Here is a 72,089-nt window from a genome sequence, read left to right on the forward strand (position 1 = left end):
TATGGCATGACAGTAAATAATGTGCGGTTTAGAACCCAAATAACAGTACATTTGGGTGAGATACATTCTTCAAGACACTACAAAACATTTAAATTGATATAGAAGGCTTGGGAATGCTCATAAGAAGCTGATTCGCTGGCTTGGAATTCTGCTCGGGAAACTTGCTAGTCACCTCCTACTAGATCACATCGCGGTCAGCATCGCCTCTGTATTGCTATTGGATTTGGCTGGTGCGTATTCATTATCCAGTATTTTCTCAAAAATTCATCACCACACTATGGAAACCATGGTTATCCATTAGCTTACACAGGCAAGCTAACTTAGTTAATGGAGTCTAGCAACCTTGCTGCCAGACAAGTTCCAACCCTCACTGCAGATGAAGGGTTGTGTGTTTATACAGCAGCTAGCTGCCACATTAGACATGCTGAACAATCATTGACGGCAATGCCAAGATCATTGATGTTGGACCACTACCAGTGCATCCTAAAGAAATGTCTACATGTACAATTAGCTAGCTATATTACCACACCAGGCTTTGCCACGTAGCAGGGTTGTAGTGGTGGAATTATCCCCCAAGCCCTGATCCAGGGTCAGGTTACAGAGCATTTAAGAAAGTGTTCACTTCTCCGGCATCTTTTTATTGTAATAGTCAATTGTTATTACTTCCAAACTCACTCATAGACATCATGTAATGCAGTTTGAGTGTAGGACACTGTTGTGGTAGTAGTTTATGCCTGCTTGACCACAACCTTTTGGCTGGAAGAGTACAATACATTTTTATGTATCCAATAAATGCAACATTTCATATGTCTACAGCATTTCTCATTCACAAAAATGTGACATGTCTCTTCTCTTTTCTCTAGGCTGTGCTGTGTGACCAGATCTCACCATGAGTTCCAGAGTGTGTAAGAACTGTGGGGGCACGGACATCGATGTGGACCAGGCCAGAGGTGATGCCATGTGCATGGGCTGTCAACGTCATTGTGTCTGAGGTCCAGTTCATGGAGACAGGAGGGGGAGGCTCCTCGGCTGTGGGACAGTTCGTAGCTGGAGACGGTGGGTGCAACTGGACTGTCAAGACATTAAATAATGACATGCCATAATAAAATGAATCATAATATTCTGAGGTTGGTTATAAGTTGTATAAGAAACTCATATATCCAATTTTTCATGAAGTTTTTCATGACATAATGAAGTTAGTCAATTGCATTGCAAAATGACATTTTAGCAGGGTGCATGACATTCCCCACCTTCTCCAAGACCCTTGCCCAGACCTTGTAATCTGCAGTCTCAAACGTAACCCAGTGATGTGGCCTGGCCCATAGCCCCTGGATAGCCTCTCAGCTGATTGTTCAGAGGGGACAGTCACTTGTTAACTGGCTTTCTGGTGGGGTTGGATTTTTCTGGCACATCTGTTTGAAGTTCTCCTGAATCCCCACTAGAGTGCAGTGTTGTATTAACTTTAGTTTGAGATGAGCTCACTGTCTTTGACCAATTTGTTGTCATGCGGTGTTGTCACACTGAAACATTTTTTTTCACCACACTCAAATCTACTTTTGTCTCCAATAATATAATACAATGCTGTATTAACATTTATATTATCATTTTTGTGATTGAACTATAGCAGATGTTGATGAATGCCTGTTTTGTAAATGTTATTATTACACTCTTGGGGTGTCATGTCTCTTATTCTCCTGTATCTATAGCCTCTGGAAGGAACCCAACTTTTGGAGAAGGGTTCTATAAAGGTGTTGGAAGGGAGTCCCGGGCCGAGTCAACATTAAGGGTCAGCACTTACATTCCTAAAGCATGGGTGTGCATGCATCATGAGGACTAATTGCACTTACAACAGGCCTAATAACAAGTAAATATAGGTGTGCTAGGAGATTAACCTTTGTTTTAATGTCTTTCAATGTCTTGGGGAAAAAAGCATTTTGCCTCATGCTAGACAGACTAAACTGATACCATCTGCTTTACATGGGCCTCTGCCCCTCTGTAAGTGGCTTCCTTATCAGCACTTTATTTCAAAAGCACTTATAAAGTGGTTTTGCCTTCACCAACAAACTTGGTAGGGACAACCCATTTCCTTTATGTCCAATAGGAGGTAAACAGGGTGTGTCTACAGCAAATCTTGGTTGGCAAAGGCAAACATCCATTGCGTGCTGGAATGCCTCAGGAAAGGGCTGATGATGTAATTTCCTTTGTCTGGTAAGACACATTCAATCAGTCTGTGCTCCCTGGTTTGATGATTTCCTATCATGTTTGTTTAGTCATGTCTATTTGGAACTTTATTTTTTTTGGCTGAGTAAAAGTATTGTACTCAGTTATCTCCCAGTCACCTGTAGTCATCTGATGTGTCTCCTGCTGATGATCAATGCTATTAAGTGCTGATGATGAGAGAGAGAGAACGAGCGAGACGTGGATACAGCTGTGTGTGAGTGTGAAAGGTCTGTCATGCTGTGTGGATTGTCTGTGAGAACAAGAGTGGTGCTGTGATGGAACGCTCTCCTCCATAAACATCCACAGTGTCTCTGCTCTTTCTCACCCACCAACACTCTGATTAATGACTGGAATCATCCCTCCCCACCGGCACGGCTCCCCGTCACCCGTCCCCAGCCCCAACTCATCACGTCTCCTCACAATGACTAACAGGTTGCTTTTCCTATTGCTGGAGAACATCCCATATGTCCTGCGGTTGACCCATATGGCCTCAATATATCTCCAGTGTGGGAGCTTTCCAACTTCTCCCTGGCAGGGTGGTTAGATTTTATCCAGCTGTCACAGTAAATGTACCAGATGGTAATGCTGGTTGGGGTTCGGAAGAAGTTTAAACAAGGCCTGTATAGAAATCAGGGTCTTTAGTTTTTCAGACAACTTGATGAGATGAGGGGAATGTGGAGGGAGTGGTATGAGTAATGTTGGTGGTGTGCGGATGCCCTGTAATCTCAAGACATTTGTTCAGCAAAGCAGGGGGAATATTTTAGCGCAGTAAGATTTTGCATTACTTCAGCAGCAGCAGTAGTTTCCCACACACATCTCTCAAGTACTTGTGTGTATTGACTGGGATATCTGCTTGTGTATAATGTCTAAGTGTTTGCATGCAAAATTCATCAGGCGAACAGAGGACACATGGATCTGGAAACACCTGAACCTCTGTTACAGTAATTACATGCCCTGTCAGTTGTGTGTATATTTGTCAGTCTACTCTGTTTATTGTGCACCTGAGGGTGCGTCTGAGTGTAGGTGTGTACGAATACGACATGCATGTGTGGGCTATGTAATGACATGCCTGTGTTTGTGTGTCTCCAGGGAGACGTCAGATCAACACGCTGGGCCATCAGCTGCAGCTGAACCAGCACTGCCTGGACACGGCCTTTAACTTCTACAAGATGGCCGTGTGTAAACACCTGACAAGGGGCCGACGGGTGGCCCACGCGGTGGCTGCATGCCTCTACCTTGTCTGCAGGACAGAGGGGACACCTCGTGTCCTTTCACACTGCAGAGGGGGGAGTAACAGAGGAAGGAGATGAGTGAGGTGAAAGGGGAATGCAAAATGTTTATACTACAATAAAAACTTTTTCTATTTGTAACGTTAGCTGTAGCATCAATCTCCAGGAGTTGTAGTAGTTTTGGGCATGAATTGTGTTAATGCCCTGGTTGTGTTTTGCTCAATGCTAGGGCTACACAATATATCAGTGAGCATATCGGACTCGGCCAATATTAGCTAAAAATGCCAACATTGGCCCGATGTCTAGTTTAACGCTGATGTGCAAAACCGATGTCTAGGCTGACGTTCATGCCTACATAACGTAAGTAGATGACGTAATGACGCCACAAATACAGCGCAACACAGAACAAAAGCAGAAAAATACTAAGGGCACACTTCCAACAACTAAACGAGTTCAAGTCGAGCAGTCATATATATATGAGTAAGAATTTCAGCGAGACAACTGAAAGGTGAAATCCATTAAAGCAAAGATAATGGAATTCATTGCCCTTGACAATCAACCGTTCTCTGTCGTGGATGATGTTGGCTTTCGCCGACTGGTCAAGCCCCGGTACTCACTATTTTTCAGATATTGCCCTACCGGAATTGCACAGTATTGTTGAAACTCACATCCATGAGCATCACGACTGACATTTGGACCAGCGATATCAGCCCCATGAGCATGCTGAGTCTGACAGCAGTGGGTCGACGAGGATTCCGTACAGAGGAAAGCCGTATTGCATGTTTAAGAATGTGATGGTTCTCATACCGCTGCTGCCATTTCAATGGCATTTGAGAACATGTTGGAAACATGAACACCCTCCTAGTTCCATTTGAACAACTGACTCGAGAAATAAGCCAGTCGACTGCAGCAGACGTGATACCCTCTGTCATGGCATTGAAAGGCCTGCTCAACAAAACTGCTGACACAGACCGTGGGGTTAAAACTTACAAAAGTACTCAAGGCTGTGAACAAGCGATTCGGTGGCATTCTCTCTGAGCCTCTTTACGGTGTCGCCACCATGCTCGATGCTAGGCACAAGGACCGCTACTTCGATGCAGACAAACAGGGTTTAGGTGAAATGTTAGACACAGCTGGACAAGATGGAAACGGACACAGTGACAGTGCGCACAGAAGAAGAGAGGCCACAGACAGACAGAGCTGAACCTTCACTGCTTGACATGTATGATGAAATCCTGGTTGAGAATGAAACGACTGAACAAATGAACAACGGAACAGCACAGCAAGTAAGTGAAATAAATAGGTTTTGATTATGTTTCTCTGGTAATGGGGACATACGTAAATGCCAACAAAATAAATGTTTCTGTGTGTGTAACCTTTATTTAACTAGGCAAGTCAGTAAAGAACAAATTCTTATTTACAATGACGGCCTATTTTGGCCAAACCCGGACGAAGTTTTGGCAATATTGCGCCGCTCTATGTGACTCCCAATCCCGGCCGGATGTGATACAGCCTGTATTCGAACCAGGGACTGCAGTGACACCTCTTGTACTGAGATGCAGTGCCTTAGACCGCTGTGAACAATTTAACTGTACTAGAATGCTAGAGCAAATCCTTCCCTATTTACATTGTTGACGTGTGTGTGTGTGTGTGTGTGTGTGTGTTTCAGTGTTTGTTGTTTACATTGTTAACGTGTGTGTGTGTGTGTGTGTTTCAGTGTTTGTTGTTTACATTGTTAACGTGTGTGTGTGTGTGTTTCAGTGTTTGTTGGAGATGGAGTATTTGATAAAGTAAAAATAGCTCTACTTCCTTTTCCACAGCTGGGGAACAGTCTAGTACTGTCACAGGGGACTGACATGATACATTGAGAATGAGGACACGAGGCAAATCTTGTTCAGTGTGTCTAACAGCTGAAATAGCATGTAGCTCAGCGGAGGGACGTCTTGATATTTGTGATGGAGGCTCAGGGGACCATCAATTAATACATTTAGTGGGATCGTTCCCACAGGTGCTGTTGTTGGTAAAGGTTTAGGCTATGGTCACATCCATGATCTTGATGAATGACAGCCAAGTTTTCACATCATAATGAAACCGTCACGTTTCACAGGCAGGGCTTGGAAGTAAGCTCCCTCCCTCCTTCCCCATACTACTGAAATGGCATTGCTTTAAGTGACTGTTATTATCTCTGAGGAACTTGTTATTATTATGATGACCGATTTTGAGGGAGTCGTCCGTAATCTCATCTCCAGACTGTGGGATTATTTTTTCCCATTTCAGTGTTGACCATAACCCCATTGTGAGGCTTTTTAAAAAGGGTTGTCTCAAAATCTACTTTGGCTGCCGTTGGATGGGTGCACCTGTCGCCACAGAAACTGATGCAGGGGGTGTGTTGGTCGCAGGAGACGGGTGTCTCTAGAAGCTAATGGGGGTGAGTGCTGGGGGGAGTTCAGAGGTCACGGGGTGGTTGATTCCCCCAGAAGCTGTCGCTAAATATATTTACAAATGCTGCTGGCCTGAGGTGACACTTCTTACTATCTTGTGGTTTTATTGACTTATAAGCCACCCCATTCACAGACATGCTGCTTGACCTCAGCGACCTCCTGCAGGTTAGTATCCAATGAGTAGGCCTACACTAATTTTCTATATACAGTGGGGCAAAAAAGTATTTAGTCAGCCACCAATAGTGCAAGTTCTCCAACTTAAAAAGATGAGAGAGGCCTGTAATTTTCATCATAGGTACACTTCAACTATGACAGACAAAATGAGAATAAAACAAATCCAGAAAATCACATTGTAGGATTTTTTATGAATTTATTTGCAAATGATGGTGGAAAATAAGTATTTGGTCACCTACAAACAAACAAGCAAGATTTCTGGCTCTCACAGACCTGTAACTTCTTCTTTAAGAGGCTCCTCTGTCCTCCACTCTTTACCTGTATTAATGGCACCTGTTTGAACTTGTTATCAGTATAAAAGACACCTGTCCACAACCTCAAACAGTCGCACTCCAAACTCCACTATGGCCAAGACCAAAGAGCTGTCAAAGGACACCAGAAACAAAATTGTAGACCTGTACCAGGCTGGGAAGACTGAATCTGCAATAGGTAAGCAGCTTGGTTTGAAGAAATCAACTGTGGGAGCAATTATTAGGAAATGGAAGACATACAAGACCACTGATAATCTCCCTCGATCTGGGGCGCCATGCAAGATCTCACCCCGTGGGGTCAAAATGATCACAAGAACGGTGCGCAAAAATCCCAGAACCACACGGGGGGACCTAGTGAATGACCTGCAGAGAGCTGGGACCAAAGTAACAAAGCCTACCATCAGTAACACACTACGCCGCCAGGGACTCAAATCCTGCAGTGCCAGATGTGTCCCCCTGCTTAAGCCAGTACATGTCCAGGCCCGTCTGAAGTTTGCTAGAGAGCATTTGGATGATCCAGAAGAAGATTGGGAGAATGTCATATGGTCAGATGAAACCAAAATATAACTTTTTGGTAAAAACTCAACTCGTCGTGTTTGGAGGACAAAGAATGCTGAGTTGCATCCAAAGAACACCATACCTACTGTGAAGCATGGGGGTGGAAACATCAAGCTTCGGGGCTGTTTTTCTGCAAAGGGACCAGGACGACTGATCCGTGTAAAGGAAAGAATGAATGGGGCCATGTATCGTGAGATTTTGAGTGAAAACCTCCTTTCATCAGCAAGGGCATTGAAAATGAAATGTGGCTGGGTCTTTCAGCCAGACAATGATCTCAAACACACCGCCCGGGCAACGAAGGAGTAGCTTCGTAAGAAGCATTTCAAGGTCCTGGAGTGGCCTAGCCAGTCTCCAGATCTCAACCCCATAGAAAATCTTTGGAGGGAGTTGAAAGTCCGTGTTGCCCAGCAACAGCCCCAAAACATCACTGCTCTAGAGGAGATCTGCATGGAGGAAATGGGCCACAATACCAGCAACAGTGTGTGAAAACCTTGTGAAGACTTACAGAAAACGTTTGACCTCTGTCATTGCCAACAAAGGGTATATAACAAAGTATTGAGAAACTTTTATTATTGACCAAATACTTATTTTCCACCATAATTTGCAAATAAATTCATTAAAATCCTACAATGTGATTTTCTGGATTTTTTTCCCCTCATTTTGTCTGTCATAATTGAAGTGTACCTACGATGAAAATTACAGGCCTCTCATCTTTTTAAGTGGGAGAACTTGCACAATTGGTGGCTGATTAAATACTTTTTTGCCCCACTGTACTTTTTTCAACCCTGTGATCGAGATTTTGCACTTTGACATTTATCCCTAATTTCTAGAAATGAAACCGTTTCTGAATATGATTGAACAGTCTCATGAATATGATTGAACATCAAAGTTGTTTCCTTCTTTTTGTTGTAAAATTATACATGATCCCATGCCCACATTGACCATGAGTAGTACATCCAACAAGATGGATGTTGGCCCGTGCAGTATGTTGTGCTTTGTAATTAAAGCCAGGGACTGTATAAATATAGGTCCATTTTTATGCATATAAAGTCAGTGTTAGGGTGGAGGGACATTTCTCAGAGACACTGCTGGTCAGTTTTATTTTTATGCTTCCAGCTGTCCTTGAAGAGCTGACCCACCCCTCTGGTATTTGAAGGGTAGGAGTGGAACGGGGGTGCCTGTCCAGTCTAGGGTCAGTGTGCTATGTGTAGATATTCCACAAATCCCCCATTTGTGGAGCCTCATCCAGGCCAGTGCAGTAGTCACCCCCCTCCCATGGGAATGCATGGTGATCTACATCCCCATCATCCGAGGCGTGTGCTCTCTAATCCCTGGGGACACTATGAAATGGACAGGTGGAGGCTGCTCCAGGCTCTGTCTGGATTGACATGTGACACCTCCACTGTTGTTTGCTATGGTGCTTGGCTAACAATGTATTTGTTGTGTGTACAAATGTTTAATCGGGACCCGTCTCCTAAAATAGATCAGACTGTGGCTGCCATAGACCCAAGAGTGAAAGCTTGTCTGTGTCTGGTAGAGACCCAAACCCCCTAAGGTCTGGAGCGTTAGCCTGGGGGAATGAGACGGAGCTGGGCTAGAAACTAGAGCTTTAGTCATCCCCTGGTCTGGAAAATCACTGGGCTTTCTAGATAGTATGCCAGCTAAGCATTAAGTTACACTTACTATACCAGATTTGATCACACGCTACTCATGTTATGTAACTCTGGATCATGTGGACTTGACAGGGTGGGTTTCAGTGACAGTTGCACTACCTTCATGTATTTCTGGTCTTAATCTCTTCCCTGTCTTTCCCCCACAGGTAAATGTTTACATCCTGGGTAGAACCTTTCTGGTGCTGGCCAGAGAGCTCTGCATCAACGCCCCCGCCATAGGTACCCATCATCTGCCTCCCATACTCCCTTTGTTCTTATTGTAAACAAAGAACTATACAGTTGAATGAGTGTTTTTGGACAAATGCTGTTGGTTGAAGTGTTGTCTTTTTTTGCTGAGGACACCTACAGTATTTACCATTCATTAAAAGTCTGAGCTAAAATTGGTCACTTCGCGTCATGATGACGTCTTGACCATATCACTTTTACCAGTTTGGTTGTAGCACTCCTCAGTGTACCTAGACACTGAATAATCCCTTGAGTAATAATCCCACCAAAACAACAGATTTCACACATGCAGGTGAGTTGTATAATAATGAACAGCAACATCTGTGGCTTCTCACAAAATGTTTATGATTTTCTGCAGGTTCGTAAGCTCTCAAACAGGAACATCATGGTTGATCAGCATCAAGCTGCAAACCATTTAACTGTGTTTTATGTACAAAACAACATTGCAGAGACTGTCCACAAGTGCAATATGACTTTTTACAAGGGACTGCTTTTTGCAGCGTTAATTAAAATAATACAAATAACATTTTTATTTGAAATAAATAAGATAAAACGTTCCTTGACTTAAAAATAGTATTTTGTTTAGTCTGACACTCTAGTGTCTTAATGCTACATTATTTATAAGGCTGCAACATATGGATGTACAGTATGGTCTATATGTTCTCTACCTCTCCTTTTATGACCAATCCAGCTTATGCATAGAACACCAGCTCCGGGATCTGTCCCCCCTGCACCCCAGTCCCGTTGGTACTGTCCGAGGAGCACTGGAACTGAAAAGTCACTTTTCCACACTGCACCTCCGTCATGCCCTCCTGGCCAAAATAGCTCAGCTCATTCCCGTCCAGCACGACACTCACCGTATAAAAGGCATCCTGCTCCACTTGAACTGGGTGTTCAAACCACACAGAAAATGTATTGCTTGATCCGTCCGACACAAACTTGGTCAGGTTCTGTGCTAGGGTCACCCCTTGCCGCTTCAGTTCAATCTTGACACTGTACTCAGCCTTTCCGCCACTTGACCCGTACAGACCCAGTCCAGCGATAAAGATCCGCTTGTCCACTGCAAACTGGATGCTGTCACAGCGGCCCCTGTAGCGCCACTGGTTGCTCCGGTAGGCTGACGACTGGAAGCGGTGGCACCTCTGGGGCGCCAGGCCCTGCCTCTGTGCCAGTGGGAAGTCCAGTTTGGGCTTGGTGGCCGCTGTGTACCACAGGAAAATGTCATGCGTCTCCTCCAGTGTCAAGATGTCTGACTGGGCAGCCCCATCAGCAAACTCCTCCAGGGTCATAGTGGGGATGCGCACCAGGTAGAGTGCCTTGCCCAGGACAGATCTCTTGTTGTGGGTGGTTGCCCTCAGTCCCTGCCTCTTACACTCAGCTGTGGCCCAGCTCATCATGGCATCAAAGACCACCACCTCCTTGGTGTTGAGAGTCTCTCTCTGCAGGATGATCTTCAGGGTCTGCAGGTCGATCTCACAGAAGCCCTCGGAGCCCAGGGCCAGCTCGGCCTGGGCGTCAATCACCTCCCAGCAGCGCTGTGTCAGCTCAGGCTCCTCAAACAGACGGCTCTGGGACAGCAGCACACAGGCGTTCTTGGCCTCCAGGCTGGTCTCCAGGAAGGTGACGCAGGCCTTGGCCAGGGCTGGTACAATGTACTTCTTGGCAGCGTACAGGGTAGCCAGCACGGTGTCCGCCTCCAGGTCTATCGCATCACTGTACATGTAACTGAAGGGAACAAAATGGAGGAGGAGAATGAGATTCTGGTTTAGTAAAGAAGGCAGACCAGCATGTGGAGAATAGGGATAGATATTCTTTTGAAGAAAAGAGGTAGAGGACTTGGCACAGCTTGCCCTATTTTCTCAAGGGGATAAAAAAGAAGCAATGTCTCATTGCATTGGTTTCGGATTACATTGTTATAGAATCTACAACAAAAAGAGCCATTTTATGTTCTCTTCTGCCTATTACCTTCGGGTAAATCATTGGCTTTGAATATTTTCTTCAAGATGAACAAAGAGCAAAGAAACCTGAAATTACAGTGCTCTACACTACTGCCCATGCCCTTTGGTGCTCTAGCATTTTGGCACTTAACCCGTCTTGCTTTGGCTGAGTAATCATTTATTTTGAAGTGACATTGTGCTTGTCATGTATAGTTTTGGTTTAGTATGAGGAGCGAGTGGCTTACTTCAGCAGAATTAGAAAAGCAGCAGGTTCCACGTCTGGGATATGGATTTCGGACTCCTCCTCTGCAAGATCCCCGTAAAACATGGCACAGAAGACGGAGCTACCCACTGCCAACACATACTGGAGGGAAAGACAAACGGACACATTAGTCACTCATCATATTTGTGATGTTTCTGAAAAGTAAACTTATTTTTTCAACTGGAGATGGAGCTTACCTTGTGCACTGGTACTTTCTGAGATTCACCAGGGGGACCAACAATGAAATGTATATCGGCCATGAGTTCATTGTTGAACATCAAGGCATTCCTAGAAGGGAGAAGATCAATTAGGTATAATGACAACTTGGGCTATTCCATATAGGGCTTGTTTTTTGCCAGTCATACATATATTATAGCCTGCACGATGTGATTCTAATTATGGACATAAACGACATAATATGCTATTGTAAACCAAGTCAAACTTTTACTAAATATAAATAATTAATACGTAAATAGTTGAGACTACCTCTCCCGTAGCGTGGGGTGAGAGGACTGCCAGCTGGGAGGATCGACGTTGTTGTTGTTTATGTTTTGCTGGGTGGTCGGTGTTGTTGCAGTGGTTGTAGACTGGGTGACCTGCACATCGCTTTTCTTGTCACTGGCGGTCACCGTAGTACCGTTGTTGGTTAGATTGGTGGTCGCAGGGTACAGTTCTGCAGCCATCTTCTTCTTCAGGGACAGGGTTAGAATCTCATAGCATACTGGTAACCTGCCTGTGTGTTTCCCAGTCTTTTTAGACTTTTTCAGTGTTTCTGGAAGTAAGAGTAAAAAAGTCAAACACTTCATGATCCGACCATGATGGAGCAACCTGCAATCTGCTGTTGGCATCGGCACACAAAGCGTTGATCCCTTTCCTATAAATAAACCACGAACTCTGATCTACTGTAGTAGCTATTATTCTGCGTTGACAATTGATACACAAATCGTGTCATTTATAGAACTATGCTGCATAAATTCAGCGATTATGAAGTCTACTAACCCCGAATCAATTGTAAGAGCAACATAAACAATATCCGTCCAATTGGGTTGTAATTCCAACTTCAGGCCGAATACTTTTTCTCTTTCTCATTTCATCCTCTTGTTGCCGCTGAGTTGTCTCCCCAAAACGTATTATGTTCTCGCTTTTCGAGCAGATGGTAAATCCATATAATCGTTGCTCGTTTAGAGTCCGCTGTTTTCCTGAGCAAATACTGGCAGATGTTTTTCTCCAAAAGCTACTTATCAACTAGGACATGGCGTGGGTTACTCATTAGCTGCAGTCTGGATACGATGTGAATGGTCATTTTTCGGGGCGAGAGTTTTAGTTGCTGTCTATATTTTATTTATTTTTGGTGTAATCCTCTCGGACGCCCAGCTCGCTGCCAACAAATCAGATTTACACATACCGTCAACGTCAGAAGCCCAGAAGAGCCTCCCCCAAGCCACTCACCAGCTAAAAAAATTAAGGAACTCACCAGCTCCCACTCAAATTCACTGCAGCGTCCGACTGATATAAACTGTTACAGTGAAAATAACCCGGTCATTGTTTCTGATGTAATAATAGCCTACATTTCTTTTAAATAACTGATTATAGTTTGCGTAATCACCGTGTAATTTTGCATTAAACTGTTCATGTCATATCCGATTGATTTAGTTGGTGTAATAGCTCCACTCGTCAGAAATTAGACAAAGTTTGGGATATCGCAAAATTTGTTGAGCTTTAACCTTTATTTCCTTTTTTGTATTGCTGAGTTAACATCAGCCGCACCACTTTTTTTATTTTTTATTGGATGCATGGCACGTGCAAAATCTGAGCGCACGAGACCACACTGGTGTTTACCTTGGGTGAATGTGGGCGCGTTAGATCATAGAGGGGATAGTTCCTGAAGTTTACTTCATTAACTTGAACAGAGCCAGCCCAGCAGCCATGTTAGATTCGAAGAGGTTGGTTAGGGACAGGGGTTGGGGTCTGGCCATATCCTATTACCAGTCAGAGGGCTCTGCTGCTGCCAAAGGGATAATTTGTCTTCTTGATGTAAATTTTTGTCAGACTAGACGCAGGTTGGGGTGCGGACTGCACATTTTGGTCACAAACAAAAGGGGAATAGGGAAAATTGCACAGTCATCTAACCCTATACCTAAACACTATCCACAAACACCCACCACACCATCCCAGTACTTCGGCCCTAAATGATCCCATCCATCTGCCTGGGAGAATGGAACCCCTTCTCTCAACTTCCTGTAGATCTTCTGTACTAAAATTACTTGCACCAAATATTTATCTGCTATTTAAATCCCTGTCAAATCATTCACCTTTGGGCTATCCTCTACTCTCTTCACTGCCTGAGCATAGGAAACTTTCTGCCCCACTCGAACTCTGGCGGTCTTTCTCTCACAGGGCACTCCGGATCCCCAGCTGCATGGGCGCACCTACAATTTTGACACCATGCTTTCTCTATCCCAACTGTACACTAAGAGATAATTTGATCCAACACAACTAAGTGTAACTATTTGTTCTTATTGGTCACAATGTGATCAACTGGGAATGGTATGACGATATCCAGTACTTATTATATTTTTATTAAAGAAGACATACCACTTTCTGATCAATGTAGTCTACACAGAGTTGTAAACCCTGTATATCATTGAGACATCTGCAATGTATATATTAGCATATTAATATTGCTTGTCTTGGTTGGATCTTGAAGAGTATATCATTCTCATTCTAGACCCCTGCCTGTACATCCCTTGCTTTGCTCACATGCTGGAGTTTGAGGAGAAAAACCATGAGGTGTCCATGACAGCACTGCAACAGCTGCAGAGGATGAAGAGGGACTTGATTCACACTGGACGGAGGCCATCAGGACTGTGTGGCGCAGGTAACCATGAGCAACAGTTAAATCACACCACACGTTAGCACCACAATCACAGGTAGGCTAACCGTCATCATAAATAACAGAAACCACAGGGGAACCATGTCCACTGGTATCCCACACTACAGGAAACTGTAATCCTATGTCAGAATTTGCTACAATCACAGGTGACCTTTGTTAATAGGTGACCACTAATCACAAGTAATGCTCATAAGTAACCACAGGCTCCAATCAGCGTCAGTGTATACTGCAGTCTGTTCCCTACTTACTGGACCTGAACAGAACCCTGCTCGGATGTATTGCTGGCAAGACATCTTGAAACTGAAGAGCCAACTTCCCCGGGCATGTGGACATTTACGCTCCTATTTTCACTTTTCTCCCTTTCTCTCCTCTGCAGCTGCAATATCTGAATAATTAATTGCTTATCATTAATCATTGAGAGGATTCGCTTACATGAAGGATGGAAAAGTTTAGATGAGCTTCTTACTCAATAGGAAGTGAATGTGTGAGCGAGACTGTGGGATTGCTAAAAGCCAGCTACTAGAACGTCAGATGATTCAAACTGCTTGTGTAAAAACGGAATCGTACATCCGTCTTTAAACAGACATTGCGTTTTGTAACTGACTCCATGCACAGTAGCATGGGTTACTATAAAACTGAATTGATGATTTATCTAATGACTTAGATTATCATTAATAGGATATTATGACGTTATTACATGAATATTACACAACATTTGGTGAGTACATTTGTAAATATAAGTGTTGGCAAGGTGTGTGGGATGGATAGTGTGTTTCACCTGTGCGTTTGTTTGTGTTCTCAGCCCTGTTGGTCGCTGCTCGCATGCACAAGTTCCGCCGTACCATCAAATAAATCATCAGTGTAGTGAAGGTGTGTGAGGCCACACGAAGAAAGAGGTGAGAGCTGCTTGAGAAGCACTTTACAGCATCCTCCAAAGGAAATCTGATTAGCCTTGCGTGTTCTCACTAATCTCTATGAGGAGTACACTAACACTATTCTTTCTCATGGTTCAGGTTGAATGAGTTTGAGGACACGCCCAACAGTCAGCTGACCATTGAGGAGTTCATAAAAGTGGATTTCGACCAGGAATGTGACCCGCCCTCTTTCATCGCTGGCCAGAGGAATAAAAGAATGAAGCTGGTGAGGAGGAACTGCCGAGAGGATACAACTGTACCGCCCTTGTTTATTTATCTTGTCCCGTGTTTTAACCTTTGTTTTGTCCCAATGTGGTACGGTTGTCTTTTTTTCATTCACATGCTGCTCTTTTTTGTGTCTTTTTCTTCTTCTAGCTTGAGGAAGAATTGGAGAAGAAGATTGGTGATGTTCAAGGTACCATTATGATCCGTGTCTAGTCAAGTTTGAACTAAACTCTTCAGAAAGTTCCACAGAGTATAAAGTTAGAGTGGAGTCAGCAGAGTTGTTTGGGTTTTATCTCAACAGGCGAGATCCATGAATACCAGGATGAGATTGAGATGGAGCAGAGCCGGCCCAAGTTGAGAGTTATGTATGGGTCCTATGCAAAAACCGGTATGGCACAGATGGGTCCTGCTGCACTCGCCAGCCATGCCAGTCCTCCAGCTAGAACCCCCTGTTGAGGAGGGAATATCTCCGTATTCTGCCAGTCTATTGTCGCTAGAGCCTGAAACTTCTCTAAATACACAGAAATTGTTTTTTTAGGTGACCAAATTAGATGTTCACTCAAAGTGCAAATGAGAATGTTATGACGCACCTTTGCTGTCTAACTGTAATGGGCTAAACTCTCTAACCATCTGCACCCCTCTAGCTGGTTGTGTTGCATTTTTGTCCACTGCATGGCCTTCAGCAGGGGAGGCCTCTGGCTGTCTGACTGGCAGGCCTGTTGCTCCTCTGCCTGGGCTGGGAGTCCAAATTTTAACACACACACTGGGCTTTTATCAACACTAAGAGGGCTGTCATCATGATGATACTTTGACAGCTTAATAGTACCATAGGATTATTGAGGAAATAATTTTCTGCATCATGTCAGATAATTTAGCTGTCAGTTTCATGACGAAACGGAAGTACATGTCTTGTTATTTTTCTCCCCCTCCTAGATCCCCTGGAAAAAGAGGATGATGATGATGATGAAATATCTCTTCCTGGCTGGCAGGAGAGGGAGGACGAGGAGCTGAAAGCTGTGGCCCAGCACCTCAACAAGGACCTGTGTGACCAGGTTCTCCCTGGAGAGGAAGAGGAAGGGTATGGAGAGAGGCACGAGGAAAAACCTCCACGCAGAGGCCCATCGCTGGTCTCCCTCCTAGGGCCCATGCCCACCGCAGCCAGCCTGGGCCTCCCAGAGTCCATCAGCAAGTCCCCCGAAGAGGAGAACGGTGAGCAAACCTGTCCACCGCAGCCAGCCTGGGCCTCCCAGAGTCCATCAGCAAGTCCCCCGAAAAGGAGAACGGTGAGCAAACCTGTCGCTTAAGGCGTCCGCATGCTTCAGTTCGGCTGGCGGCTAGCCGAAGTCGGCTAGGTGAACCGAACAAGTGTGCTCGCATCATAATATATGCACAAACTCATCCGAACTGCCTTTTCTGTAGATGCTTTTTTTATATATATATACTGTTTGTTGCATAGGAAATATTCCTTACTGCTACTTTCTCATTTTGATATTCCTCTGTCACTCACTTCACCCTATCTTCCATTTCTAGAAATGTCAAGATGTGGGGGTTTTCATAGGTGTGAGAGATGAGGAGTATGTTGACTCTCTCTGATGTGGTGAAGGGGATTGATTTTCATGGGAGTGGGCATCTCGGGAGTGTAGAGAGAAGGTGAAAGGTGAAGTGTTAGTCGAAGGAGGGGATGGGTTAGTGTGCGGCCACTAAGACAGAAACGTCATCTTGACCTTCTATTGTCAGAAGAATGGATTATAAGATGGGGTTTGTTTTAAAAGACGCACCATTCCATTATCAAAATCGTCTTGAAACATATTCTTTCAAATTAACGGATCAAAAGGTTTTATTGACTGACGTTAGTTTGTTGTTGTACATTTGTCATGTGGATCTCATCTTCCATGTCCGGAATGGGAAAAATCAGTATTAGCCTACATTTTGACTCGTTTTTATGTTAGGCTTTTAATATGCTGCTCTTTTAACATGTGGCTGATCTCGTAGTGAGAGGATGATTAAAGGAAACCAGTGTTGGTGTGTGTGTGTGCCTCTTGTTTTCATTTGGAGCTGTATCGCTTGAAGATGGCAGGCTGCCAGAGGTCTCTCAGGCCTGGCTAATTGTGGTGGGATTGGGAGGGGCAGAGGTTCAAGGGCTCCCCAGCTCAATCTTTAAAGCATTAAGTGGACAGAGTAGTACCTTGTCATTAGTGTGGTGTCTTTCATCCCCTGTGTGTGTGTGTGTTCTGTTCTGTTTTCGTGCACTGTTGGTTTGGGCACTACTTAAGGGGGGAGGGGGTCCTTTGAGAGCCTGTTCGTGCGTTTAAGACACTAAAGATTGTTTTAGTCCACTCAATCTGTCATCCATCCGTCAAGCTTGTATTGAAAGGTGGAAACCAGAGGCATGGCTAGAAAGATTGTTACAATTTGAAGTGTTCCTCTAGTCTAGATTCCTTAGTCTCTACACTTACACTTTACACTTGAGTCAGGAGAGAGCAGCCAGTCTTGGCGAAGATTTGTGACTCGGCAGCCTGATGTCTATATCAGAGGTAGCAACACAGGTCTCAGAGTGGTGGGGAGATTTTTTTTATCCTGTTGGTAACCAGTTAAAATTCTGGAACCTAAGTTGTAGAAGAGACATTGAGGGTTGCCCTATTGCCTGGTGCAAACTGAACTGAGCAGTCGGGCAACTTGAGGCCGCTCTAAAGTTTCCCCTGGTGATATTGTTTTCTGGTTACCGTTATTCCCATTTTTAAAGTGAAAGGTGGACAATTTATGACAACTGGGCAAGTTGACCCTGCTCTGTGGTTACCCCATTAAGGCAGGTGATTAAAATAAATGTTATACCTGAAAACAATAAAACTGCTATACCTGAAAACAATAAAACTGCAATACCTGAAAACAATAAAACTGCAATGAATTCCAGTGACCTAAGTGCTCACCAATTGCGTTTGCTGACCAAGATTACTTAGCACCTCTGAACGTAATTTGTGGACCGAGTGCGTACCGATTTTAGAATCATGTGAAAAATGTTGGTGGTCAGATGTCACATTTGGTGCTATGTGTGCGAGTCTTAATAAAGTCCTACCCTGGGGTGTCGCTAAAGCTGTATGTCTTTTACCTACTACACCGAAAGCCTAAGTTTGCTCAGGACGAGCAGCTTGCAAGCCACTATCCTATTGCGCTTGAGCTGTGATTCAATATTTAAAATAGAACCAAAGCGTAATTCCTCCCTGTTGTGTAATTAAGTGACCGATAAGTTGTGGCATTTCTGCGTGTAAACAACTTATCACATTTTTGGGCAAGTAATACTGCTGACTTGCCTGATGGTCAAGTGCTTTTCAGACCTTAATGTCAATCCCTGTGTAGGGTATGACAGTGATTAATCACAGGGTTCGCTCAAGGTGCTAGAAGTGCTTGAAGTACTTGAATTTGGAGCCCCTGAAAATAATTTCCTCAATTTGGTGGTTGAAAACTCATTGCAATTATTGTATCTTCTACTCCAATTATAATTATCTGTGATTTTAATTTGTGATCAGTTTTTGTGAGAGATGTTGCCGCTTTAAATTGTTTCCTGCTGTTTCAGTTGACAGGTGTTTTTTTTGCGTGAAAACCAAGTGCAGCTATTATGAGGATGACAACATTGAATGTTGGTTTCAACTTGGCTTTCCGTACAAAACCTTCCTTTACAAAATGAACCTCTTTTTTTGGTCATTTTGTTGTTCTAAAAACATGATACAATAACCCTTCATGTGAAATGGTGAGATGAATGCTACTGCTACATGGACATACAGCGCATTCGGAAAGTATTCAAAAATAAAGTATTCCCCTTCACTTTTCCACATTGTTACATTACAGCCTAATTCTAAAATTGATTAAATATTCCTCCTCCCCATCAATCTACACACAATACCCCATAATGACAAAGCAAAAACTGTTATTTTGAAATGTTAGAAAATGTATACAAAAAAATATCACATACATAAGTATTCATACAGTCCTTTTTGAAGCACATTTTGCAGAGATTACAGCCTTGAGACTTCTTGGGTATGATGCTACGAGCTTGGTACAGCTGTATTTGAGGAGTTTCTCCCATTCTTTGCAGATTCTCTCAAGCTCTGTCAGGTTGGATGAGGAGCCTCGCTGCACAGCTATTTTCAGGTCTCTCCAGAGATGTTCGATCGAGTTCAAGTCCGGGCTCTGGCTGGGCCACTCAAGGACATTCAGAGACTTGCCCAGAAGCCACTCATGCGTTGTCTTGGCTGTGTGGTTAGGGTTGTTGTCCTGTTGGAAGGTGAACCTTGGCCCCAGTCTGAGGTCCTGAGCGCTCCGGATCAGGTTTTCATCAAGGATCTCTCTGTACTTTTCTCCGTTCAACTTTCCCTCGATCCCAGTCCCTGCTGCTGAAAAACATCCCCACAACATGATGCTGCCACTACCATGCTTCACCGTAGGGATGGTGCCAGGTTTCAAGCAGATCTGACGCATAGTATTCAGGCCAAATAGTTCAATATTGGTTTCATCAGACCAGAGAATTTTGTTTCTCATGGTTTGAGAGGCCTTTAGTTGCCTTTTGGCAAACTCCAAGCAGGCTATTGTGCCTTTTACAGAGGAGTGGCTTCCGTCTGGCCGCTCTACAATAACGTCGTTATTGGTGGAATGCTGCAGAGAGGGTTGTCCTTCTGGAAGGTTCTTCCATCTCCACGAGAAACTCTGGAACTCTGTCAGTGACCATCGGGTTCTTGGTCACCTCCCTGACCAAGGCCCTTCTCCCCCGATTGCTCAGTTTGGCCGGGCGGCCAGCTCTAGGAAGGCTTTGACATGCACTGTCAACTGTGGGACCTTATACAGACAAGTGTGTGCCTTTCCAAATCATGTCCAATCAATTGAATTTACCACAGGTGGACTCCAAGTTGTATAAACATCTCAAGGATGATCAATGGAAACAGGATGCACCTGAGCTCAATTTCAAGTCTCATAGCAAAGGGTCTCAATACGTATGTACATAAGGTATTTCTGTTATTTTAAAACCTGTTTTCGCTTTGTCATTATGGGGTTGTGTGTGTGTGTGTGTGTGTGTGTGTGTGTGTGTGTGTGTGTGTGTGTGTGTGTGTGTGTGTGTGTGTGTGTGTGTGTGTGTGTGTGTGTGTGTGTGTGTGTGTGTGTGTGTGGTGTGTGGTTTGAGGGGGGAAAATAAATGAATCAATTTTAGAATAAGGCTGTAATGTAACAAAATGTGGAAAAAGTGAAGCGGTCTGAATACTTTCCGAATGCACTGTATATGCTGCGTGTGCTTGCATCGGCCACATCTACAGGTAGGAAAATCACCAATCATGAATCCAATCTATTTACTCATGAAATGTCCACATTATTCTGACATTTTAGAATGTAATGATAATTTAAATTCCAACTTGCCAATGTCTGTACGAACCCTGAATTAGTGTAAAATGGTTTTTAAATGGGCTATGATGATGGGATCAGAGTGTTTCTAACCAGGTCACATAGTTAAAAAAAAATCCTGGACCAAAGGAGGATGAAACCCCTGTCAAACTGCAGCAGCCTTGTACTTATGAATTCTATTTAAAACTAGACTAACTGAGGGGATTCCGTTACAGAGACAACTAGGTTGTTCCACAAATGAGTGCCTTTTGCGTCCCTTTGATATTTTAAGTAGAGATTGTGCACAACTATTGAAAAGCCGATATATTAAATTAAGTGCACTTTTAATATAGACCACATGGAAAGTGCAGTAAATCACTTTTTAAATTTTTTTTTTATGAATAAAGACTGCGTTTAACCTGCCTAAACCCCAACATTTCTCCATGTTTACACCATCACAGTCATTTCTGGCGATTTTATTTATTTGATGGAGAACAAATATTCTAATTTTAAGGTCAATACTGTTACATGAACTGAACTCTCGTTTTAATATGGTGAAACTATTCCTTAAAAAAAAAAATCAAAAGAAACATTAAACATCTTATAGTCAAGTCCTAGTGTAAAAGGCAGGTGAGCTTGTTTTACTCTTTTTTTTGTTGCCATTTTCTGGTGTTTTATTTTGGAAAACTGAGTGGGTTGAGCATAACACGTCAACCCCATCTTGAGATGGGAAAACAACATGTTTTATTAAGATGAACATGTTTGCTTTTTATGACCATGTTAAAATTGGGTGAAACAAAATGTTAATCAAAAAGCACCCAATTTGATGGAATGACCCAACTGCGACTTGAAAATATAATTATCATGGCTGAGCTTGCTTTATGTAGGGTTGCATCATGTAGACCTATGCATCTGTAATTAAAAAGTTAACAGTCTAGCCTATTATATTGAAAATACCTAGGTAGCCTAGCAAACCTAAGTTTGAATATTAACCAAATTTGATCACCTTCACATTTTCTCAACACAAATGAATTGGCTTAGGTTAGAAATGCCTAACGTTACCGCTTAATTTCCACTGGCCAGATGGGACAGTGCACATACTGTAGGGAGGATACAGTTCAGCAGACTGAAAAAAACCCTCTACTTCTATTCGAAGTGAAAATGATGAATCGGACACCTTATCGATCGCAACAGCTCATGGTCCTCCTGGAATCAGAAGTTTTTTTTGGATTCAACGGAGGAACATAGTTAGAGAAAGGCTGATGAATGTCTTGCACGAGCTGTGTATGCAACTGGTTCACCTCTGATGCTCACAGGCAATGTGTATTGGAAGAGATTTCTGAATGTTCTTTGCCCAGCTTACACCCCTCCAACCAGACATGCTTTATCTACTCATTTGCTGGATGCAGAGTTCAAGTGAAGGTCAAGCAAATCATAGCGAAAGCAGACTGTATTGCAATCATCTTTGATGGGTGGTGAAATGTTCGTGGGCAAGGAATAATTAACTACATCATCTCCACTCCTCAACCAGTATTCTACAAGAGCACAGGCAAGGGACAACAGACACACCGGTTTCTACATTGCAGATGAGCTGAAGACAGTCATCAATGACCTTGGACCACCTCAGTCTGATGTTCAAGAGGTGGACATTGAGGAGGTCCAGGGAGAAGACATGGAAGCCTGAGAGGAAGACAACCAAAGCATTAGTTTCTAGACTATCATTTTGCAGATGTATGTTGAAAATGTTTTTGGGCAATGCGATGGCTCATTGGGGATCATTCAATATTCCCTTTTGTTGTTCAGTGAAATCACCCCATGTGAAGAGTCAACTCATTCATTTAAATTTCAATTCATAACTAAATTGTTTTATTTCTATTGGAAGGATTTAATCATTTGCAATTATGTATACTTATGATAAAGTAAAACTTTTATCTTTCTGTCCTCATATGATGTGGTAAAAACAGTTGAAGTCGGAAGTTTACATACACCTTAGCCAAGTACATTTAAACTTAGTTTTTCACAATTTCTGACATTTAATCCTAGTAAAAATTTCTTGTTTTAGGTCAGTTAGGATCACCACTTTATTTTAAGAATGTGAAATGTCAGAATAAAAGTGATTTATTTCAGCTTTTATTTATTTCATCACATTCCCATTGGGTCAAAAGTTTACATACACTCAATTAGTATTTGGTAGCATTGCCTTTAAATTGTTTAACTTGGGTCAAACATTTCGGGTAGCCTTCCAGAAGCTTCCCACAATAAGTTGGATTAATTTTGGCCCATTTCTCCTGACAGAGCTGGTGTAACTGAGTCAGGTTTGTAGGCCTCCTTGCTTGCACAGGCTTTTTCTGTTCTGCCCACAAATGTTCTATAAGGTTAAAGTTAGGGCTTTGTGATGGCCACTCCAATACCTTGACTTTGTTGTCCTTAAGCCATTTTGCAACAACTTTGGAAGCATGCTTGGGGTCATTGTCCATTTGGAAGACCGATTTGCGACCAAGCTTTAACATCTTGACTGATGTCTTGAGCTGTTGCTTCAATATAGCCACATAATTTTCTTGCCTCATGATGCCATCTATTTTGTGAAGTGCACCAGTCCCTCCTGCAGCAAAGCACCCCCACAACATGATGCTGCCACCCCCGTGCTTCATGGTTGGGATGGTGTTCTACGGCTTGCAAGCCTTCCCCTTTTTCCTCCAAACATAACGATGGTCATTATGGCCAAACTGTTCTATTTTTATTTCATCAGACCAGAGGACATTTCTCCAAAAAGTACCATCTTTGTCCCCATGTGCAGTTGCAAACCGTAGTCTGGCTTTTTTATGGCTGTTTTGGAGCAGTGGCTTCTTCCTTGCTGTCGATTTATAGAACTCATTTTACTGTAGATATAGATACTTCTGTACCTGTTTCCTCCAGCATCTTCACAAGGTCCTTTGCTGTTGTTCTGGGATTGATTTGCACTTTTCGCACCAAAGTACATTCATCTCTAGGAGAAAAAAACGTGTCTCCTTCCTGAGCGGTATGACGGCTGTGTGGTCCCATGGTGTTTATACTTGCATACTATTGTTTGTACAGATGAACGTGGTACCTTCAGGCGTTTGGAAATTGCTCCCAAGGATGAACCAGACTTCTGGAGGTCTACAAAAATAAATATATATATTGGCTGATTTCTTTTGATTTTTCCCATGATGTCAAGCAAAGAGGCACTTTTTGAAGGTAGGCCTTGAAACACATCCACAGGTACACCTCCAATTTGACTCAAATTATGTCAATTATCCTATCAGAAGCTTCTAAAGCCATGACATAATTTTCTGGAATTTTTCAAGCTGTTTAAAGGCACAGTCAACTTAGTGTATGTAAACTTCTGACCCACTGGAATTGTGATGCAGTGAAATAAGCTGTCTGTAAACAATTGTTGGAAAGATTACTTGTGTCATGCACAAAGTAGATGTCCTAACCGACTTGCCAAAACTATAGTTTGTTAACAAGAAATTTGTGTATTGGTTGAAAAAACAGTTTTAATGACTCCAACCTAAGTGTATGTGAAATTCCGACTTCAACTGTATATCCTATGCAAAAAACATCTACATTTTAAATGGTATAAATATGAATTTTCCACCTCTGAATATTCCTCAAAATGTGCAACCCTACACACACACAACCTGCAGCACTCTGATGGGAAGGACAAATAGGCTACTAATTGTGCGTGAGTTGATGAATCATTAGGTAATGCAAGTCTTTTTTTCGAAGCTTCTGCGTCTATTTTTATTAAACCAAAACTGCCCCAACTGACTTAGGCGGCAGGTAGCCAAGTGGTTATTTAATTTTTTATTTTACTAGGCAAGTCGGTTAAGAACACATTTTTATTTTCAATGACAGCCTAGGAACAGTGGATCTACTGCCTTGTTCAGGGGCAGAACGACAGATTTTTACCTTGTCAGCTCGGGGATTCAATCTTGCAACCTTTCTGTTACAAGTCTAACACTCTAACCATTAGGCTACCTGCAGCCCGTTAGAATGTTGAGCTAGTAACTAAACTCAGCAAAAAAATAAACGTCCCTTTTTCAGGACCCTGTCTTTCAAAGATAATTTTAAAAAATCCATAACTTCACAGGTCTTCATTGTAAAGGCTTTAAACACTGTTTCCCATGCATGTTCATTTAACCATAAACAATTAATGAACATGCACCTGTGGAATGGTCGTTAAGACACTAACAGCTTACAGACGGTATGCAATTAAGGTCACAGTTATGGAAACTTAGGACACTAAGAGGCCTTTCTACTGACTCTGAAAAACACCAAAAGATATATGCCCAGGGTCCCTGCTCATGTGCGTGAACGTGCCTTAGGCATGCTGCAAGGAGGCATGAGGTCTGCGGATGTGGCCAGGGCAATAAATTGCTATGTCCATACTGTGAGACGCCTAAGATAGCGCTACAGGGAGACAGGACGGACAGCTGATCGTCCTCGCAGTGGCAGACCATGTGTAACAACACCTGCACAGGATCGGTACATCTGAACATCACACCTGCGGGGCAGGTACAGGATGGCAACAACTGCCCGAGTTACACCAGGAATGCACAATCCCTCCATCAGTGCTCAGACTGTCCGCAATAGGCTGAGAGAGGCTGGACTGAGGGCTTGTAGGCCTGTTGTAAGGCAGGTCCTCACCAGACATCACCGGCAACAACGTCACCGATGTGCACAAACCCACTGTCGCTGGACCAGACAGGACTGGCAAAAAGTGCTCTTCACTGACGAGTCGCGGTTTTGTCTCACCAGGCGTGATGGTCGGATTCACGTTTATCGTCGAAGGAATGAGCGTTACACCAAGGCCTGTACTCTGAAGCGGGATCGATTTGGAGGTGGAGGGTCCGTCATGGTCTGGGGCGGTGTGTCACAGCATCATCGGACTGAGCTTGTTGTCATTGCAGGCAATCTCAACACTGTGCGTTACAGGGAAGACATCCTCCTCCCTCATGTGGTACCCTTCCTGCAGGCTCATCCTGACATGACCCTCCAGAATGACAATGCCACCCAAGACCGGAATGTCAGTGTTCTGCCATGGCCAGCGAAGAGCCCGGATCTCAATCCAATTGAGCACGCCTGGGAACTGTTGGATTAAAGGGTGAGGGCTGAGGAACTTGCAGGTGCCCTGTTGGAAGAGTGGGTAACATCTCACAGCAAGAACTGGCAAATCTGGTACAGTCCATGAGGAGGAGATGCACTGCAGTACTTAATGCAGCTGGTGGCCACACCAGATACTGACTGACTTTTGATTTTGACCCCACCCCCCTTTGTTCAGGGACACATTATTCCATTTATGTTAGTCACATGTCTGTGGAACTTGTTCAGTTTGTCTCAGTTACTTAATCTTATGTTCATACAAATATTTAACAGTTAAGTTTGCTGAAAATAAACACAGTTGACAGTGAGAGGATGTTTCATTTTTGCTGAGTTTAAAAGGTTGCTAGATCTAGTCCCCGAGCTGACATGGTAAAAATCTGTTGTTCTGCCCCTGAATAAGGCAGTTAACCCACTTGTTCCTAGGCCGTCATTGTAAATAAGAATTTGTTTTTCACTGACTAGTTTAAAAAAAGGTTGAATAATTATTATTATTATTTTATTTTTTTAACTGAAAAGTGCTGTGGCAAATGCCTGCCCGCCACACGTTTGCCGGCGGCCCTGGTCTACATAGTTTTGTCTTAAGGGAGCACTGTCCTGTACCATTTAGAGCAGGCATTGATTGAAGTGCTTTCATCCAGGCACTTAATCCAATCGATGACTTTTGGCTGACCTTAACTGCCTCACTGAGCAAAGTCAACCTCTGGCACTTTTTAAACGGCTCTGCTTTTATGGTCTGGGAATGTCAGCGCTCCGCAAGGGCTGTTTTAAAAGTGTTGGCTTCTGAATGTAGGTGAATCTAGCTAGGGTTGCAAAGGGAGGGTATACAGTATTACTGGTGACTTTCTATATTTTACCAGTTAACTATCAGAACTTTTGTAACTTGAATGTTTTTTTATTTTATCACAATACATTTTGGGTACTTCAGATTAACACAGGTGATCTATGGCCCTCTGTGTGGCCTTTATATATTTAGTATCATCAACTTAGTGAATACCATTGGTGTTTTAATATGAGGGTTTCAGCATGATTTTGTATTTAAAAAAAATACTTTTATAAAAAGTGTTCTATGTCAATATGTCTGTTTTGGCACAACTAGTGGCAGTTGTGAAAAAAGTAAGTAGTTGGAAAAGTATGTTTCTGACAAATGCTATTGTTGATTTAGATGCTTTTTTTCATTAATTAGGCTATTTCCTCTTGAACCATATGACCTATCCACTGCAAACTCATGGACAATATGGACACAGATATAAAACGTTAGCCTGCCTTCCTTTCCGTTTTCTCTCTGTTTCACCTCTATTCTCTGAACATTCTGGTAACTTTGGTAAATTACCGGTAGTTTTGCAATTCTAATCTCAGCACTTTAATTTCAGTTGTTGATTGCCCAGAAACCAAACTCACGCCTCGTTTTCCCCACATCTGTCAGGTGTTGATAACCATTAGTCACCCAAAGACTGAAGTTGTGCATTGCTGCCAGTGCTTAAAGCCATTTGTAAATAGACTCACCCAAGCAGAAATCCTGCCTCTTCAATTCTAAGACTACAACTACTACTCTGGACACTTATAGCTAAACCTACCAATTTATAACGACCTGTGTGTGAGAATGTCTTACAGCAGATCTAACTGAGCAATGATGGGAACACCGCTTATTCATTTTGGCTGTTAAAATATATATTTAGAAGCTATTAAAGGTGGAATAGAATCAAATGTTTACTGCATCCGTAGCACCACACTCTATCCATGTGACCAACCTACCCGAGCTAGCCTTAAAAAAAATGTAGTCCATTGTAAACACCCCAGCTTTTCTATCCTCCTTCCATTTAACAAAAAGGCAATCATAGAGAGGTCAGACAGAACTAACCTCCACCCACACATACACACACCCATCCTCCGTTTAGTCATTACACTCTGTCTCTGACAGCTATGGATGCCTCAATTCCACAGTGAGGAGGCGGGATGTGGGGTGTTTACAATGCTTGGGGGCGGTACAGTAGAACTGGGGCCAGCTTGACAGATGGCTGGATGGCCAGCCACTCTGAGAATGGTGTGGTGGGATGATGACTGATGACAACACAGAGATATACTAAAATGTGGAAGAAATAAAAACATTCTAGTATTTATTTTAAGCCTCTGTCTCTACTATACTTTTTCAGCAAGTCTCACAAAGCCCTTTTTTGAATGTGAAACCAGGCTGAAATATGTGTGTTTTCTGAAGAGCTGTAGTAGTATTTCCTAGGCTTGGTGAGATGCTGCATCATAGTCTGTGACATGTCATCTGACCAGAGAGAGGCCAGGGAGACATGATCCGTCTCCCTGGCCTGGGGAGGGAAGGGAAACGGTGTGTCTGCAGCTCCCAACCTGAGTGGAGATGACGGCAGCCGTTTACCATGCGGCCTCAGGCTGTTATATCACGCATGCCACACACAAGGCACCAGATTGATGGTTTTCAGGACATTCACCACAGAATGTCCTTGATGCAGTATAGGGTCAGAAGTAGGACAGTCCCCAACAACAACAAAAATATTAGTTGACCGAGAGTCGACTGTTCTTTCAACAAGTCAATTGGTCAACATTTTTAAACGTGTATTTTTCTATATATAAAGACTACTATACTGAATAAAACTACTATGCTGAGCTTGTCTGATGCTTTAAGCACTGCAATTAAAAATGAAGACTCACATGTTACTAAAGAGGTAGCCAGATATCAGTATAGCCTAACCAGAAGGGGAATTATACCTGTTCCCGTCCCCCTGACCCTTCTCCTCCAGCTGTTTGCCGTTAAGCTCCTGAATTTGCCGGCTACACCAGTCGTCGGCAACCTTTTCCATGTGGAGTGCCAAGTTATTGTATAATTTCTATTGATCTGCGTGCTAGTTATGATTTTCATAAGCACATTTTTGTGGAACAGTTTAATTTGGAAGTCTTCATCTCAAAGTCAATGTCATGTGGTTAATCAAAATGATATCTAAATGAAAATGGTACAGATCTAAAATTTTACTTCTATTGCCATTATGTGAAAATAGCTGACATAAAGCCAACAAATAAATACATTGCAGCCTGCAGGTAGAAAATATCCGGATAAAAAAAATAAGTATCCTTTAAATCACATTGGCTACGCATGGCCTGTCTGCAAGGAAGCCTTTGAAACAGTATTTTCATCAAATTGATTCTTATCAGAAAAAGATAACCACACAGAATTCAGATTTGTTAAAGGCTTGGGAAGGATAATGAAGTGGGCTGTAATGCCTGGTGGATCCCTGTCTCCCAAGGTTGAGTACTAGAGATGCGCTCAATATGATGAACCAGCACAATGCCCTGCCCCCAGCAGCACTATCTCTCACTAGCTCCCTTTCGATCTCCCTCTGTCTCGATCTCTCTTGCACTCCTTCCCTCTCTGGCTCAGTGCAGGGGCCCAGGCATGAGGAGCAGGTGGCTGAGTGGGAGTAGGGTCTGTCTGGGCTCTGTCAAGGTTAGGGAGGTCACATTTTAATGGGTGCACTTCTCCTCGCCTCAGCCTGGCCTTCCCCTGTCAGTCATGGAGAGTATTACACTTCTTCTTTTTTTTCTCTCTGCTCTTCTTGTTTGGCTGTCTTCAGGGCAAAGCTGCCATGTAGTCTATTTGATACGATTGCTGGTTCTGAATGGAAACTTTTGAGAATGATGAGGCTTGTCATGTTCTCAGGTTAAGGGAAAGGCTGTGTTTGATATGCTTGGAGCAGTGTTGTTGGGAACATCAAGGTAGTCTTGAAGTCTAGGTAATAGTGATCCACCGTGAGCAGCACCATGTCACTAGCTGATTCATCCCGAGGATCACACAAACTCTGGAGAGTCTTTTGTTTGTGGAGAGTGGAGAGGGGAGGAGGATGCAGGTGAGAAGGAACGGCAGACACCAGCACCGATGGTCCCTGTCATTTGCTGAACCACACTTTTTTTCCCCCGCTCCTCTGAAGACTGAAATGAAATATGGGCTCAAGGAGATCAATGAACTTCAGCGATGCTCTTCTTCTTTCTCTTTCTCTCCATCTTCAAAAGGCTCTCTCCACCTGCTAGGGTTTGTTCCTGAGGGCATGTTTCTTTTCTTTATTTATATCAGTGAAGCTTTGCGGTGTAGCGTCTAATCTGACCACATCACAGGCAGGCCGTCTGAGACCAAGCCGTGCGGGGAATGGGGGTGAGCCATCAGTTAGGCTGCCTGAGACCGAGCCGTGCGGGGGAGTGGGGATTGGGGTAGGGGTGAGCACGAGTCAGGTTACCCATATCTGAGGATCTGGACAGAATGGGGTGTTTTTAACTTGCCCACACAATTGATGATCTGACAGTGGTCTATTCCTCCGCTTCCTCCTCCTTGCCTCCCTCTCCTCTGTGGTGGATTGAGAGTGCATTCCAGAGTGCTCCAGGGGGAGGGGAATCTGCTGGAAAATAAATGTTCCCTGGAAAAGGAAAGGCCCAAGAAATCCTGGGGCTCATGGCATTGATATGCAGGGTGTGCTGTGCCTTGTGCTGGGATCTGGGGGTACTTGAGATTCTGCCAAAACTCCTCAGGCTCCCGTCAGCCAGCCCAGGACTAGGTGCTGGGGAGGGGCAGAGCGAAATTTTAGAGATGGAACAATTCACCGAAATACATCGGTCCCTGTTCAAATGTATAAGATATGGTCTGCGGGACCCCAAACCGATTCATGCATTGGTCAGAAAATCGATTCAAACGTTATGAATCACCGGTTCACTTTTTCTTTTTTGTTGTTAGTCAAATTACTTTCTTTCTACCTTCTGAAAATAGCTATTTTTTAACAACTGCGTCCTCCAGTGTCGAAGTAAGCATGTAATTGTGTTGACACTCATTATTCTAGAAGTCATTTTGCATGCCTGACAACCTCAGTTTCGCATGCTGACCAACGAGCAGTAGGCTTATTCCTAATCTGGCACAGATGTGCGTCACCTTAAGCATTCAAATGTTTGTAGAAATGGCTTGCGCAATATCAGGCTTTATTTGTTGTGTATGTAAATTAGCTATGTTATTTTAATCAAATTCATTGTTAAATTAAAACCCCGTTCTCTCCAATGTTGTAATATCCAAATGGTAGTTAGTCTTGTCCGATCGCTGCAACTCCTGTACGGACTCAGGAGAGGCGATGTTAAAGAGCCATGCGTCCTCTGAAACACGACCCTGCCAAGCCGCACTGCTTCTTGACACACTGCTCACTTAACCCGGAAGCCAGCTGCATCGGAGGAAATACCATACAGCTGGTGACCGAAGTCAGCGCGCATTTGCCTGGCCGCCACAAGGAGTCGCTAGAGCGCGATGGGACAAGGACATCCCAGCCAGCCAAACCCTCCCCTAACCCAGACGACGCTTGGCCAATTGTGCGCAGCCGCATGGGTCTCCTGGTCGCGTTCAGCTCCAACACAGCCCGGGATCGAACCTGGATCTGTAGTGACGCCTCTAGCACTGCAATGCAGTGCCTTAGACTAAGCTAACAAACCACTGTAGCTAGTATTGACATTATAATTAAATTACAATGGATTAGCAAGTTTCCATGAAACAGCTGACAAGTTAGTGCAGTGTAACTGTTGTGCAAGCTAGCGAAAATGCTAACGTTAGCTAGCTAGCTAGCTAGCTAAACATTTGGCTATGGGCTGGCAGTATGGTACTATGGAGAGTGAATTCAATTGTTTCTAAGTCATCTTTCTAGGTAGTTATCTAGCTTTCGCCATCTGGCTAGTATCAACAAGGGCTTTCTACAAAATAGCAACATTTGAGTTGATGAGGGGCTGACGCCTTCCACGTTTTTCTGTGTGAACACAAAAGAGCTTGACTGCCAACACCGTTCAGAGCTGCTAAGTACGATTCTAGCATGTAAAGATGCAAGGCTATTACACAACACAAAACAATACATTAATGAAAGCTCTTACAATATTAAATTATTACATTTCTCTAAAACACGACCAAGTCAGAACAGTAGGTGAAAATAAGAGGGAAAAAGGGACCAAATGTATTATGGTGAGGTACATGGACTGCTAACAGCTTACTACACAACATACACTTATGTATACTGTAGCTAAGAAAGTAATACTATCTCCCTGGCGTATTACATCATTATGCAGCAGCATACAATACAATTTCGGACTCACCTTGTGTTGTCCTCACTTGAACAGGAAGGTGGTGCGGCGGTCCTTGTGGGCAAATTTTATCATCAAACTTGCATCAAAGTCTGGCATTATCTGGATTTATGGTGCTTTCAAGACAACTGGGAATTTGGAGGAAAAAACAAGGTTGAATCATGACATCAGTAATCTTCAGGTCAGAGCTTTTCCCAGTCGGAGATCGTCCCTGCAGTGGCAGACATGTCCAGGCCCGTCTGAAGTTTGCTAGAGAGCATTTGGTTGATCTAGAAGAAGATTGGGAGAATGTCATATGGTCAGATGAAACCAAAATATAACTTTTTGGTAAAAACTCAACTCGTCGTGTTTGGAGGACAAAGAATGCTGAGTTGCATCCAAAGAACACCATACCTACTGTGAAGCATGGGGGTGGAAACATCATGCTTTGGGGCTGTCTTTCTGCAAAGGGACCAGCACGACTGATCCGTGTAAAGGAAAGAATGAATGGGGCCATGTATCGTGAGATTTTGAGTGAAAACTTCCTTCCATCAGCAAGGGCATTGAAGATGAAACGTGGCTGGGTCTTTCAGCATGACAATGATCTCAAACACACCGCCCGGGCAACGAAGGAGTGGCTTCGTAAGAAGCATTTCAAGGTCCTGGAGTGGCCTAGCCAGTCTCCAGATCTCAACCCCATAGAAAATCTTTGGAGGGAGTTGAAAGTCCGTGTTGCCCAGCAACAGCCCCAAAACATCACTGCTCTAGAGGAGATCTGCATGGAGGAATGGGCCAAAATACAAGCAACAGTGTGTGAAAACCTTGTGAAGACTTACAGAAAACGTTTGACCTCTGTCATTGCCAACAAAGGGTATTTAACAAAGTAATGAGAAACTTTTGTTATTGACCAAATACTTATTTTCCACCATAATTTGCAAATAAATTCATTAAAAATAAAAAATAAAGGATTTTCTGGATTTTTTTTCTAATTTTGTCTGTCATAGTTGAAGTGTACATATGATGAAAAATACAGGCCTCATCTTTTTAAGTGGGAGAACTTGCACAATTGGTGGCTGACTAAGTACTTTTTTGCCCCACTGTATCTGTGTAGCTCTTTTGAGAGGCTAGCTGCTACTCAACTGAACTCGACTGGCTGGATTGCTTCTGTAGTATTATTGCAATTCACTATACCCCAACCTTGAAGGTGTGTGTGTGTGTGTGTGGTGTGTGTGTGTGTGTGTGTCCTGTGCACCTGTCTCTCCTTAATTAACTGGGAAGGCTGCCTGTGGATGCTTTTGGCACGGCTTTGAAGTGTGAACCCGGGGAAGGAGGGCTCTCTGAACACGTCAAAAGACCGGGAGCTGACAGAAGTTAAACGACTCCCATAAACCTGCAACATATTGCCTCTTAAGACGCGATTCTCCTCTTCCCTTTGACTGGGACTGTGTCTGATGTCTTTAGGCAGGTGACGGAGTCCTACTTTATTGGAAAATGGCTAATCAAGGAGAAGAGTGTGAAAGCTGTTGTATTTATTTTTCCATTCTTTCCGAAGTCAAACCCTCCATCCTTTTTGTCTCCATTATCAAAGGTAATCAAAACTTTTCCTTTGTGGAACTAGTTTTCCCCCCCCCCCCCCCCCCCTTCCATCGTTGAAGTGTTGAGTGCGCTGGGATTTGAACGATCTCCTGTCTTGTCTCGGCATAAAGGTGGCTGTTTCTTCTCTGACAACCTGAGTAATCATCAGAGGAAGGAGGGTAAAAATGGAAATGCAGCTCAGGCATCCATTGTCTCACATCAAAATGCAAATTGTTGTTTCAGCAACAAAATAAAGCGTACTGCAATCTTGAAAGCACATCGTAATTGAAAATAAACTCTGTACAGGCAGATCAACTTAAAGCAGAGTTAAGCCTATTAGTTATTGTCATCAGAAGTTGCTGTGCTTATTATTTACTGATACAAATCCAGGCACAATTTTCTTTGCAGAAACACAATTGATGAGTGTTTTGTAAAGTGTTATCTGTTGCAATTTCTCTCTTTCTCCCAGAGTGAGTTGACTTACCTGAGAACCTACAACAATAATAATGAGGATGATGATGAGGTCTAATTTATTTTTCAGATGGGGACACTGAAAATGGAGAGCTCGACCTAAGTGGTATTGATGATGATGAGATTGAGCTGGTATGTTCTGCATTTTGACATTTAGAGGGCACCTTCTATTGAAACATCCACTCATTCTGAAATGACAGGATTGCCAGTGAATAAAAACTGGAAATGAATAACTAAGGTAATTTATGTACTTCCCTTCACTGCAGTATCTCCTGAATGACAGAGGTGAAAATCAAGACTGAGCTTTGGATGAAACAGAACGAAGACTACTTGAAAGGTTCAGCCACACCACACTATGTACATATTTTAATATACTGTTTTGTCTAGACTCTCCTTACTGATAATTACAATCCCAATTTAATCCCCAATCCACATTTATACTTTCAGGAAAGGAAGAGAGGATAGCGAAAGAGAAGGAGCTGGGGATTTACAAGGAGAAGGTAAATCAACAACATCCTGCCAGTCTAAAGAAGCAATGAGCTCGGGATGGCCTGGGTTTGCTAAAGCCCTCTGAGCACTCTCGCTGCCGAACAGACAGACACTAAGCTCTCGTGTGTCAATGTGTGTGCGCATATTTTCCCCTCCAATGGGTTTCTCTCTCATTTCACGTCGGGGTTTGGCAAGGCCCAGGCCCTTTGTTAGGTCCAACATCTGCTCTCTGGTTTTAACTAGCTAGATTAACTGCAGCGCAACATATAGCTAATGAGGTGTGGAGGCTTTGAAAGCACTGATCCAACAACCGTATGCCATGCTGTCCAATGTCACAATCAGCCCCGTCCCATATAATGTAGCATAGCTAGAGCATCCCTTCATTGTGCAAAGTATAGTTAAAACTGTACAATGAGCTAAAGAACCAATGTGTCCTAAGTAATTGCAATTGACAAGGTACTGGGTGATTTGAAACCCCATTGTGTGCCCTGCAGCCCAAGAGTTCGGCCTCCAAAAAGAAGGTTCTGATCCATGCCAGCATGGCAAACGAGGCTATAGAGAAGATGCTGGAACAGAAGAAAATGTCCACTAAAATCAACTACGACATCCTAAAGGAGCTGAACGTTAAGCCCAGCACTAGTCCAGCCCGCCAGATAGCACAGTCCCCAAAAGGAGCCACCCCTGGAGCCCAGAGGCTGACTGGACAATTCTGCAAACCTACCAATGTCCCTCTGAGCCTGGGCACACCACTCAGCACCTCGGGAAAGAGGTAGGTGGAGCAGAACCAGAGTGCGACTCAGTATATTTAATAATCCCACTGCTGTTCACTGTCATATATTATTCAGTATTGGCTGAATAAACTTCAAGACTGAATTACGGCAGCAGTGTAGAATAAAGGGCAGATGACTAGAAATGTGAGTATGAGGCTATCAGGATTACAGTGTGCTGAATGATGCAACAGTACTTTGTCCTTCTCCAAGGCTCCGGTCTGTCACTGGGGGCAACATGCCCACTTCCCGGCCTGTTGAAGCAATGTTGCTGCTGTTCTTAATAATGATGAGGCTGCACTTTCCCCCTAGCCTAGAATGATCACCAGCAACAGGCAGACAGATGATTCCATTTCCTTTTTTTCCCTGGAAGGCTGTGGACTCTCAGCCTGCCACTCACTCCCGTGGGACTCTACTTCCCTGAGAATTACCTTCTCTCTTTCCCAGGATTTGCTTGAGCTCTCATTTGCTCTCTCTCTTTTCCTCTCCCTCTTTCTCAACACGCACACATTCAGTACGCTATGATCCACTGAGACTTTCTGCTGAAATTAATCTGTTTCTTCAGCTTTGAGAAAAGTCATTTGACGTTTTCTGTTTGCTTGGTATTACTGAAATTGGTTTCCCAACTATCCCGCTTTTAAACCTCTTACACTAAATCTAATTTCGGTGAAACCGTCTTGCAGGTGTACGAGTCTTAGTCTTTAGTGGTGGAACCAGGTCAGACTCCTCCCCCTTCCCAGTGTGGTCAGTATTACTGGAGTCATATGGTTGCAGTCCCTCCCTCCCTCCAACCAGCCCAACCCTCAACCCTGTGTATACTCTGATCTCACAGGCTTTAGAAATAACCCAGCGAGGGCCGGAGTGGAGGGCTATGTTTTTTTTAACAGCACCAGTCCACTACTAGTGGCTCCAGTCAGTGGCCTAGCACTTCCTTGAAAAGTTTACATTTACTGGCCTACACGTTGAAGACATATCCAGTTAAGAATACTTTCTGTTATTGAAGAGGCCGTCATTGACAAATCTTTTCCACCTTTAAGAATGGACATTTTCCCTCTAACTGTCCGCTTGTTACATTTTTAAAATGCATTAATGGCGGGTCAATAAATATTTAATGTACATGGTTTTTGAATCATTCATTGTACACTTTCACTTGTTTTTGCTGAATGTGACTGTACTTTTGCTAGCAGGTAGCTTTTTAGACTCACATCCACTTGCTGAGGAAAAAGCTGAGCTTTGCACTTTAGTGTTGCTTGCTCAACAAGTTTTTTTTTTTTTTAACCACAGGACGGTGATCACACCATGTGCTAGGTGTGTTCCACGACTCGCTAGTGGAGTGGAACTGACCTTCCACGGAGTTGCATTATTTTCCAGACAACGCATCGAGCCCCATGTGGATTATCATTTTATACCATGGTTATAATTTAACACATTTTGACACTAGAAATGTGTTAATTTGCTGGTAGAAATGTGTTCAACATCCGCTGAAGTAGCTAGCAAGTTTTTTAGATAGCTACATTAGTTGCCAAACACAGACTTGGTCGTTTAACTAACCAAATCATTAGTCCTAGCTTTACATTAGAAAAATCTAATTCAACAATGCCAATAATGTTTTCAATTCGACTTTTACTTTCCAAAGCAGCTCGAACATGTAAGAATGAATTCTACCACGCAAATATACCGTGCGTTAGGAAAATAATGCACACTCTCGAATGCCCTTCAAGCCAATCAGAAACAAGGATTCAACAAATCCATGGTATAATATGTTTAATTTGGTATCTTTGTGCACATTGTACCTTTTTGTCAATTTTGACATTTTAAATGAGAACATGACTGACTGTTGACAGTAGAAAGAGTCCTTTCACTGGTTGGTTGAGGAGCTGACTGTTACTGGAGCTCTAAAAAGGTTGTTTGTGTGGTTATTTAAAAGGGGAGACATGGTGTCAGGGAGACCTAGGGAAGTGGAGGAGAGCGGTGGCTAACAGTAATTCCATTGTGCTGCCTGCTTCCGGGCCTTACTGACTGCTACACTGAGGCGTTGTGCTCCTACTCCCCTTCCTCCAACCACGGCTCTGCTCCCCACCACGGCTCTGCTCCACTTCACTTAAGAGCTCTCCACTGTAGGAACCGGCCCCTGGTCCTGTCTCAGGCCTGCTTTGTACAGTGTCTCCCCTCAGTCGTGGCCAGCCTGGCCTCCAGGGAAGGCCACCTCCAGGGAAGGCCAGGCTGGCCCCCAGCCCTTCACCCGGTCACAGGCCTGTACTTTACAGGACCCTCGCTCCCACCTGCCAGTCCCTCCATCCCTCTCCCTCTCTCCTGCCATACCACTCCATGCCTTTCCAGCCAGCTGCCAAACAGGGCCTCCCTGTTCCCTCCATTCCTACTGGAGGATGGAAAAGCACTCTTCCATAAATAGCCCAGATAATTGCCCTCAAGTGCTTTTTTTCTTCCCTCCTCCATCTGTTCCCTTCTTTTTCCATTCAAAGCTGATTTTCTTTCTTCTCACTTTTAAAGCCCTTTGCCCATTCCACACTTTTTGGGGGGGGAATTCTTGACTGCATATTTTGTGGGGGGGGTTCAGTCTGTTTCAGAAGTGTAAATCTGACCCTAAAGTTTTAGACCAGATTCTGGATCAGAGCGTCCACTAAGGGAGTGGGCTGTGGTGAGTTTCTGACTATCGATTTTCTCTCTGCTGCCTGTGTAGAAATACCTTTCTCTGCATTCCTATTCAGCCTCTGAGCCGGTGTCATCAGCAGAGTAGACATCCCATCCCCCCCACATGGACCACTACGCTTCACACTTTGTTTCCAGTCCACTCAAAATATATATCTTTTTTGTAAGATAGCAGCTGTATTACATTTACATTTTAGCAGACACTCTTATCCAGAATGACTTATTTTTGATTTAACCTTTTATTTAACTAGGCAAGTCAGTTAAGAACAAATTATTATTTACAAGTCAAAAGGCCTCCTACATAAAAGGACTCCTACATAAAGAGAGACCTAAGACGACAACATAGCAAGGCGGCAACACATGACAACACAGCATGGTAGCAACACAACATGACAACAACATGGTAGCAACACAACATGGCATCAGAACAACATGGTAGCAGCACAAAACATGATACAAACATTATTGGGCACAGACAACAGCACAAAGGGCAAGAAGGTAGAGACAACAATACATCACGCAAAGCAGCCACAACTGTCAGTAAGAGTGTCCATGACTGAGTCTTTGAATGAAGAGATGGAGATAAAACTGTCCAGTTTGAGTGTTTGTTGCAGCTCATTCCAGTCGCTAGCTGCAGCGAACAGAAAAGTCGAGCAACCCAGAGATGTGTGTGCTTTGGGATGTTGTATGTGGAGGATGAGGGCTGCAGTAGATATCTCCGATAGGTGGGAGTGAGGACTTACAGTAGTGAGTGCATACATTTTTCATACTTTTTCAAATTGGTCCCCCGTTGGAATCGAACCCACAACCCACGCCATGCTCTACCAACTGAGCCACACGGGAGAGTGTAATCTCCTGGTTTCCAGCCTCTCTCTGACTTCTCCCACTGCACTGCACCCCCTGACTGACTGACCACTAAGCATTTCCATAGGATGCCTCTGTTTGCTTCTCACAGGAACCAATAGAGAACTCTCTGGGTACCACTGCCTGGTTAAAGCTCCATCTGTTACAATGCTACAGACTCAAAGGCAATCCACCCCACTCGAGGTGGCATACATTGGCCTAGACTGCTGGGAAATGACATTTCCTTCTCTGTGGATATCCTGCTCCATTGGCAGCAGCCTCCTCTCCCCCTGGTTTTTGAAACTGCCATTAACAGCAAAGCCTTTGTTCTTCTAATGATTTCCCACTGTAACTAATGGTACAATGAAGAGTGGAATTTTTCAGACAAGCTCCAAAGTGAGCCGTTTGGACTCCATCCCAGTGTATATCCATCCACAGCACAGGAAGCACCACGGGAACTGTTGAGACAGACAGAGTTGATATTGCAGTCATAGTTCATGGCTCCGCAGCCTGCCCTGAACCAGTCAAATAGTCTCTCTTGAGTAAGTAAGAAAGGGACTGACGACTGCACTTACAGTATACAGTGCCTTTCTCACTGTACGTTGTTTTATAGTCACCACTTACAGTGGGGCAAAAAAGTATTTAGTCAGCCACCAATTGTGCAAGTTCTCCCACTTAAAAATATGAGAGAGGCCTGTAATTTTCATCATAGGTACACTTCAACTATGACAGACAAAATGAGAAAAAAAAATCCAGAAAATCACATTGTAGGATTTGTAATGAATTTATTTGCAAATGATGGTGGAAAATAAGCATTTGGTCACCTACAAACAAGCAAGATTTCTGGCTCTCACAGACCTTCTTTAAGAGGCTCCTCTGTCCTCCACTCGTTACCTGAATTAATGGCACCTGTTTGAACTTGCTCTCTGCACAATTGGTGGCTGACTAAATACTTTTTTGCCCCACTGTATGTATAGCACCTGCCTTGGTGACAAAGGCAGCCGTCAAGGAATTACAACACTCAGACTCAATCTGTCAGTGCTGTAAGCACAGGGACCTACTAAACAGTGGAAGTGTCTGAACCAGAGTGGTCTGTCTGGAGATCCCAAAGGACAAGGACTGACTGCTGGCACCAGCCAACTCCTTTTCTCACTCCTGCTGCTTTCTCACCCTCTTCCAGTGTGATGTGCTCATCCCCTAGTGACAGACTTGGTTTTGTGAAAATCTCTGATTATGATTTTATATGAAGAGTTAATTGACCCTTGTCTAAGCCCCGCCCCAAAATGTTGGGCAAAAAATCACAGCGTTCCAATGGATAACTGTTGATGAGTCCGACAACTCAGGCAAGCGCACGTTTACATTGATTGAGAGCCAGTGAGGGCTATGGCAAAAATATAGTTTTCTTTAGAACAAATAAATACACTTAAATTATTTTGCAATTTGTCAGGAGGACATGATTCTGTGATTCTTGAAATGCAGAGCCTGATGGAGTCATTTTTTTTAACCTGAAATGTTGGTATTTTTTTGTTATATTTTATTAGGATCCCCATTAGCTGTTGCAAAAGCAGTAGCTACTCTTCCTGGGGTCCACACAAAACATGAAACATGATGTAATACAGAACATTAATAGACAACTGCTCAAGGACATAACTACATTTTTGTTTTAATAAATTAATTTTTAAAAAGTCAAACATAGCCTACATACAAACTATCTAGGTCAAATAGGGGAGAGGAGTTGTGCGGTGAGGTGTTGCTTGATCTGTTTTTTTTTTAAACCAGGTTTGCTGTTCACTTGAGCAATATGAGATGGAACAGAGTTACATAATACTGTAAGCTTTCTTGAATTTGTTCTAGATTTGGGGACAGTGAAAAGACCCCTAATGGCACATCGCGGCCCACTCCCTAGCATACTACTCGCCAATATCCAGTCTCTTGACAACAAGGTTGATGAAATCCGAGCAAGGGTAGCATTCCAGAGGGACATCAGGGACTGTAACGTTCTTTGCTTCACGGAAACATGGCTCACTCGAGAGACGCTATCGGAGTCGGTGCAGCCAGCTGGTTTCTCCACGCATCACGCCGACAGAAACAAACATCTTTCTGGTAAGAAGAGGGGCGGAGGCGTATGCTTTATGGTTAACGAGACGTGGTGTGGTCACAACAACATACAGGAACTCAAGTCCTTCTGTTCACCTGATTTTAGAATTCCTCACAATCAAATGTCGACCGCATTATCTACCAAGGAAATTATCTTAGATTATAATCACAGTCGTATATATTCCCCCCCAAGCAGACACATCTGAACAAACTTTATTTGACTCTTTGCAAACTGGAATCCACACATCCTGAGGCTGCATTCATTTTAGCTAATCTGAAAACAAGACTCCCTAAATTGTATCAGCACATCGATTGCGCAACCAGGGCTGGTAAAACCTTGGATCATTGTTATTCTAACTTTCGCGATGCATATAAGGCCCTCCCCCGCCCTCCTTTCGGAAAATTTTGTTGCTCCTTGCCTACAGACAGAAGCTAAAACAAGAAGCTCCCACGCTGAGGTCTGTTCAACGCTGGTCCGACCAATCTGATTCCAAGCTCCAAGACTGCTTCCATCACGTGGACTGGGATATGTTTCGTATTGCGTCAAACAACAACATTGACGAATACGCTGATTCGGTGAGCGAGTTCATTAGAACGTGCGTTGAAGATGTCGTTCCCATAGCAACGATTAAAACATTCCCAAACCAGAAATCGTGGATTGATGGCAGCATTCACGTGAAACTGAACCACTGCTTTTAATCAGGGCAAGGTGACCGGAAACATGACCGAATACAAACAGTGTAGCTGTTCAAACAAGCTAAGCGTCAGTATAGAGACAAAGTAGAATCGCAATTCAATGGCTCAGACACAAGAGGTATGTGGCAGGGTCTACAGTCAATCACGGATTGCAAAAAGAAAACCAGCCCAGTCACGGACCAGGATGCCTTGCTCCCAGGCAGACTAAATCACTTTTTTGCCCGCTTTGAGGACAATACAGTGCCACTGACACGGCCCGCAACCAAAACATGCGGACTCTCCTTCACTGCAGCCGAGGTGAGTAAAACATTTAAACGTGTTAACCCTCGCAAGGCTGCAGGCCCAGACGGCATCCCCAGCCGCGCCCTCAGAGCATGCGCAGACCAGCTGGCTGGTGTGTTTACGGACATATTCAATCAATCCTTATCACAGTCTGCTGTTCCCACATGCTTCAAGAGGGCCACCATTGTTCCTGTTCCCAAGAAAGCTAAGGTAACTGAGCTAAACGACTACTGCTTTGAGAGACTAGTCAAGGACCATATCACCTCCACCCTACCTGACACCCTAGACCCACTCCAATTTGCTTACGCCCAAATAGGTCCACAGACGATGCAATCTTAACCACACTGCACACTGCCCTAACCCATCTGGACAAAAGGAATACCCATGTGAGAATGCTGTTCATCAACTACAGCTCAGCATTTAACACCATAGTACCCTCCAAACTCGTCATCAAGCTCGAGACCCTGGGTCTCGACCCCGCCCTGTGCAACTGGGTACTGGACTTCCTGACGGGCCACCCCCAGGTGGTGAGGGTAGGTAACAACATCTCCACCCCGCTGATCCTCAACACTGGGGCCCCACAATGGTGCGTTCTGAGCCCTCTCCTGTACTCCCTGTTCACCCACGACTGCGTGGCCACGCACGCCTCCAACTCAATCATCAAGTTTGCGGACGACACAACAGTGGTAGGCTTGATTACCAACAATGACGAGACGGCCTACAGGGAGGAGGTGAGGGTGGTGTCAGGAAAATAACCTCACACTCAACGTCAACAAAACTAAGAAGATTATTGTGGACTTCAGGAAACAGCAGAGGGAACACCCCCCTATCCACATCGATGGAACAGTAGTGGAGAGGGTAGTAAGTTTTAAGTTCCTCGGCGTACACATCACAGACAAACTGAATTGGTCCACCCACACAGACAGCATCGTGAAGAAGGCGCAGCAGCGCCTCTTCAACCTCAGGAGGCTGAATAAATTTGGCTTGTCACCAAAAGCACTCACAAACTTCTACAGATGCACAATCGAGAGCATCCTGTCGGGCTGTATCACCGCCTGGTACGGCAACTGCTCCGCCCACAACCGTAAGGCTCTCCAGAGGGTAGTGAGGTCTGCACAACGCATCACCGGGGGAAAACCTACCTGCCCTCCAGGACACCTACACCACCCGATGTCACAGGAAGGCCATAAAGATCATCAAGGACAACAACCACCCGAGCCACTGCCTGTTCACCCCGCTATCATCCAGAAGGCGAGGTCAGTACAGGTGCATCAAAGCTGGGACCGAGAGACTGAAAAACAGCTTCTATCTCAAGGCCATCAGACTGTTAAACAGCCACCACTGGCTGCTGCCAACACACTGACTCAACTCCAGCCACTTTAATAATGGGAATTGATGGGAATTGATGTAAAATATATCACTAGCCACTTTAAACTATGCCACTTTGCTTACATACTCATCTCATATGTATATACTGTACTCGATACCATCTACTGCATCTTGCCTATGCCGCTCTGTACCATCACTCATTCATATATCTTTATGTACATATTCTTTATCCCTTTACACTTGTGTCTATAAGGTAGTAGTTTTGGAATTGTTAGCTAGATTACTCGTTGGTTATTACTGCATTGTCGGAACTAGAAGCACAAGCATTTCGCTACACTCACATTAACATCTGCTAACCATGTGTATGTGACAAATAAAATGTGATTTGATTTGAAGACCCCTAGTTGCTTGCACAGCTGGTTAGCTAGCTACGCCTCATTGATTACCAAATGTTGCTAACGCTAGCTAGCCAATTAATAGAACATGTTTTCTCAAAATAAGTTAGCAATGTTCTGAATACAACTCCCATCTGCTGTCGACATCAGGATACCAAATTTTACGAGGTTCCAGTGAAGCAATTGTAATGACAGCCCATCACAACATACCTAAGGGTTTCCTGATTAGCAAGGGGTAGTTTGTGTTTAATTTCATTTTGTATTAGAAACACAGTTTGGATCATTGTGAGGGGACTTTTGCTAGTGGTTGAATGGGGAATTGGGCTTCTCAGGAAAATATCAGAGGTTGCAACAATAATCAAGGGGGGTGGGGTTTAGCAAAGGGTCAATTGCCTTCTCTTTGTTTCTCTTTAATCGTCTCCATTTCTTTGGTTATATTACTGATTTGATGTAACATTATCCTTAAGAGTTCCATCTCCTTTTCATCTTCACACTGTCTTAGTCTCACTCCGCTCGTTCTTAGCTTGAATGATTTTCTTCTAATTTCATAGTTGCCATCCCCCAGCTCTAAGCAGCCGCTAGCCACTGGCTAAACACTCTCCGTCAATCGCCTTTTCAGCTCAGGCTTAGTCTCATTGGCAGTAAGCTGATTAGAAACATGCCGTTAAGCCCAGCATAGACTAATAGTCTAACAGAGAGGGAGAGTCTGAGAGGAGTGGCAGACGGAGAGCGGTGATGCTGGGAAAGACAGAGAGGGAAAGAGTGAGTGGCAGTTGGAGAAAGAGAAGAGTGACGGAGTGTCTCCTGTCTGACCTTTTTAGAGAGGTGGAGGGGTCGTCACAACAATGGAGTGCTTCATATGTCCCATTGTACTGGGAGAGGCGATTTTATACATGTCACATGACTACTCTGTCAAAAGAGGCACTCCCCACTGCAGCTAACAATGCCCAGGGGGAAGTGGGCTGCAGGCTCAACTTTGAACAGCAGATCTACCTCTGAACTTTAAGGCAAGCTGTGTCCCCTTGCAGGTACAAGGAGGCGCTAGAAGGGGATAGCGCAAGGATATTTGGGGGAAGGGAAAGGGGGATACCCAGTCAGTTGCACAACTTGAATGCATTCAACCAAAATGTTTCTTCCACATTTAACCCAACTCCTCTGAATCAGAGTTAGTGATGATTTAAAAGTGATCAATGCTTAATCAGTATCAAGCAGCATTACTTTGGATATAAAACTACAGACTATTACTATGGCGATATTGACACACTAGGGACTAACGAGTGGTCCCCTTAGATTTTAGCATTTTCTGGGAAGTTTAGAAGCAATAACTACTTTTGATGTCTTCAGGGCTTTCTCAAGCCATGTATCGTTTTGGCTCTGTGACATCTGACAGTGTGGTGTTGTTACTAATGTTCCATTAGGGAGCTATACGCTGTCACTCTCCCGGGTTGAGCTGTGTTACTGTGTCGCTCTCCAGGTTGAGCTGTGTTACTGTGTCGCTCTCCAGGTTGAAATGTGTTACTGTGTCGCTCTCCAGGTTGAGCTGTGTTACTGTGTCGCTCTCCAGGTTGAAATGTGTTACTGTGTCGCTCTCCAGGTTGAGCTGTGTTACTGTGTCGCTCTCCAGGTTGAGCTGTGTTACTGTGTCGCTCTCCAGGTTGAGCTGTGTTACTGTGTCGCTCTCCAGGTTGAGATGTGTTACTGTGTCGCTCTCCAGGTTGAGCTGTGTTACTGTGTCGCTCTCCAGGTTGAAACGTGTTACTGTGTCGCTCTCCAGGTTGAAATGTGTTACTGTGTCACTCTCCAGGTTGAGATGTGTTACTGTGTCGCTCTCCATGTTGAGATGTGTTACTGTGTCGCTCTCCAAGTTGAGATGTGTTACTGTGTCGCTCTCCAGGTTGAGCTGTGTCCATGCCTGCACTATACCAAGGTATGGGCTCATTCATGGTGGCTGAGGTGGGAGAGGGAACAGGCAGGGGGAAGGAGGATGGAGGGGGACTGGGCTGGCATCTCTGTCACTCCTGTCACAGCTACACCACACCTGACCTTATTAGAGAGAAATGTCAGACATGTTTTCTTCTGTGAGGGAGAAGTTGACTTTTGGAACACGTCTACTGTTCTAGCTGAAGTGGTGTCGCAATAATAAGTACTTGGACTGCTTGTCAGAGAATACCAAATGGTCTCTGACTGCCTGCCTTTTTGACCACACTATGTGATCCTCCTTGTCAGGGTGGTAGTAGTGTGTGATCCTCCTTGTCAGGGTGGTAGTAGTGTGTGATCCTCCTTGTCAGGGTGGTAGTAGTGTGTGATCCTCCCAGTCTGTCTGTGTGATGATACTGAGCCTGTGATATTCTCAGGCAGGGTAGTAGTAGTATGATGGTAGTACAGTAGTAGTCGTCTGATCTTCCCTGTTTGTCTGTGTGGTGAGCCTGCTCTATGATCCTCCCCTGGTGGGCATGGTGTCAGACAGACGCTGTCACTCTTCCAGCTAACACCCCCGGCCTGATCCCTGACAGACATGTTGCCAGGCCGCCCCACACCACCCCAACACTCTGATGTGTGACTGAATATCTGTCTAGCCCAGACCCAGAGGCTGTTGGGAGCAAATAGGAATGCAGGGCAAATCTCAGGCCACAGATGACAAAATCCTCTTTAGAGGTCAGAATTCCCTAAGGACAGCAGCGTTAACATCATCTCTCTGCCCCTCCACAGAGCCCTAAAACGTCCTCATCCTCAAATGTCATCCATGTTTTGTAACAAACAAGGCTGGTCCCCTGGCCTAAGCCATCATAAACATTGGACCCTCGTACACTGTGAGTGTGTGTACTTACTCAAGCGTGTGTTTGAGAAGTGTTTTTGTGTGAGATGCTATACTAGAGAATGAATGGTGTCAGTGCCATGTGGTGCAGGATAGACTAAAGGGGGAGAGAGGGAACAATCGCTCCTTTTGGCCGCATCACAGTCTCACGCTGCCAAGCTCTGCTCTGTCTATCCCAGAATGCACCGCAGGGTGAATAGGCCGCTCTCACCCAGGCCTGCCAAATGAGAGACTGGGAGAGTGTGTGTGTGTGTGTGTGTGTGTACTGGGAAAGAGGGAGTGGGCACCACAGTTTCGTGTATGTGGTTAATGTTTATGCATGGTTTGATTAAGGGGAGGAGGGAGGGGAGACTTGATGCCCAGCCTGGAAAATGTAGTTTGAAGACCTGATTATTATCATCATTATTTATTTATACCATAGCTTCCCCATCCAGCTAATATCATTAAAATTCCATTAGCATTTTTCGTCTCACAACAGTGAATAGATTACTGTATGTGTATAACTGCTGGTGCCTCCAAGATCATGTTTGAGATCGGAGACTAAAGTAAGAGGGACACATTTGGGAACCCCTCTAGCCTAGTCCTGCCTAGTTCAAGCTCTGTGGGCCCACCTCACTAAACCAAGAATAGGCTGGTGCTGCTGGATACTTTTCTCATGAGCTCGGACAAAGGGAGTGAAGATGCCCTGCTTGCTAAACAGTGAACACACACTCTTTCTCCTCCTCCCTCCTCCTCCTTGTAAAGCAGATTAATTAAAAGCGCTCTCTCTCCTCTCTTATCAGTGTGAGTAAGGCACTTACAGTAAGCCCCCAGGGGAGCCTCTCTTGTCAGGGTGGGCAGGCAGGGGGGAGGGGGGAGCCTCCAGGAGAGATGCTAATTTCATCCACTGGAGATCTTCTTCCCCAGGAATTACTGCTGCTGTTAGCACCTCTGCCTGTCTCGGTCTTTGTACATTATGATATGTATCTCCATCATTTGTGTCTTGTTCTATCATCTCTGCCATTCATTGCAGTTATGTCACTTGGTCTAGTCTTCACAAAGGTATTCTTGTCTCAGGTTACGGCCCTTCATATCAGCACAGCCTCATAAGAAGCTGGCTCTGGACCAGGTAAGATGATACACCTGCTTCTGTCTCTTACATCCTACACTCACAACACACAAAACAGACTATACCTTTCTGTCACTACCTATGGTTTTCTGACTGATTGCTGTGGACAACATCACTGACTTAACCAAGCCTCTAGTCTCCCATGAACCAGATGGGGGAGAGTGATTCTTCAGCAGCAGTCTCACTAATGGGAGAGGAATGTGGCCGTGTCCCGCTGGGTTGTTCACATGCACTCAGGCGGTGTGGGCTGGAACATACAGGAGGGAGCCTCTCTCTCACCCACCCTTCATCCCTCTGCTGCTGTGTCCCGCTCTGTTCCCTTTCCATCTTTCTCTCATGTGGTTTTGGCAGCCATTAATGGAATCTCCCAGTGCAGGCTACAGCAACCAGGAAGAAACATTGCCACGAGCGGCTGGGTCAACAAGGCTTGTTACTAAGCAACCCTTCACCACCCCCTGGGAACTGGTATCAAATGGCTTCTCTGATTGGTTGGAGCCGGGTTTGCTTGGAATTCATGTTATGTAATGTTGTCTTTCATGCCTGCAAGGAGCACGGGAGAGAGAGAAAGGAGATGTGTGCTTTGCTGTTGCCAGGCAGTTTTTCTGTTTCTCTCTTTGTATTACCTAAACAAATGTCCTAGGAGTAAACTGCGTGTTGAGTTACCCGGCACTGCTTTCGCCTGACAGTCTTGGCAATAAATGCCTGTTTAAACGTCAAGCTCAGAGAAGCTGGCAGGCTCCTGTGAGAAACCTCTCTTGGCAATAGAATAGAGACTAGCCTCATTTCACTGTTCCAGGCTTTTAAAGCTGAGAGACCAATCCAGTTCATCCAGCCCTTCCCCCAGTGTAAGCTATGGTAGAGAACCACTGACTCCATCACACTGTTATGACTGACCTGATTCCACCAAGGCCACCCAGTTCTCTCACCTTTAAAACTGTATGGGGCCAAAATAGTTTCATCAGTTTGTCTTCTCGTTATCTCCCAAGGGGCTTTCAACACTTCCTGCCTCTCCCATAGCTCCTCCCCAACAGTCACAGACCCTTCCTCCCATACAGTGGCCAGCCACCTACTAATTAGTCTTCAGAATAATTTATGTATTTATTTATTTTCCCCTCATTTTCATAATTAACGAGTCTTCCAGCTCCTATTATAAAAATACATTTTCATCACTGGGAGGCTGGGCTCAGCAGAGTGTCCATTGAGGGGAGGGGTGGGGGTGGGATGGTAGAAACAGCTCAGCAGGAGCTCAGACATGCTGCTGCAGAGGAAGCCTAAATGTCTCTTCATCACACTGTGGATTCCCCCACCTGCCTCACCCATAGCCACCTGCATTAGGGCTGGGATGGGGGATCAGGCTAGCCATAACCTCTGTATTGAGGCCCAGGTTGCAGATAGCGTGCAGAATCAGGTTACCAAGTCGGAACTGACTTGGTCGATTCTTCCTAATTGTTTCCTCAGATAGCCAACCCCCTGCCGGCGATCTCTGAGGCGGCGCCCCACTCTGTGCTGGTAGAGAGTGTCTACCAGGGTGGGAGAAGAGACGGGACAGTTCGAAAACTAATGACGTCATTTTCAGTTTATAACCGGTGGTAAACTGTATCGTGTTCAGTACTCTCGTGAATAAAATCTGCTGTTTGACTTGCAGCTGCAGCAACGGTCAGTAAGAAACTTCAAACTGGCCTGGTAGCCAGGCTCCTCTAGCATTAATTGTCATGCCATGTTGTCTGGCTACCAGACTGTCTACAAATGTTTGAAAACATGTATTTTGAGAGCAGTTGAGTAATCAATTTGTCTTCTTTTACTCCAGAGTATGGATGTGTTGACGATGATGGATTCTAGCACTACTGGGTCTGGCCTGTTTCTCTGGACTGTTGTGCTACTGTATCAGCCCTCCGACCCCTGTCCACAGACTTACATATGACACATGACTTGTATGCTCTCAGGGAGGTTGGAGGTGATGACGAGGGTCCGTTTCTCCTCAGGATATCTCCTTTAACTAGGAAAGAGGTTGTGGGTAGTATTGTGCTGGATCTAACAAAGAGACATTATGGTTAGTCTATCTTCCTTCCTACATTTCACAGGTCACTCAAGTATATGTTGCCCCCCCCCCCACCTCTATGATGGCCAATTCTGTCTCTGTATTCTTCACATGAAAGTACACTACCTAATGGTGAGATGTGTTGGGAACAATTGTCTCTCCCAGCTAATATGAGAACGGGTATTAGTGTTGCAGGAAGTAAATTGCTCTGTTTTAACACCCAATTAAAATTAAACACTCTGTCAATTCATAAGGATTTGTAAGACCCTTATTCTATAGTAATGGACAGAGCCCAGTCTTAAAGTCAAACAGCAGATTTTATTCACGAGAGTACTGAACACGATACAGTTTACCACCGGTTATAAACTGAAAATGACGTCATTAGTTTTCGAACTGTCCCGTCTCTTCTCCCACCCTGGTAAAAAGACAGTATCTCAAGCCTTCCCACATCGTCTCCCTACCAATTTAATATCATTTATGACCGAGCCAAGGTCTTCTTGTGTAGATAAGCATTCTAGCCAGTCTGAAGATATAGTTCATTAATTTCTACCAAGGAACAGACAGTCATTGTTCTAATTCTTGATTATATTTACACACATTATATTCAGTACTAGGATTAAAAAGAAAATTCGTACATATACAGTAACATAATAGTATTCTGATTAGTACATATACAGTAACATAATAGTATTCTGATTAGTCAGTCCTGATTGAAATGTATACATAATTAGTCATTATTGATAAAAATTCCCTTAACAATTAGTCCAATCAGTATTACAATCACAGCTACTTAAGAACAAATAATTAAAAATCTGTATGGGAGTTTACTTCTCGAAAACAAAATATTGCATTAATGTTGCCTTGAATATGCCAAACCATATGGCGTATGTTTTTCAGTTGAACTGGAAGCATTTTGTTTTTTAAATTCAACGCTGTTATTTCTTGCATTATGTGGTGTGATTTCTCATGACATTCTTTATGGAGAAATATTCTACAAAATGTTTTGAAGCGATCAGGAAGTGTTAATCATTTGTACGTAGAACTATAGAAGTAGAAGTATTGTCTTTGAACTGGCAATCTGAATTATTGTTGATGATGAACAAAGCAATCTTATGCATTCCTAATTAATGACATAATTGTGTTCCTGGTTTATTTTGTAAATTAGCTTTTATGGTTATATATTTTTAAATGTTGATTGGGAGGATTAATGGTGATTTGTTCAATATGTTGTTGATGTACAACTGTATTTAAGGAGGTGAGGAAATTGCTAATTTTCCCAGCCCTCTCTCTCCTTTTTGCTGCTACTCTACGTGTGTGAAAGTGTTGCCTCAGTAAATCTCCTACCAACAGGAAACCTATGTTCTTGTTCTCTTTTTCTTTCTGACATCTTGGCTAGTATTGTCTTTGATCTTGGGTTGACATTATTGTCAGAACAGCCTTTAGTCACAGTCTGGTTTAGTCATACAATAGTTTTCCTACAATAAAAGTATCACATAAACTGAGGTAAATATTAGAGTAGCCTAGCTGCTGGCTAAAAGCCATCAACTGAGCATCTCCAATTGGATAAAGCAAGGTTTAGAAAAGGTAATGTGGAGAAGCATTAAGCTGGAATGACCCACTTGTGTCTTTAATATACTTTTTTTCTATGTGCTTTTATGGTGGTATAGGTTATCAAGGCTATCAGATATCAATCTTGGCAAAAGTGTGTGTGGATTTAACTCTATGGAGAGGTCTGTGTCGCCTCTCCCCCGCACAGGGAACCGGACACTGAGAGGGTCTGTATCTGGGCAGGCATTTTGGAACATTACCACACCTCAGTCACATCATCCTCTTCTCGCTTCATTACCAGGGGAACCCAACCTCTCACTCAGGTGGGGGATTTGCAGCACCATTCTACAAATTCTACTCCTTCAAAGCCTGTAGTGTAGGCTATTTCTCTGCTGCTTGCAGTTGAATTTTATGTTATCTGGTATACTGTTTTTATGGTTTTATAATGCTCTTTAAAATGGCCACCCTGTAAAGTTGTCTTTGTTGGGGTTAATATCACTCCCTTCTTGTCATCTAAATCTTCATCTTTTACACAAAACTTTGACAATGATATTTACAGGTAAAGAATTTCTACATGTATTATTCTTTCAGTTTGGTAACTCCACTCACTGTTTACTGTCTGTTGAAGGAAACTGTTGTTGGTTATGCAGTTTTGTGGTGTACTGTGACCTTACTGCTCTTTCACAGTGCTACCAGAGGAGTAGAGGCCCTGTGGATCCATTCTTCAGCATGTTTTTATACTAGTTTACTAAAATGCAATTTTTCTAATGCCGATGAGACTTTTGGAGAGGGCCTCTGGCAGTGCTGTGAGGTAGATTCAAGAGAGGTGAAGAGAGAAGACCCATTCCTCCTCTTCCTCCCCCTCTTTGTTTCCAGCTCTCCCCACTCATACCCCAGGCAGATGAACACACATGAAGGCAGCAGCAGCCTCAGCATGACCCCCCCTCCTCCCCTCTCTCTGACAGCTGCAGTTTAGCAGCGGCGTTAACTCCACCTCAGGGCAGCAGAGCTCAAAGGCACCTTGCTGGGCCCGGCCCTGGCTGCTCGGACTCTGCTGCTGCTGCTCTGCCAGAATCATTTCCCTAATAATCCCACCTGCCTTAAACTCCCTCCACTCCAATCTGCCTTTTCCTGCATCAGCACTTTGATTCCCCCTCCTGGCTCCCTCACCCCAATTATTTCCTAGGACCTTAGCTTAAAGGGATTCCTTCACCCTCTCTTTGTAACCTCATTCTACACCAACTTCCCTGCTGTAGGCTGTTCTGTCCGGTGTGTGGGTGTATTCTGTTCCTCTGAATAGCCATTATAGGCATTGTCTTCGGAGATGATGGAGATTTTCATAGACTGATGCTGTCATCTTCATACAGGTATGACTGTGACATATTGGATGAGAGTGATCTGTGAAGGACATGAAAGTGTTAAGAGTAGCCTTACATTACAATAATGAGTTTAACATCCAAAGTTATGTTTTATTTATTTAACAGATATAGGTCTTGATTCACTTCTGTAATAATAGTGGAGAGAGAAACACTGCTAGGCACCCGGCCGAGCTTGGCTTTGTGAAGGATAGCATAGAGTCCAAGCAACAGCAAGAGCTTCTGTCGTCCTCTAATTCACAAACATAAATCTTCCAACTTTTGGCCTCATGCTCGTCTCTGTAAACAGCATGTGGAGGAGGAGGGCTAAATAGTTTCTCTGTGGCTACAGATGAGTTTGACTTCAGCTGTGGGCTCAGTTTTGATGTATGGTCCTATCTCTGTAATTGAATTCATCAAGGGATTACTGAACCTCATCTGTGGCGACAACTCCAATGGTAGCCCCTTGCTAACACACACACACCAAACTCGTCCGTCAGATACCCCCACACTCACATTTACTGCAGCAATTGAGAGAAATTAGATCTACCAGACCCCCAGCTTTGTGTGTACATGCGTATGTGAGTGTGTACCTGTCTGTACCAACCTACCGCCCCTCATCTGATCTGTGAGCCCACTAATGCTTCCTCTGCCCTCCCCCTGAGTGCACCCACACAAATGGGTCTCAGTGTGGGGTCAGAGCCTGGTGCCCTGAGCCTTATCAACTCCCAGAGCTCCAGTGTTGTGTTGTGTTCCAGCTAACCTAGTAGCTTTATAATCCTCTCCAGCCAGGTGTAATTATGTAGCGCAGGTGGAAGACACTGTTTAATTACAGGGTTAGGGCCCTGCACAAACCCACCTGTGAGAGCAGAGGGATAGGAGGAAAGAGGAAAGAAGCTGAGACAGATTGAAAGAGGGGTAGACAAAGAAGGGGCGAGGGAACTGACTGGAGCACAGGTTGAACACCTGGCTCTTGATTAGAGGGTTGGAACAAAGGGGGACGGGGATGATTCTGATTAAACAGACCATGTGGGCTCTGTTCTCTTTCTATAAGGGCTTCATCTATCTGGCGCTCGAGGGGGTGGGGGGTAGAAGGGTCGGAGGGGTCTATACAACCATCTCCAGATGTAGTGTTAGCCTTTAGCTCATAGACAAGAGGTATCTTGGAGCATCTCCAATTATATACTGCGTGCAGTGTTATCTTAGAGAGTCCCAGACACTGGTACATGGGCAGGTGTTCACTGTGGATCATTCAGCAGGGTTTGGCTCATGAAACTGCAGTGTGAGGGCTAGAGATAGGCCGACCTCCGTACAGCTGCCAGACTCATTCCCCCTCTCCTCTCCTTCCGTCTCCCCTTCTCCCTCCATGCAGGCCAGGCGAGGCTTCATCAGGGTGCCCTTGGGAACCAAGCCTGGAAACCTCCAGCCTCATGCAGCTGTGTGTCCACAAGCTCTAATACACACACACACATACACACACATTGTTTGGCGGATCTGGGCTGAGAGCCACCCAGACAGGCAGGGCCTGGGAGAGGAGATGAGCTGAGAGACCCGTTCTCTCCCAGGTCCCATACAACAGGTTCTCCTCCTCATCCTCTTCATCACAGCTGCATCCAGACTCCTTTGGACACACGCCGCTCGTCCCCCAGACACCCACAGCAGATAAATAATTTATCCCAGACCAGGCGGTGAACCACAACAATCTCACGTTTGTATGACTGTACACACAGAACATTATAATACAAAAAGCATTCACTGACTTGGTGTATGAATGGATCCTTACAACCTTCTTTTCCCTGTCTTTGGTGCTGCGTTTAGTTTTTCCAGTCTGGATGGCTACAAGGATAACATGTCACTTCATATTTCCATGTTGTTCAGTTACTTTGACATCCAGTGATGATCTCAGTTCCCTAGATCATTTATTGTCATCTGGGCCACCTGTTATGTACCTGAAGTACTGGGATTTGTCCTCTGGCTTGGGGCCTACAGGCACCGAGTGAGAAAGTGGACAGCAGCCAACCAAATGTGGTCTTTTTTTCTCTGCCAGCTCTGCTCTGCCTTGGCTGGTCACTCTGGCCAGTGTACCCCCAAGCCTGCCCAGTATCCTGTCCCTGTGTCTGACCACCTCATCTCCATCCACCATCTCTCCACCTCTCTCACCAGCCCCCGCTCCTCTCTCTGGTTCAACCACCACTGTGCTCCATCCTGGAGTGGCACAGTGCATGGTGATGGCTCTACAGCAGGGCTCTCCAACTTAGTATCTGGAGAGTTACCTTTCTGTAGGTTTTCACTCTGACCCTAATCTAGCACCCTTGATTCTAATAATTTCCTGGTTGATAAGCCTTTATTAGGATAGTTACAGCTGGGGTTCGAGTGAAAACCTACAGGAGGGTAGCTCTCCAGGAACAGGATTGGCGAGCTCCGCTCTACAGCCTCTGGCTGTTCCAGCATGGGGGCTGAAGTAGAGAAGATGAACAGGTTGGTTGCTATAGGCTCTCTGACAGCCACACTGACTGACTAAGAGAGCCACAGAGCAGAGCCTTGCCGAGCACACTGCTAACCTGCTCCAGTGAGCCAAGCTGAGGCATGACTGTGAGAACCCTGGGGTGTCCAAGGCTCCAACTCTGGAGCGCCATCTCTCTCTCAGCAGGCTCTCTGTGGGACACACACACAGAATTTCATCTTCTCTGTTCTAAATCTTTCTCATTGTGGGTTTACTGTATGTTATGTATCTGTGTGTTTACTGTATGTTATGTATCTATTAGTTGTGTGTTTAGTGTAGCTCTCAGGTAGTTTCTTTCGAGGGAGTTTTTCCTAGACAACGTGCTTCTACATCTGCATTGCTTGCTGTTTGGGTTTTTAGGCTGGGTTTCTGTACAGCACTTTGAGATATCAGCTGATGTAAGAAGGGCTTTATAAATACATTTGATTGAAATTTGATTGATTGTTTTGCTACCTTATTCTGCTCCATAAGCCTCTGCCTTGTCACGGCATGTCCCTGAGACTGACAGGAGGAAGGAGGAGTAACTAAGGAGGAGCAGTAGGTCGTCATAGTAGGAGGATATTTGTGCCTGTGGTCTTTACTCTAATTGCCTGTGTGGGTATAATAAGTGTTATTCTACAGACAGGCAGGCACTGGCATGCTGTAACAGCCAGTACAGACCCACACTAAAAGTACTATAGTATTGACTGTAGTGTTTTTGCGGACTAAAGTGAATACTGTAGTTTTGCAGACATGACTGTTGTATACTGTAGTATTTACAGTTTACTATAGTTTTTATTTATATTTAACCTTTATTTTACCAGGTAAGTTGACTGAGAATACATTCTCATTTACAGCAACGACCTGGGAAATAGTTACATGGGAGAGGAATGAGCCAATTGTAATCATCCCCAATCAGCTGGGGATGATTGGTAATTTTGCCAGGACACCGAGGTTAACATCCCTACTCTTACGATAAGTGCCATGGGATCTTTAGTGACCGCATAGAGTCAGGACACTCGTTTAACGTCTCATCCGAAAGACGGCACCCTACACAGGGCAATGTCCGCAATCACTGCCCCGGGCAGTGGGATATTTTTTTAGACCAGATAAAAGGGTGCCTCCCTTTTCTCCAACCAGGACCAACCCTGCATAGCTTCAGAAGCAAGCCAGCAGTGGGATGCAGGGTGGTATGCTGCTGGCCAGTATAAACGGTAGTGTATACTATAGTAATGACGTAGTGTTTTTGTGGACTGTAGTATACTGTAGTATATACTGTAGTGTTTATGCAGACATTACTGTAGTATTTATCATAGTGTTTTTGTTTTATTATCGTTGACATAGAAGTGGGGCCTTTCTCCTTGAGGTAACCCCCTGGAAAAAATACTCAAAAGAGCACATTTTCCATCGGTAGGAAGGTAAGACTGAGGTCTGAGTGGACAGCTCAGAGCTTCAGCCCTGTTTTTATCTGTAGGGAACACAATATATTCTCAATATTTGGTATGCAGGTTTCTCAGTTATAGATGGCACAAATTGAGATATGGTGGAGGGGAATGGGCAGGCAAATTAACTACTGTACTATATACTATATTAATTACTGTAGTGTTTTTGTGGTATGTACTATACTGTAGTATTTACTAAAATATTCTACAGTATACTGCAACATTATATAGTAAGTACTACACATAATCTAGGTATACAGTATGCTACAATGTGTAGTATAGTATTCTACAGTATACTACAGCTTATAACATAATTCTAGAGTAAGTACTGTTGTATTCTATAGTAAACTAGGATTTTTTTCATGTGGGGAGAGAGGAGTCAGAGAGGGTAACGATTAGCCTTCCACATACCCCCCCCCCCCCCCCCTCCCCCCCAAAAAGCTGAGTGGCAATCAGAGAAGATGAGATGCTCCAGTTGACATGATAATGATATCTACCCAGGGAGCATGCTGATTGGCCATGGAGAACAATAGAATTTCACTGGTGTTTTTATATCTCCCACCTACTGACCTGCCGTAAGCACTTTATGTTCCTTTAGTTGATCATGGCTCCTTTCAGTGAAATAACACACCAATGTAAGTCACTCTAAGTGCATTCCCATTCCCTGCACAGCTATTGCCTACTCACACAATCATCTCACAACATACACAACATACACTCACAACAAGAGAAACTAACCACAGCAGCCAATAGAACAATAGAAGCCTCCTTCTGAGGAATGTAGCGTGTAAGACAATCTTCTAAATCCTCCATGTTCTCCCTAATGTCATAAATATTCTGATATTTATGGCTGCTAATTTATATTCTGTTTGGTATCTGCTTTGCAATTTAAAGAAGTCAAGGGAATGAGAGAACCATGGAGTGTCTCTTAGGGAGACCGAATATCTGCCTGAATATAGGCCAAATCAAGATGTGCTGCTTCTGAAGGATTAACATCATTTTTAAATAAAAAATGTATTTTACCTTTATTTAACTATGCTACTCTATTCTACATATATTCCCAATCATCCTGTTTACTTGATGGTTGTAAAGTTGACTAAATAGATTTAGTCAGTCATCCAGATTCTCAATATCTCAATATTGACAGCCTGGAAATACTGTAGCAGAGATCTGATAAAGATAAACCAATCATCCCCCGCTATTGGAGTCTATGTGCTGTCCATGGTGGATATTGTTTATTTGAGTGGCTACAGTAAGACTTTTCAATTTCTTGTTTGATGGGCTTTTCCTCAAGGACGTGCTCATGATATAAACCCACACTTAGCTCAACACAACAATAATTCATATCATCCATAATAAATAATGATTTCTATTTTTAACAGCTAATTAGCAGGTAGTCCACATTGGTCCCACACACTGGCAGAATTATCTTAATATTTAAATTAGACTAATTGGGGATTATATCCCACACTCTATTTGTTTGCATACTGTATACACAGTCAGTGTACAGCTAATTGCATTTCATACCATAAATCAAGTGCTACTGTAGGTGCCAATCAAATGGGTTTGACATTTTTAATCATCAATGTGTGGATATGTTGATGTATGCTTATAGCAGGGGTGTGTGTATGGTGTGTATGCCTGTGGGAATGAGAAACTGTCCGATACTGCAGTCCTAGTCTAGCCTATTCACTGTACATTCCGTTTCTGCAGTGAGGTACGAGGTGAGGGTTGACTCTATCCTAACTTCAGTCCCATCCACGTTCTGCTGTTCCCCCATCAGCTCAGCTCTGTTTCATTATTAGCACCATTAATGTGGAGACAGTCATGCAGGCATCTGCTCGTTTTGTTGGGAACAGAGTGGAAGTAAACACATTTGCTCGTGACCATCTGTCCAAGCTCCGATCTGGATGAGAACTGGCATACATAACATTGCAGAGAAAGAAAGAGAAAGACAGAAAGCAGAGGGATAGAGAGAAAAAATGGGAAAGACTGAGACAGGAGAGAATAATGGGAACTACAAGAGACACACAGAGCCTGTCCAACACACTATCTGCCAGGGCTGTATATTGCCTAGTAGTTGTCTGTTTATATCATTCTCCATATGATTGTCTGCTTGTCTGTCTGTCGAACTGCCTGCGTACTTGTTTGGATCTTTGATTATTTTGTTTTGTCTAGACATGCGCTGGCATGTGAGTGTGTGTGTGTGTGTGTATATATATATACAGTGCTGTGAAAAAGTATTTGCCCCTTCCTGATTTCTTATTTTTTTGCACATTTGTCACACTTAAATGTTTCAGATCATCAAACTAATTTTAATATTACACAAAGAAACCCAAGTAAACACAAAATACAGTTTTAAGTGATAATTTTACTTATTTAAGTGATAATTGTATTTATCTGAACCTTCATGGCCCTATGTGACAAAGTAATTGCCCCCTTGATTTTTCCAGCCAAAGATAGGAACACAAAAAGCAGAAATATAGATAAAATGAATTACTAACCTTTGATGATCTTCATCAGATGACACTCATAGGACATCATGTTACACAATACATGTATGTTTTGTTCGATAATGTGCATATTTATATCCCAAAATCTCACTTTACATTGGCACCTTACGTGCAGTAATGTTTTGATTCCAAAACATCCGGTGATTTTGCAGAAATACTCATAATAAACATTGATAAAATATACAAGTGTTATTCACAGAATTAAAGATAGACTTCTCCTTAATGCAACCGCTGTGTCAGAATTTTTTTTTTAATTACGGAAAAAGCATAATCTGAGAACGGCGCTCAGAACCCAAAACAGTTAGAGGAATATCCGCCATTTTGGAGTCAACAAAGTTAGAAACAACACCATAAATATTCACTTACCTTTGATGATCTTCATCAGAAGGCACTCCCAGGAATCCCAGGTCGACAATTATTGACTGATTTGTTCCATAAAGTCCGTCATTTATGTCCAAATAGCCACTTGTTGTTAGCGTGTTCAGCGCAGTAATCTATCTTCATGAGGCGCAGGCACTTCATCCAGACAAAAACTCGAAGTGCCGTTACAGTCCTTTAGAAACATGTCAAACGATGTATGGAATCAATCTTTAGGATGTTTTTAACATAAAACATCAATAATGTTCCAACCGGAGAATTTCTTTGTCTTCAGAAAAGCACTGGAACGCGAGGTAACTCTGTCGGGAGCGCGCGTCATGAGACCAAAGCTCTCTGCCAGACCACTGACTCAGAGGTCTCATGAGCCCCTCCTTTATAGTAGAATCCTCATTCAAGTTTATAAAGACAGTTGACATCTAGTGGAAGCCGTAGGAAGTACAACTTTATCCATATCTCAATGTGTATTCGGTAGGCCAAGCTTTGATAAACTACAAACCTCAGATGTCCCACTTCCTGGTTGGATTTTTCTCAGGTTTTCGCCTGCCATATGAGTTCTGTTATACTCACAGACATCATTCAAACAGTTTTAGAAACTTCAGAGTGTTTTCTATCCAATACTAATAATAATATGCATATATTAGCATCTGGGACAGAGTAGAAGGCAGTTCACTCTGGGCACGCTATTCATCCAAAAGTGAAAATGCTGCCCCCTATCCCAAAAAGGTTAAAAGGCGGTTCATGCTCAAACCCTCCAATGTGGCTGAATTAAAACAATTCTGCAAAGAGTGGGCCAAAATTCCTCCACAGCAACGTGAAAGACTCATTGCCAGTTAAAAAAAAAAAAATCCAGAAAATCGCATTGTTGGATTTTTAATGAATTTATTTGCAAATTATGGTGGAAAATAAGTATTTGGTCAATAACAAAAGTTTATCTCAATACTTTGTTAAATAACCTTTGTTGGCAATGACAGAGGTCACACGTTTTCTGTAAGTCTTCACGAGGTTTTCACACACTGTTCCTGGAATTTTGGCCCATTCCTCCATGCAGATCTCTAGAGCAGTGATGTTTTGGGACTGTTGCTGGGCAACACGGACTTTCAACTCCCTCCAAAGATTTTCTATGGGGTTGAGATCTGGAGACTGGCTAGGCCACTCCAGAACCTTGAAATGCTTCTTTACGAAGCCACTCCTTCGTTGCCCGGGCGGTGTGTTTGGGATCATTGTCATGCTGAAAGACCCAGCCACGTTTCATCTTCAATGCCCTTGCTGATGGAAGGAGGTTTTCACTCAAAATCTCACGCTACATGGCCCCATTCATTCTTTCCTTTACGCGGATCAGTCGTCCTGGTCCCTTTGCAGAAAAACATGCTTCACAGTAGGTATGGTGTTCTTTGGATGCAACTCAGCATTCTTTGTCCTCAAAAAACGACAAGTTGAGTTTTTACCAAAAAGTTATATTTTGGTTTCATCTGACCATATGACATTCTCCCAATCTTCTTCTGGATCATCCAAATGCTCTCTAGCAAACTTCAGACGGGCCTGGACATGTACTGGCTTAAGCAGGGGACACGTCTGGCACTGCAGGATTTGAGTCCCTGGCGGCGTAGTGTGTTACTGATGGTAGGCTTTATTACTTTGGTCCCAGCTCTCTGCAGGTCATTCACTAGGTCCCCCCGTGTGGTTCTGGGATTTTTGCTCACCGTTCTTGTGATCATTTTGACCCCACAGGGTGAGATCTTGCGTGGAGCCCCAGATCGAGGGAGATTATCAGTGGTCTTGTATGTCTTCCATTTCCTAATAATTGCTCCCACAGTTGATTTCTTCAAACCAAGCTGCTTACCTATTGCAGATTAAGTCTTCCCAGCCTGGTACAGGTCTACAATTTTGTTTCTGGTGTCCTTTGACAGCTCTTTGGTCTTGGCCATAGTGGAGTTTGGAGTGTGACTGTTTGAGGTTGTGGACAGGTGTATTTTATACTGATAACAAGTTCAAACAGGTGCCATTAATACAGGTAACGAGTGGAGGACAGAGGAGCCTCTTAAAGAAGAAGTTACAGGTCTGTGAGAGCCAGAAATCTTGCTTGTTTGTAGGTGACCAAATACTTATTTTCCACCATAATTTGCAAATAAATTCATTAAAAATCCTACAATGTGATTTTCTGGATTTTTCTTCTCTCTCATTTTGTCTGTCATAGTTTAAGTGTACCTATGATGAAAATTACAGGCCTCATCTTTTTAAGTGGGAAAACTTGCACAATTGGTGGCTGACTAAATACTTTTTTGCCCCACTGTATATTTATTTTATCTTGATTTAACTAGGCTAGTTAGTTCTTAAGTTCTTGTAAATTCTTATTTACAATGGCGGCCTATGAGCAGTGGGTTTAACTACCTTGTTCAGGGGCAGAATAACAGGTTTTTACATTGTCAGCTCGGGGATTCGATCTAGCAACCTTTCTGGCCCAACGCTCTAACCACTAGGCTACCTGCCACCCCAACATTTTATAGAATTTTTTATTTAACCCTTATTTTAAAAAAGGGAGTCATGCTGAGATCAAGGTCTCTTTTGCAAATGAGCCCTGTAACTACAAAATATACACAGCAATACAATATGAAAAGACAAACAGAGATACAAACACAGTCATAGAAAACAAACACATTCTTCATTAAAAAGGTCCTCAATCAGCCACCTGAAATGCCCTAGAGGCACCAATTCGTCACATTTTTGAATATTATTCCACAAGTAAGGTGCAAACCCACTGGGCACACCACATCATTTTAATGTGGAAATTAACCAATAGCTACCCGGACTATTTAGCAGCATTTCTAAGTGCTGTGGACACCGAGGAACTTGGATGGGGGCGTGCTCGGCCCTCAGTTTCCTGTAGTCCACAATCAGCTCCTTTGTCTTGCTTACGTTGTAGAAGAGGTTGTTGCCCTTGCACCACACTGCCAGGTCTCTTACCTCCTCCCTGTAGGCTGTCACATTGTCATCGGTGATCAGGCCTACCACCGTTGTGCCATCAGTTAACTTAATGATGGTATTGGAGTTATGCGCTGCCACACAGTTGTGGGTGAACAGGGAGTACAGGAGGGGACTAAGTATGCACCCCTGAGGGTCCCCCGTGTTGAGGGTCAATATGGCAAATGTGTTGTTGCCTACCCTCACCTCCTGGGGCGGCCGTCACGAAGGCCAGGATCCAGTTGCAGAGGGAGGGTGCTTAGCTTAGTGATGAACTTGAAGGTCACTATGGTGTTGAACGCTGAGCTGTAATCAATGAACAGCATTCTCACGTAGGTGTTCCTTTTGTCCAGATGGGAAAGGGCAGTATGGAGTGCAATAGAGATTGCGTAATCTGTGGATCTGTTTGGGAGGTATGCAAATTGAAGACAGTATGTAAATTGGAGTGGGTCCAGGGTGTCTGTGATGATGGCGTTGATGTGAGCCATGACCAGCCTTTCAAAGCATTTCATCGCTACAGATGTGAGTGCTAAGGTGTGATAGCCATTTAGACAGGTTCCTGGGCATTCTTGGGCACAGGGACTATGTGGTCTGCTTAAAACATGTTGGTATTACAGACTGGGTCAGGGAGATAATAAAAATGTTGTCTGTAGGCTCGCGGCTGGGTTTCCCTTTGTAATCTTTGATAGTTTGCAAGCCCTCCAACGAGTGTCAGTGCATCCGACGAGCATCAGAGCCGGTGTAGTAGGATTTGATCTTAGTCCTGTATTGATCCTTTACCTGTTGGAGGGCATAGCAGGATAACTTATAAGTGTCTGGGTTAGTATCTCACTCCTAGAAAATGCCAGCTCTAGCCTTTAGCTCAGTGCGGATGTTTCCTATAATCCATGGCTTCTGGTTGGGATATGTACATACTGTCACTGTGGGGATGATGTCATCGATGCACTTATTAATGAACGGTGACTGAGGTAAACTCCTTAATACTATCGGATGCAGTCCTGTTCTTTAGCATCAGCTTCATAGGACCACGTCTGTATTAGAGCATGTCACTGGTACTTCCTTTTTTACTTTTTACTTGTAAAAAGGAATCAGGAGGATAGTGCCAATTGGAGGGCGAGGGAGAGCTTTGTCTGCGTCTGTGTGTGGAGGTGATCCAGAGTTATTTTGCCTCAGGTGACATGCTGGTAGAAATTTGGTAAAACAGATTTGTTTTCCAGATGTAATGTCACCAGCCACTAGGAGAACCATCTCTGGGTGACCATTATCTTGTTTGCTTATCACTATGCTTTCAACCATTTAACAGCACAACCTAATTCCAATGGAAAAACAATGTCTGATTTTTTGGTTTAGTTGTCATATCAATGTGTTATCATTGCATATTCAACCATTTAAAAGGACAATAAAGTTCCAATGGGAATGCAATGTCAGATAGTTTGTATTTATACAACAACTTAATTTGTTATCACTGTGCTTCATCTATTAGTACAACCAAATAGCCTGGATTTCAGTTGAGATTACATTAAAAGTAAATAGTGTAAGTGATAAATGAATGCCGTTTGAGATTCTGCACAGACCTGATCGCCACAGAAGTTCTCCATAGACCTGCAACCTTTGCATGCTATCTTGACCATGGACGCTTGCTATAATTACATAAGAAGACATTTATAGTTATAGAAGGTTCATCTCAATGTGGCCATGGGTGTCTTACTCATTTTAAGGTTGAATAAATACTGTTACATTAGTTTGTAAGATAGTATTAACTTTAGGCTATTTTCTGTATTACAAAACTAATATTGTGTTTGGTTGTCAACGCAACGCAATACGTCAACGCATCGCAATACGTTGACAAATTACATTGAAACAACGTTGATTCAATGAGTTTGTGCCCTGTGGGACAAAACTAAAAGCTGATTTACCTAACTCTGAAGAGACCGAAATAATTTCCAGAGTTAGCCACCCCTAAGACTGGGTATGGTAACTCATATGTCTTAAGGCTATTAATGGTGTTGGGCACAGCAGGAGATTTGGTAAAACAGCTTCATAAACAAAAACAGAGCAATGCATCGATCTACGAGACTCCAAAGAGGGAGTCTGAGGTGTAAGTCCCAGCAGCAGCTTTACTTCCCCTCTGTTGATCCAGGCTATAGCAGCTTTACTTCCCCTCTGTTGATCCAGGCTATAGCAGCTTTTCTTCCCCTCTGTTGATCCAGGCTATAGCAGCTTTACTTCCCCTCTGTTGATCCAGGCTATAGCAGCTTTACTTCCCCTCTGTTGATCCAGGCTATAGCAGCTTTACTTCCCCTCTGTTGATCCAGGCTATAGCAGCTTTACTTCCCCTCTGTTGATCCAGGCTATAGCAGCTTTACGTCCCCTCTGTTGATCCAGGCTATAGCAGCTTTACTTCCCCTCTGTTGATCCAGGCTATAGCAGCTTTACTTCCCCTCTGTTGATCCAGGCTATAGCAGCTTTACTTCCCCTCTGTTGATCCAGGCTATAGCAGCTTTACTTCCCCTCTGTTGATCCAGGCTATAGCAGCTTTACTTCCCCTCTGTTGATCCAGGCTATAGCAGCTTTACTTCCCCTCTGTTGATCCAGGCTATAGCAGCTTTACTTCCCCTCTGTTGATCCAGGCTATAGCAGCTTTACTTCCCCTCTGTTGATCCAGGCTATAGCAGCTTTACTTCCCCTCTGTTGATCCAGTCTATAGCAGCTTTACTTCCCCTCTGTTGATCCAGGCTATAGCAGCTTTACTTCCCCTCTGTTGATCCAGGCTATAGCAGCTTTACTTCCCCTCTGTTGATCCAGGCTATAGCAGCTTTACCATTGGAGGGGCGTGGCACAAACAGCTCCTCTTGTAAATACTCAGGTACTCTTTTTTTCTTCTCTTCATTGCAAGAGGCAGTAATTAATTAGAACAGGCTGGATTTGGCTGAGTAAATGGTATTATGTGTGCACAGCTGCTGGGACCAGGAGGGAGGGGGTCTGCACATCACGTTATTCCCCTGAGATGAAACGTCTGATTTCTGAATCTGTCGGCTCGGTCAGGTCTCTGTCAGCCGCAAATGTTCCGGAGCAGTCAACCCAACACCACAAACAACTGTTATCTATTTCATAGTAGAAAAGTACAATTCCTAAAGAAAATGTTTGTGCTTGTAAGCTTGTCTTAAAGTATTTACATTAGTATTTACAGTAGTAATGGTAGTGACTGGTTACGATTAACGATTGATTGTTTGATTAATTGATAGGATAGCCTGAACATGTGAAAGTTGGTTTGGTGTCTCTAGCTTGAACAGTTACTGTTGGTGGGTTATTTTATGCAAATGTTAAAGTTGTTATTTTGTTTGTAGCTGAAATGGTTAAAGAGCAGTAGCATTTACAATGTCTACCACTGTGTTCTTATGGTTGGCATTAAATCCATGACTTTTTATGCTAATTTATGCATGTTAAAATTGTTATAGTTTATTAAGGTTTTAAAGAATTTGAAGTTAGGACAGCTTAAACGTTTTCAACTTGATGTTGTAGCTCTGTATACCTATGGTACTCAGTCAAACCCTTGTGAATTTATGCAAATGTTAAATACTTATAGTCCAAAAAATTTAAACAGTATAACATCTGAATACTGATCTAAGTTGGGTCAGTCGCCACATTTCAACGTTGGTTTGGTATTGACAACTTAAACACTTCAAGAGGAGTAGCGTCTAAAATTGTTTAGATTTTTCACCATTAAAGTCTATGGCCGTCAAAATGCATTACGTTTTATGCAAACATGGCTGTAGTACAAAAAGTATAAATCGTGTCAAAAATATTTTTTTTGGGACGTAGCTTAAAGGAATACTGTGATGTTCAATTTTTCTACTTTCCCAGAGTCAGATGAACTCCATTTTAATGTCTCTGCGTGCAAGTATGAAGGAAAGTTAGAGGAAGTTTACTGATCCAGTGCTAATTAGCATCAGCGCAATGACTGGAAGTCTGCAGGTCTCCCTTTAAACCGTTCAAGCGCTAGAGAGGGTAGAAGAAAGCAAATAAAAAGAAGTATGTAAGCACATGAAAGAATGTCCTTAGCTCCTCTCCAAATGTGATATCTCTGATTTTGTGTCTTGGAAAGAGATTGTTGTTTTGTTCTATTTGCAGGTGGGTGGGTATAGGGGAAGGGGATAATCATGTTTCTGTACATAGCATGTGCCAGAGGCTGTTTGGGCCAGGCTTCTCTCTGCTCTCCCTACAGACAGGACCCACAGACAAGACCCCACGCCCACTCAGCTCTCCCACATCTATCTGTCTGTTGGCAGGGAGTTCTGGGTCACCTGGACTGGAGGGGAATAACCAAATGTTTGAAAGCACAACTGCTGGAAATGTGTTTCTTTAATGTGGATTGCAGATGAAATTCAGCTGGAAGGTATTTTCATAACATTGGCTCTACTGTAAGTATCTTACTGGTCATGATCTAGATGTATTATACAGTTAGTGAGCAGGTTGGATGTATTCTCTTCAATTATGTTAATGTGACAGGGTATGAACCAATGTTTTGATAAGTTTCCCTCAATTCTCTTCAGGTGAGAGCTTTTGTACGTGAAGGTCTATACACTATGTGGCGTCGTTTCTGTACACTAAATCTCTGTTAACCCAGATGTAAAATCTTCTGTAATTTGTCCAGCTGCGTGATTCACTTCTGTGTTTATACGTGTTCAAAATTGAGAGTCAAAAAAGATGTTTAGGAGGTATTTTTACTTCACTGTATCAGCGTTTGTTTATTCAAATTGAACAGAAAATATATCACTGATAGGAACATTGGTTCCTGCCCTGTCACATGTATCTGTATAATGTAGATAGGCAGGTAGGATAGGGGGTATTCTCTTCAGTATGTTTGGGTGGATGAATGGTTGTTACAGGCAGGGAGAATGATGCAGGGTGTCTCTGTAGCAGTGATGTGATGGCCAGTCTATGTCTAGGTCAGTCTGGAGAGAGGGGGCTGTGTGTGTGCGGAGGGATCCAGCCTCAGGGAGACCTCTGGGAGTGGGGCTGCTCTCCACAACGATCAGCCTGGCTTCCCAGAGCTCCCAAGGATCGTGAGAAAAGCAGTGTAAATTGAGCTCCCCTTCCACAGTATGGCCTAATTGATTTGAGCTGTTTCTGTTGGGGATTTACCTTGGTGCTAATTAGCCATGATTTCTACAGTGGTCCAGCTCTGTAGTCTGAGCTGATATCAGAGCAGACAGGAGCAGGTTGACTGTGGATACACACAGCCAGGCTGAGAGCAATGCCACTCTGTCACCTAGCTTGCCATTAGTTTCCAAGTTGATAGCATGTGGAGGTATTCTCTGGTGGCCAAATTGCCAGTTACAGCGCTGCTAAATGAAGCTTGTTACCTTCTCAACAGGCGGATCAATGTGTCAGCCTATGTGGATGTGTGGGAAAGTAATGGCTTGGTATTAACTGTGTGGGCAGGCTGTCAGTGTTGTCAGCTGTTAAACAGCACTCTCATAAGCACGGTATCACAGTCACCCCTTCCTCCTCTCACCCTCCAGTAGCACTAGCAGTGTTGGCATGCCATACCAGCCTGGGGCTCCATGCGTAGGCTTACATGCTTTCCCATGAACACAAGAGGACATGTTAAAACCACCCACCTCTAATGCCCATTACCTCTATAATGAGTGACAATAGGTGAATTCAGTGGAGCGTTACGTGAGGTTTTTATTTTATGCAGGTGTTTAGGAAATGGACAGCTTATATCCCACAGCAGGAGAGTGAGAAAATGGTATGTTTGGAAAGATCACTGGCAAAAATAGAATTTAACCACCCAAATCAGACTGCTTAACTCTAAAGCTCTCCATCCCCCAGTTGTTGCTATGAAATATTCATTTCAGGCTTATTTGGATGTAAATGTGTGCAGAGAAAGCTCTTGAATATCCCCCAATACGGCACAACAAAACACATTAACTCCCCTCCTGGTTCACATAAGACAAATATATTCAGTAAAGGTTACTGCTGAATTTTGCTAAACTGAGCAGATTTAGACACTCCCTTGTGTGCAGTCTTCATGAATACCTTGACGGGATTCTATAGCCATCTTGTCTTTTTCCTGTCTGTTATGGGGGACTCATGTTGCAATGTAGCAAACGCCTGCATTGTGCAGCAGACAGAGCTTCGGGATGATGTTTTTGACATGTTCATTTGTCTTGGCCCGCTCACTCTGACACCCCTGAAGGGAACAACTTCTCAGTTTTCCCCATTCCCTGTGTGCAGTAGTGCCCTGAGGTTGTAAGAACCCTGTCTCTATGTCTGAACAATGCAGCTGCAGCATGTCTGCAGACAGTGCACAATGATCTGAAAAGTTCAAACCCAGAATGTGTGAATAATTAAGGATGGTGGATGCTCCCTTTCCTATCTCCTTTCTTCTTCTCCCCCTTGCCTCTTTCCCTTTCCGCATTTTTCCCTTTCTCCTAAATTGGATGCGCCCTCATGCTGGGTGACCACAGGAAGTTGTGTCCAATACTTCCTGTGGATGTCATGACTCACACAAACAACAACGCTGAAAAACACATTGAGTGGCTTCCTGTGTGCCCAGTGTCTCTGTGAGAGGTCGTGTTGATGATCTATTCTACACACTGACATGTCTCTGGAGACACACCAGGTAAAGCTCCTGCACAGATGTCTGCATTGTTTCGCTCCTCCAAGGGACGGCACATTGGGACTATCTGATGTTGTGCCAACGCTGTGTTCATGTCTTCTCCTTCCTGCTGGTTTCCTCCTCAGCCCAGTGACAGGAAGTGAGGAAGTCTCCAGGGGAACCATGATGAATACAGGGGGCCTAAAGGTTATCAGAGATCACAGCCACCTGGGACACAGCTTTTGTGTTAAATTGATATCTCATTCATAACACATCCTGTTTCTGTCCCGTACAGTGCCTTGCAAAAGTATTCATCCCCCGTGATGTTTTCCGTAGTTTGTTGCATTACAACCTGTAATTTAAATAGATTTTTATTTGGATTTCATGTAATGGACATACACAAAATAGTCCAAATTGGTGAAGTGAAATTTACTTGTTCCAAAAAATATATATATATTTTTTTTAAATGGAAAAGTGGTGCGTGCATGTGTATTCACCCCCTTTGCTATGAAGCCCCTAAATAAGATCTGGTGCAACCAATTACCTTCAGAAATCACATAATTCGTTAAATAAAGTCCACCTGTGTGCAGTCTAAGTGTCACATGATCACAGTATATATACACCTATTCTGAAAGTCCCAGAGTCTGCAACACCACTAAGCAAGGGGCACCACCAAGCTAGCGGCACCGTGAAGACCAAGGAGCTCTCCAAACATGTCAGGGACAAAGTTGTGGAGAAGTATAGATCAGGGTTGGGTTATAAAAACATACAAAACTTCGAACATCTCACGGAGCACCATTAGATCCATTATTAAAAAATGAAAAGAATGTGGCAACAAACTTGCCAAGAGAAGGCCTCCAACTAAAATTCACGGACCAGGCAAGGAGGGCATTAACCAGAGGCAACAAAGAAACAAACGATAGACCTGAAGGAGCTGCAAAGCTCCACAGCGGAGATTGGAGTATCTGTCCATAGGACCACTTTAATCCGTACACTCCACAGAGCTGGGCTTTAAGGAAGAGTGGCCAGAAAAAAAGCCATTGCTTGAATAAAAAAATAAGAAAACATGTTTCGTGTTCACCAAAAGGCATGTGGGAGAATCCCCAAACATATGGAAAAAGGTACTTTGGTCAGATGAGACTAAGATTGAACTTTTTGGCCATCAAGGGAACCGCTATGTCTGGTGCAAACTTAACACCTCCCATCACCCTGAGTGAAGCATGGTGGTGGCAGCGTCATGCTGTGGGGATCTTTTTCATCGGCAGGGACTGGGAAACTGGTCAGAATTGAAGGAATGATGGATGGCGCTAAATACAGGGAAGTTCTTGAGGGAAACCTGTTTCAGTCTTCAAGAGATATGAGACTGGGACAGAGGTTCTCCTTCCAGCAGGACAATGACCCTAAGCATACTGCTAAAGCAACACTCAAGTGGTTTAAGGGGAAACATTTAAAAGTCTTGGAATGGCCTAGTCAAAGCTCACACCTCAATCTATATGAGAATCTGCGGTATGACTTAAAGATGGCTGTACACCAGCAGAACCCATCCAACTTGAAGGAGCTGGAGCAGGTTTGCCTTGAACAATGGGCAAAAATCCCAATGGCTAGATGTGCCAAGCTTATAGAGACATACCACAAGAGACTTGCAGCTGTAATATCTGCAAAAGGTGGCTCTACAAAGTATTGACTTTGGGGGGGTGAATAGTTATGCACGCTCAAGTTTTCAGTTTAAAAAAAACGTATATCTTGTTTGTTTCACAAGAAAAAAGATGTTGCATCTTCAAAGTGGTAGGCATGTTGTGTAAATCAAATGATACCCCCCATAAATCTATTTTAATTCCAGGTTGTAAGGCAACAAAATAGGAAAAATGCCAACGGGGGTGAATATTTTCGCAAGCCACTGTCGCTGTCATAGTAGCTATCCACGGGCAAACACTGGTTGAATCAACACTGTTTCCACTTCATTTCAACCCAAAAGATCTATGTAATGAAGTTGAATCAACAACGGACAATTAATTGGATTTGCAAAAAGTTAACAATGTGGGCATTTCATCTTTTTTTCCCCCAACTTTTAACCTAAATCAAACCAAATAAAATAAAATTCTATTCAACACATGTTTTGTAAACAACAGGTGTGGACTAACAGTGAAATGCTTACTTACGGGCCCTTCTCAACAATGCAGAGAGAAAGAAAATGGAAAAATAATAGAAAATGTAAAAACAGACACACAACAAGTAATGATATCCTGGTTATTTATTTGACCTTGAAGAGCACATTCTTATTTTCAATGACGGCCTAGGAACAGTGGGTTAACTGCCTTGTTCAGGGGCAGAACGACTGATTTGTACCTTGTGAGTTCGGGATTCAATCTTGCAACCTTCCGTTTACTAGTCCAACGCTCTAACCACTAGGGTACCTGCCGCCCCGTTATATACAAGAGGTACCAGTACCGAGTCGATGTGCAGGGCTATGAGGTAATTGAGGTAGATATGTACATATAACTAGGAATAATGTGACAGATAGTAAATAGTAGCAGCAGCGTATGTGATGAGTCCAAAAAGTTAGTGCAAAAAGGGTCAATGCAGATAGTCCGGGTAGCTATTAGTATTGAAGTCAATGTACCCAGAGGAGGACGGAAACTAGCTGTCCTCTGGCTACACCATGGTGCTACCCTACAAAGTGCTTGAGGCTACTGTAGACCTTCATTACAAAACAGTGTGTTTTAATAAATTATTTGGTGACATGAAGTTAAGTTTAGTTTTATCTAAAACTGTTTTTATGTTTCACTATTTTAATTTTTATGAAATTCACTGAGGAGGATGGTCCTTCGCTTCCTCCTCTGAGGAGCCGCCACTGATAGACAGTCTGTGTACAGCACACTCATATAAGAATCCTGTGTTTAAGGACACGGCGTAGAACTGGTGGGACAAGAGTTGGATGATCAGACATGTTAAAGTAGTATGTGTTGAGCATTGCAATTATGCATGTAAGAATGTTATTATGATGTTGGTTGAGACAATCATCTCTAATCAGATGACTAAGTGAGTGAGTGTTTGGACTAGCGTGGGTTTATCGCTGTTAATTTATTTAAAATGGTCAAATCTAATTTTGACAGTGGAACATCCCACTCAGGTAAAGTCAGAAGATTAGAGGACATTTCGTCCTTCCTTGCCCACACCCATGCCCCAATCACAACATTTCTCCCTTCTTCCAACAGCCCCCATACCAATTCCAACCCCCCCATCCCAAAGACCCCAAGACAGGGCTTACCATTGGGAAAAAAGACACTGAATGACCAAATCATCTGCTTTTCTATGTAGGCTTTTTGGAATCCTATCAATTGGTTGAAGAAAATGAAATCTTCAATCTATTCTCTTTTGTGCTACGCCAGAGTCTATTTGTGTTTTGAACATGGCCACGGAACACACTGAGAGGCTTCATGAAATGCTCAAATCCTTTTAACCTTGGATACCTACAGTACAAGAGAGGGTTTTTATTTTTGTTTAGTTAACTTTGTTTACTCAGCTGTCAGCCACTTCTCTTCTGTCTAGAGAGCTGCAGCGCTATGAAACAGCTGTCTCCCATCA

General features: G+C 43.6%; 1 protein-coding gene and 1 pseudogene across 2 annotated transcripts; one reads left to right on the top strand and one right to left on the bottom strand.

Annotated features, from left to right (window-relative positions):
* Positions 1–889: 889 nt before the first annotated feature.
* Positions 890–34,954, top strand: LOC139374480 (transcription factor IIIB 90 kDa subunit-like; annotated as a pseudogene).
* On the bottom strand, positions 9,156–12,421 carry LOC139375159 (BTB/POZ domain-containing protein 6-B-like). 2 transcript variants are annotated; one of them, XM_071116681.1, is made up of 5 exons: positions 12,030–12,421; positions 11,517–11,802; positions 11,228–11,318; positions 11,014–11,132; positions 9,156–10,556 (listed from the first exon to the last, which is right to left on the bottom strand). In XM_071116681.1, the coding sequence occupies exons 1-5, from the start codon at positions 12,052–12,054 to the stop codon at positions 9,524–9,526; spliced, it is 1,554 nt and encodes a 517-aa protein (XP_070972782.1). In that variant the 5' UTR covers positions 12,055–12,421; the 3' UTR covers positions 9,156–9,523. The 2 variants fall into 2 exon arrangements, with proteins under 2 accessions (XP_070972782.1, XP_070972781.1); XM_071116680.1 differs by having other exon boundaries at positions 9,310–10,556; positions 11,517–12,070.
* Positions 34,955–72,089: the final 37,135 nt, after the last annotated feature.

This window comes from Oncorhynchus clarkii, chromosome 19 (genome assembly GCF_045791955.1).
Source record: "Oncorhynchus clarkii lewisi isolate Uvic-CL-2024 chromosome 19, UVic_Ocla_1.0, whole genome shotgun sequence".
In the NCBI taxonomy this organism is placed as follows: Eukaryota; Metazoa; Chordata; class Actinopteri; order Salmoniformes; family Salmonidae; genus Oncorhynchus; species Oncorhynchus clarkii.

Excerpts from the sequence above, each read along its gene's own strand:
- LOC139375159 (XM_071116680.1), bottom strand. The coding sequence starts at position 11,878 with ATGCCAACAGCAGATTGCAGGTTGCTCCATCATGGTCGGATCATGAAG. Across the intron at positions 11,319-11,516 it reads CACCCCACGCTACGGGAGAG|GAATGCCTTGATGTTCAACA; the intron begins GTAGTCTCAACT and ends TCTCCCTTCTAG. Across the intron at positions 10,557-11,013 it reads GCTTTTCTAATTCTGCTGAA|TTACATGTACAGTGATGCGA; the intron begins GTAAGCCACTCG and ends TGTTCCCTTCAG.